The sequence below is a fragment of the Bacillus rossius genome, chromosome 3, assembly GCF_032445375.1.
Source record: "Bacillus rossius redtenbacheri isolate Brsri chromosome 3, Brsri_v3, whole genome shotgun sequence".
Taxonomy (NCBI): Eukaryota; Metazoa; Arthropoda; class Insecta; order Phasmatodea; family Bacillidae; genus Bacillus; species Bacillus rossius.
The window spans coordinates 116,978,285-117,050,373 of record NC_086332.1 but is presented as its reverse complement, the minus strand read 5'-3'; the positions used below and the strand labels follow the sequence as shown (position 1 = coordinate 117,050,373).

Below are 72,089 nucleotides of genomic sequence, written 5' to 3'. Positions count from 1 at the left end.
AAGGTGCTTTAGGATGGTGATGACATCATCGGATGAAATCAATATGGCGGAATCCAGGATGGCTGCCTCCAGCAGACGATAATGGTTTAGATTATTGTTTTTATAATAAATTTATTTTAAAAGATGGTGGTGTTACGAAAAATTGCGACAGGGATGAGTGGGGTGTTCGATGATGTAATCGTAATGTAGAAGAGTGGGGCGCTCGATGATGTAAATGTAATGTATAGGAGTGTGGTGCTAGATAATTGTAACATTTAATTAAAATTAAATTATTAATTTTTATTTTCTTTAATTAAAATCGGATAATAAATAAGGATTTTCAAGATGGTGGACATGACGTCATAATAAGGTGGAATGTTCTAGAAAACAAAATGGTCGTCGGGGTCAAAGTTTAAAGTCAAATCCAAGATGGCGGCCGGAAGTGACGTAACCCAAGATGGCGGCCGGAAGTGACGTAATATAAGATGGCGGCCGGAAGTGACGTAATCCAAGATGGCCGCCGGAAGTGACGTAATCCAAGATGGCCGCCTCGAATCCCTGAATCCCCAGCCCCCAGCCCCTGCACCAGGATGAACCAAATACACCTACTCTTTCCGTTGATTGTGCTTCCTTTTCGATAATTGTGCTTCCAATTGCGCTTTCTTTTCGTTGATTGTGCTGCCAAATGTGCTTCCTTTTGGCTGATTGTGCCTCTAAATGTGCTTCCTTTCGTTCATTGAGCTTCCGATTATGCTTACTTTTCGTTGATTGTGCTTTCAAATGTGTGTCCTTTTCATTAAATGTGTGTGTTTCTGTGTGTTCAGTGTGTGTACTATGTGTAATATGCGTCCAGTGTGTGTACTGTGTGTTCAATGCATGTACTGTGTGTACTGTGCATCCAGTGTGTGTATTGTGCGTCCAGTGTGTGTACTGCGTGTTATTTTGTTGAATGTGTGTTTTCGTTAAATGTGTAAAGACAAAATCTGTAGTAGCTCTGAATATTTACTGGTTCAAAAACTCTTGAACTTGATTAAACGTTTTAGGGATTCTTTTGTCCTTTAGTAAGCCTAATACATGTTCCGTTAATCTAATTGCATGTAATTGATGTTATCGATACTTTAGGTCTGACATTTCGAAGACTTTATCTTGACTGGTTAAAATGTGTTATATTGACTTTCAACGAAGAAGTTCTTGAGGTTCGAAAATGTCTGGTTTATATATATATATATATAATATTGTCCATGACCTTTTCTCAAGGTTCAAAGGCACTTGGCTTATAGTTATAGCATTGTAAATAAACTGGTTGGAATGTATCCCATGCATAAATAAAAAAATAGACTTCCATGATAAGCAACGCGCGTCAGCATATTTAATTCGTTGGACAGGTAATTTGTCAAGTGTTGTTTTTCGTAGAGCGAATAATTAATAAACTCCATGAAAGGTAATGGGAAACAAAAGTTAAAATGTATTTTAAGCTTTAGTTAACCGTATATCTGGCCGAGAATATAAACCAAGGACTGAAATCCATCGCGCCAATCATTATTTTAATAAGTGAATTTTTTGATGAATTTAGGAATTTCCAGAATTTCTAGGTCAATAAATACAAACTTCCAAGATGGCTGACATAACGACTGATTTAAGGCTGGTATATGAGGAACTTATGTCTCTTTTAGGATTTTGAACATGATTTAAAAATAATTATTTTTTTTACATAAAATTATTTTTTTGCATCGTCCAGGGAATGAACTAAGGACAGGAATCGATCGAATCAATCAGTAAATTAATGAGTGATTTTTTTTTTATGAATTTTCAACAATTTTCAGGATTTCTAGATTAATTATTATGAATTTTAAAGATGGCGGTCATATCAGCTTACAATAAGGAGGCTGTTTGCTTAGGAAACTAAGCTGCTTTCAGTTATTTTTAACATATTTTAATGAAATTGTTATGTTTTAAATAAAATTATTATTTTTTGCATCACCCAGGAATCTAATTATGTACAGGAACTGATCGAATAAATCGGTATATTAATTGCAAATTTATTTAATAATTTTTGGAATTTTTCCCTATTTTCATACTAAATAATTACGAATTTTCAAGAACGCGTCCAAATTTCAAGATGGCGAGCGCCTCAGTAATAATAAATGAATACTGCACTATAGTGGGTTAAAATTAAACTAACATTGCTGTAGCGCACTCTAGCCGACGAAAACAAAATAGTGGTCTCCAGCATACGAAAACAATATGGCGGACGTAACTTCATACTATCTGGCGGTATATGTACCTTTGCATAAGTGGTTGGAGGTCAGTCTGTCGGTGGCTTCCGTGGAGGAAGGATATGTCGACATTTTTTTTTTCACCTCACCGGGTTCTAACCATTGATGTAAGTGCGCGTTTTATTGAATTTTATTAAAATTTGATCAATCAAATTTAAAATAAATTTAAAATTTATTCATTAAAATCTGATAATAATAGTTTTCGTGACGTTATAATCCAAGATGGTGGAGTGTTTTATATAAATTTTTATACATTTATTAATTTTAAATTTGGTCCTGATTTCCTAGCATAATAATTACATATTTTCAAGATGGTGATCTTAACGAAAAGTGCAACGATCTAGAATCCAAGATGGCGGGTGTGACGTAAGAAATTTTTATAACTTTTTTGTTTTTATTAAGAATTTTTTAATATGTTAATAATAAATCACATGTTTACTCTGGCCGGGAATTGAACCAAGGATCGAAATCGTTGATGTAACTAAACAATTGAAGCAAACAATTTTCTAAATATATATTTTTAATTTTTTCGGAATTGTTTGGTCATATATGAAAGATTTTATGTTTACGGGCGTCAAGGTCGTAACCGCGATGGCTTAGGGACGGCTTGTCGGGGAATTTAAGCCATCCGGGGGTATTTGTTTTCTGTCTAAGCCAAAAGTCTTTTAAGGTTTTTCGAATACAAAATTTTAGAATTTATGAGGATTAAAACGGGGAATTTTTCTTCAAAACGGGAATTTTTCCCTCAATATATATATTAGATATTTTAGTATTTGGCAAATTTTGAAGGCTACTCATCACTAGAGACCTGTAAAATTCGCGGATTCATTCGGTGATAGGCTAGAATTCAAACATATATACCTCTTAGATAATTTTGCTATTGGCTTACTGTTCATCTGGACGAATCTCAACCAGTTATAAACCCTCAACCAAAGAAGGATCGAATCACAGACAAACCAGCTGAGACGACTTACAAGTCGGCAGCCAATGAACTTGCGTTATTTGCCCGAGTGTACAGGGGTATGTGCAGTCTATCCTGAAGGCCATCGAAACCGCGAATTTCGCAGGTCTCTACGATCACGACTCACACATACTGCAGACTGTCAGGAGGGACATATCGGTCTTTGCGCAGGGCAGCATTCTCCTACGAGCGGTAGCCGCACTTCATCATGTTGGACCTTCTTAGTGTCGAATGCAACACGTGGATTTATTAAGCTCACTCCTAGCCTATCGCAGGATTATAAAGTGTAATAATAGTACTAGATAGTAGCTGGAAAATGTAGCTAATTTATTTCGTGATAGGATGAAATGCAAATACGTATACCATTGTGGTGCTTCTTTTATTGGCTCACAAGTTGTAGAGATTAATCAAGGCGAATGAGAAACACTTAACAGAAGAAGTGTCGAATCACAGGCTACCCGGTTGCGACGTTGGTAAGTCAGTAAACCAATGGACGGGTGAAACTGAAGAGGGAACCATGCTTGTCACTGAGTTGTTACCTCGCATCACAGACAGAGGAGCGAAGCGCTCTGAGACGTGACTGACTTGTCGCCCGCCGTCTGGGCGGCAGCGCCACGCAGCCGGCAGTTGCAGCCACTTCCTCACCTCGCCCACGTGTGATGATGGTTCACAACTATGAATTATAATCCCCATCTTTAAACACAGTCACTTGGTAGTATACAGTCATTTAAAATTGTTTTTACAATGCCAATTGGTAGGGACCGGAAAAATTCGCGGGTTCAATGACCTGCAGGATGAACTCCATAGTTCTACGTACACTCGGTCAAATGCCACCCACTCATTGGCTGCTGTCTTGTGAGATGTTCCAGCGTAGCAGCCTGTGATTCGATAAAGCTTTAGTCGGGTGTTTCTCATTGGCCCAAAGTCATCCAGTTGAGTTGTGAGCCAATAGCAGAGGCAGCACTGAGGTATAACTATTTATATTTTAGCCTATCGCGAAATGAATCCGCGAGTTTTTCCGGTCTCTACCAATTGGGCATCTAACCAAAATGGCTCAGGCCATTCGCATGCAGACGTTTTCCACCCCTGCTTGATGCGACCCGCGTCTGTAGCCTGGTTTACTCGACCAGATGGTCTAGTCCTGCTCTCCAATGCATTCCGCCTCAAACAACGTACAGTTTTCCTTCAGTCCAATCCCTTCAATGGCCCATGACGTCACCGCTAAGTCATAACTGCACACATTGTGTTTTTTTTTTTTTTTTTAAGAATTTTTAATCTCGTTTCCTTAAAATATTTTCTTTTCTGTTTTTGTTATTATTTTCTAAAATGTTTCTCATTTTTTCAGTCTTAGTGGATTCAGCTTTAGTGGATTCGTGTCAGTCGCGTGTGTTCCGAAAACTTACTAATAATTTTGAAAAATATATTGTAAGAAATATTTGATGATAAAGGAATAGTTACTTTCAATTCTTTATTATAATAATACTAATACTGTTTTTTATGGTTGCAATATATGTTTTAATCACGCTTCATCCTCGGAAATAAAAACCAACAAATATTTTTTTAAATATAAAAGAAAATATGCATTTTTTACAAAACGTATTAACTTAAATGGATCAGGCACTTTTTTATAATAAACACTTCAAATATCAAAACTTTGAAAAGCCCTACGTTTTAAATTAATTAAATGAAATGATTGTATTTCAAGATATATTTGATATTAACGAGGATGTTTGCCCCTAAAATTATATTTTAAAGTTGGTGTTTGAACTTGGTTATTTTATAAAATTGCATTTTAAAACGTTTTTTCAGGAAACAAAAAGCATTAACTCTGGACTATGAGAGCACGGGACCCTTGAGTACGCATGCTGCAACATCACGCGCTCAGAACTCTTCTGTCACACGTCTAACTCGTGCGTGATTGCGTGAGAGCGCACGTCTGCAATGCCTTGTCCAGAGTTGCGCGGGGTCTGTTCCCACGGGCAAGGTCGCTCCTGACTGCTGGGCCTCCTCGCCGATATCTGCCTTCAACTAGCGAGCAGATACCTACTCCTGTATCATTTCACATGTTATTGCCCTGAAATACATTTTACCATCCCCACCGAAGAGCGTGACACGTGTCTACACTTTTAAAATGACGATAAATTTACGAACTTCTACGAATAATTCACCTGAAATAAACGAAGGGTTCTTAGGTCATTAATTATTATTATTAGCGTTAACAATACTTCTTCCGGCCGTAGGGTTTGCAAAAAAATTCTTGGTTGTATAATTCTTTTACGACAAATCATTGTTAAAGACAGTCATATGAAGATGTTCAACTGCGCGGCTCTTGTTAGTCTCACGGTCGGACCAGAAGAGCCCGGGACGCCGCTACTTCTTGCACAGCCTGCCCGCGGCGCAGAAGTGCGCAGACTAGTCTGCACGAGCGACGCGCGCACGGGAGCCGCGTGGTCGTGATTAATGTAGACTGCTCTTAGATGTTGGTTCTAAGTGTGCATCTCATTTAGAAACAGATTTTAATATTTAAGTCTGATGGATTTAGTTACAACGTAAATTAGAGTGTTTTGTAACATGCATGGAGGGCAGTATTTTGCAAAAAATTCGTACTGCAAAGTTGTTCCTAAAAAAACTTTTGTATCTTCTTCCGCTTCCCCCTCCCCCCCAAACTTATTTTTATCATAACTTTTTTCCCTTATTATATTCTAATCACAGCTGTTCAGCGGTACAGCATCTTATACGGCGTCGCGGGTTATATCAATTGTTTAGTCAAATCTCGCATGACCATAGTTCGCCACTTTTCACACTTAAACCATTTACTGCGACAGTCTGGTGCAGGTACGAACCTACGCTAAGGCTCTTTGATAAGGCGATACCTTTATTTTGCAAAAACATTTCGTGTCAAGATATTTCTTAAACCCTGTTTTTTTTTCCAGCTGCCATGGCAAATTATCTCAAAAATTACTTTATCATTGGGCGACAGGCTACCCTGCAAACGTTTATACGGGTTATTTGACAAGCCTGGAAGGACTCTTTACCACTGGCAAACGTATCAAAAATGACCCCGAATGAAGTTGAAATATGACAGTAGCCACACGTGACGTCTACTTTTGTGCACACATTTTGAAGTCTAATCTGTCGCCAGAAAAATACGTGAAGTTGGTTAGTCTATAGTCATAACCTTGAAAACAGTTAACCTCGCCTCGCTAACCTCAAAAATGTTCATAAATCAGCGGGCCGCAGCGTGGTGACACCTGTCACGCAGTGATATGTCACCTTGAAGGTGCACGCGGTGTTCAGGCTGCATGCGACCTGGCTGCAGGTATGACGTGAGGACTCCCCTCGCCGCGGGCTGCCGTACAAGTTCCCCCGAGAGACAAGATGGCCGCCGCACCCCCGCGGGGCGTGGCCGCACAACCGCCCAAGTCTCGCTCGGCTCGGGCACGTCACAGAGACACCAGTTGCCTCCTTGCCTCGAGGTACATGTCTGTACATTTACAATATAGGTATTCCCTTGCAAATAGCTCGTAGTAATACAATATTGGTATAACACATGGCTATGGTTATTTTTGCAATGAAATACAATTTTAAGATAATATTGAGTATTTCTTACAAAAAAAGGCGCATAATTTTATATTTTTTTTATTGATGTTTCATTGATGCATAATTTTTAAACCATTGAAAACATAATTGAATATTCAATAATTACACTTTATTATGTTTTATTATGCTTATTAAAGTACGCAGTTATTACGTAAAAGCTATTAATAGAACGTACCTACTACAAATAACTTTAATATTCGAGGTACTGGAACAACACAAAGCATAAATGATCGGGTAAGAATCTTAACCCAGTATCACTGCGAGCACTGGTTTGTAGTGGTAGTGTTGTTTTCATGTACAAATTTACAAATATCTGTAGTTTTATATGAATTTCCAAAATAAATGACAGAGCAGGCAGAGCCTCGCACAGGCGAGTCGGGCTTCTGCCGCGGCTTGTACCAGGAGCCGTCCCAGGCTTCTGCCGCGGCTTGTATCAGGAGCCGTCCCAGGCTTCTGCCGCGGCTTGTATCAGGAGCCGTCCCAGGCTTCTGCCGCGGCTTGTACCAGGAGCCGTCCCAGGCTTCTGCCGCGGCTTGTATCTGGAGCCGTCCCAGGCTTCTGCCGCGGCTTGTACCAGGAGCCGTCCCAGGCTTCTGCCGCGGCTTGTATCTGGAGCCGTCCCAGGCTTCTGCCGCGGCTTGTATCAGGAGCCGTCCCAGGCTTCTCCCGCGGCTTGTATCAGGAGCCGTCCCAGGCTTCTGCCGCGGCTTGTATCAGGAGCCGTCCCAGGCTTCTGCCGCGGCTTGTACCAGGAGCCGTCCCAGGCTTCTGCCGCGGCTTGTATCTGGAGCCGTCCCAGGCTTCTGCCGCGGCTTGTATCAGGAGCCGTCCCAGGCTTCTGCCGCGGCTTGTATCAGGAGCCGTCCCAGGCTTCTGCCGCGGCTTGTATCAGGAGCCGTCCCAGGCTTCTGCCGCGGCTTGTATCTGGAGCCGTCCCAGGCTTCTGCCGCGGCTTGTACCAGGAGCCGTCCCAGGCTTCTGCCGCGGCTTGTACCAGGAGCCGTCCCAGGCTTCTGCCGCGGCTTGTATCAGGAGCCGTCCCAGGCTTCTGCCGCGGCTTGTATCTGGAGCCGTCCCAGGCTTCTGCCGCGGCTTGTATCAGGAGCCGTCCCAGGCTTCTGCCGCGGCTTGTACCAGGAGCCGTCCCAGGCTTCTGCCGCGGCTTGTATCTGGAGCCGTCCCAGGCTTCTGCCGCGGCTTGTATCAGGAGCCGTCCCAGGCTTCTGCCGCGGCTTGTATCAGGAGCCGTCCCAGGCTTCTGCCGCGACTTGTATCAGGAGCCGTCCCAGGCTTCTGCCGCGGCTTGTATCAGGAGCCGTCCCAGGCTTCTGCCGCGGCTTGTACCAGGAGCCGTCCCAGGCTTCTGCCGCGGCTTGTATCAGGAGCCGTCCCAGGCTTCTGCCGCGGCTTGTATCAGGAGCCGTCCCAGGCTTCGCTGCGCCAAGGAAAGCTGACTCAGGACACAAGGGCTGAGAATGGAACCCGGTGTCCTTCCCAATGCGAATAAAACGTTTAACCATTGCGCTACATCTAGGATGTTTCCTTGTAATCCTGCAAGTTTAAGTAACTGCGTAAATTTGGCATTGCATTCCCGTAGAACATATAAAACGAATGTATTTTTTTATGAATAAGAAATTAATATCGTCTCCTAAATCAAGGTGAATATATGTTTAGAGTATGTTTAAAGTTTATTTTTCTTTTAACAACAATTTTAAATTTGCACAATTTCATTGTAGCTTTACAAACAATAGTTTACATCTAGTTTTCAGTGAATTTTCTTTCAATTCAGAGAACTATTTTTTTTACTTTGTAATGGGTTTGAGGTTTAACCAGCAGGTTAAAACTATTTTGAAATAAACTTCTATGAATATTTTTTTTTCATATATTTTTTTCAATTGACACTTTCAATGAAACATTTTGGAATGGGGTTGTCGGTGAGGCGCCCCAAAGGCGGGTCCCGGACTCAAGGCTCCGCGCTGGAGCCGGGTGGCGCCGCGCCCCTTCCCCGGGCAGGAGACCCTGGAGCAGGCTGGACCACATCCTGGCCTCGCCTGGACTCTGCTCACCCGCCCGGCTGCTGCCGAGGGAGTGTGGGCTCGCATCACTAGCTGTTACTTTACATTCAGTACATTCATTTGTATGATTACATTTTACTGTGACTCCTGTACTCGTACGATTACAAGAAAAGTAACCGCCATATTCCAAAAAAAATTGTATTAATAAGAACTTTCGTAAGCAAACGGTCCATGGATGGCTCTTAACGTTAAATACTATCCAGACAATTGTGTTGTAATTTTTTGTGCTTGTTCTCAGACGAACACAGCATGTAACTGTATTCCAGCGTGTTGGACTTCGTAAGTGTAATTACCAAGTGATGCAATATTCCCTTGATCTCGTTATTACGATTCCCCTACTGTGTATGTGTCGAACGAATATAAACTGTTGTGATATATATATATATATATATATATATATATATATATATATATAGTTTTTCCAGTGAACAGATTTCCAGAAATTCTTTTTCTAACGTTACAAAATTATTTTTTTGATGTACAGAGAACACAATTAGAAATACAGGTTCGGCCTTTATGATGTTGGTTCAGGAGGATGTCCAGAAACATGCATTTTTCGCGAAATAAGCCGCTTGCTGATAAGACTGCAATGAGTAGGGACTCGAAAAATTCGCATTCTCAACGACCATTAAGATAGATTCTACGATCGTCTATAGGTACCTTTACACGGGCAAATTACACTTGCTCATTGACTACTGAATCATGACACCTGTTAACTGACTTGAAGTCCTTCAGGTAAACAGAGGTCTAATAACCGAAGCAGCATGAATGTGATCAAGTTTGGAGTCTAGCCTATCGCGGTAGGTAATACAAAAATTTATACTAAAAGAACTTAAGGGCCAGTAAACTTTTATTCGTACTACTTTTTATTGTCGCCAAAAAGTGGTTTAAGTTTGTGGCCACTGCAAAACCAATACTAGTTTTGTGAGGAAATATATGTTGTTACTTTTTCTGTGTTTTTAGAAATTAAATCCTTAATTATTGTTTTTTTTGTGATGATTGAAACAAATCAATCGAAGTTTTTGCTGAGAAAATAAAGATTGAAAATAATGGCCACAAAGTATTTTAAAAACCATTGATACATTTAAATAATAAGTGACATCCAAGTGTGCATTAACAACATGCTCAGTTTGCCATTATGTTTTAAGAAAAAGAGTTAGTTCTTTCATCGAGTGTGATAAATATATTTTTTTGCAATAGTCAGAGGCTCAATATATATGATGCTTAATTGTGTTGTATTTCTAAGTAATTAAGTTGAGTTATTACAAACCATAAAATTATATGAATTTGTTTTAATTATGAAAAATGTACGCTATCAATGAAATAGATAACGCCACACAATACACAAAAGGGATACGTAATGACACAGGAGTGCGACTTGTGCGGTTGTCGTCGCGAGCTAGGCAGCCTGCGGACGGTGACTTATTGATCTCGGCGCGCTGCCCCTGGCAACCACGCAGCCCGGCGGCCAGGTACGGCGGCCATGTTGCGTCTGCCCGGGCGCCCCACTGCAGCTCGCAGGCCGGGTTCGTAAACTACGCAACCAACGCAGCAACTCGACAAACGCAAAGACGGTGTTCTCAAATTTTCGTTTATAAACTACGTTAGACACAATAAATGCATCACAACCATAGGCCAACTTTCAAGTTCTTGATTATTGGCTTGCATTTCTGCCTTTATAATTTGTAGAAATTTTTTTCCGAGAATTTTTAAACAGGCAGACGTTATGTGCATAGAATACTAGGATGTCATTTGCTATAAACATAACATTTTCACTCGTTAAACTTTTGCACAGTAAAATAAATTAACCCTGTTAAATAACATTATTGAAAGTTTAAAATGTGTTCATGATAAAGATGAATTAATAAAAGAAATCCTGGGGCGAACTTCGTTGTCTATTGTTTAACATAGATGACCGTGATATTCTGAAGTGTTGCGTCCCTGGCGTCGATTGTAAACTCAGCCTCACTCCGGACCGGACAATAGGTTCGATTTGGCAAGAAAATACACAAAGAAACCAAATGAAGACTTCGTGTTGCCATGTCTTCTTGAAATGATGGTGCGAATCCGTAAAGATTCACAACTTTAATCGCACGCATCAAAACATGAACTTTATCTCGTTAAATTTATTTAAAATGTCAAAATAGTGTTTCGGATACTCGCTCTCGGTAATATTATTTTATTTCGGTGTTTGAGTTTTCATGGCATTAAGCTGGATGAAGTCACGGAAGCCAAGCCCCTGTGCACGAAGGAAAATGAAGAAGAAACACAACCTAAATTAGGGATAGAAGTATAGCGTGAGCGCCCTGCTGCGGGGATACTGGAGCCGGGGAGCAGCAGCACCCCGAGGGGACCCGCCCAGCGGCACGTGGGTGGCCTGGCTCCAGGGCCGCACTCGGCTCAAGGTGGCATCACAGGCCCCGCGCGTGCTTGCCTCCACCTTCTTCCTGCGATCTTTCATGTTTGTCCTCACAAATTACTAAGGCTAATTAGAAACTGCACCTATACTCACCCAATACCTACTTATGTACTTCTTAAATTTAAACTAAATTCGCTGTGCGTTCGTTACTTTTAACGCGTTTGTGGATAAAGCTGTAAAGTTCCAAAAACATTCTATTTTTTAAAGAAATATTACTTCAAACAAAGCATATTCTGTGACTTTTGCTGATAAGTTAATGTCAGATTTTAGTTTATTTTGTGCGTTTGGGCTGGGCCTATTTCCAGCAATTACACCAGCGCAGGCATGGAAAGGCTAACGTAAATAATGTTAGCAGTGAGGTTGCGAGACAGTGTGTCGCTGAGACTGCAGCACGGTAGCTCCGGAAGGGAAGGCTGTGGCCAAGTACGGGCTCCTGCAGGTTATGCGCACTGCAGCACGGCTGTGTAGCCCCGGCGGTATGTCGCTGCGCCTGCGCTACGGCGCTGTGCTGATCCCGACCCGCAGCGACGTACCAGCGGGCCAGGCCGGAACACGAGACACTGCAACTGTGTCACGGACTATCTCGCCTTCGACACTTGCGCAGCCTTGCCTTATTTTTACACATTTAACTACGATTTGGAGAAACAAACTAAAACAAATTTAAAAAAAAACCTGTTTGTTTTCATTCGTTATATTCTGCAACGTCTTCCACAATCGTAACCAAAATTCCAACGAATAAACCGTTGTCTAAATTATATTGTGTTTACTTTGAGCGTTACCTTTCTTTTCGTTACGCTTTTTCGTTGCACTCTGATACCTCACTTCCCCTACTTACTCTACCCGCCATAAAAAAGTCTCACTTAATTTTTTTTTTTAAATTGAAATATTTCTATATTAAAAATATATAATTATCTGAAGTAAGTTGTATGCTAAGTTTGACAGTGCGGAGGAAAAGAGATTGATTGAGAGCCGAGCATGCAACTATGGTTCCTAGCCAAAGCTGCGGTTCTCGGCGCGCCGAGGCGAGCTGCGGACTGGCGTACTGCACTGCGCCGCTCTCATTGGCGCACGCAACACCAACCAAGAAGCAGTCTGGCTGCATCCACGGGCAACTTCGCCAGGCCAGGGCTGTCCTAGGGCTGCGTATTGTGTTTCCTTGTCAGTTAAAGAGCCGCGGAAGTAGAGAAATAATGTGGCTGGTTAATGACAAAAACTGAATATCGCAAACTTTAAACATTTTCCTCTATCGCCGTAGTTTACATAAAATTTGAATGGTGTTTGTATACAGTCTTATTTTTTAAATCACAAAACTCCTGTTCATCACATAGGTGAAAGTTTTTCCAGTAAAATTTTCAGTCAAATAGGTTATAGAGTTTTATTTTTGTATTGTTTTTGATGTGTGGTCACACAAATACTAACTGAAGTCGTAATTCTGTCTGCGGGTGACATATTTGACAGACCTAAACTATACTGACTAACAGAGTAGAATATATCATTTTAGTGGGATTATCGTACGAGTCACTAACGCCATACGCATCCATGCCTTATCCGACACTCGAACCCAGAGCCCTCTGCAAGGAAGAGGGCACTACAACCAAATGTGCCACAGAGAATCGGTAACTTTTACTGTTACACGCCGATGTCATACTTCATACAACTGAGAACTGACCCTGGTGAGTTTATACATCACTTTATACATATTATGCAGCTCATTCTGAAATGACAGGGATTGAAAATCCCATTTGAGAAACGCTGTCATTTGTGTATCAATATTAAATACCCACTTCTTATGATGTATTATCTCACCTTTTCTCTCTCACACACACACACCCGCGTGCACAGGTCTGGCGCGCAAAATGGCTGGTCTCAATCCTCCTGACCCGAGCCGGTGCCTGCAGTGGAGCTGTTCTTAAGGTGGCACGACTGGCGTGCAGGCTTTTCCCCGGTAACTCTACTCTACGGAAATAAGAGATTCACCCTTTAATTTCTATGACCAACTAAAAAGATTAGAGACTCTGCCTTCTTTCGCAAGTAGTGCGTACCAATGGTTTTATACCTGAAAAATTTATATTCATCTTTCACACTGTCCTAAAAATTATATAACTTTGCAAACGAAAAAAAAAAAATCGAAACTTATTGGTGGATGGATTTTCGTAGTCAGAAAATTTAGTATCAGTCAGTTACAAATCTTTAGTGGATTTTTTTTTAAGTTCTGTCTGTTGGTAAGCCTCGCTGGAGGCGGCAACCATCCCGATGTACACTGCGTTTCAGAAGGGCTGGTGCAGGAGAGAACTAGTGTTCAAAGTGCTCTGTAGATTGTGTGCGATAACCGTTATGGTCTTCCAGACAATATCTTAAACACACTTACAGATATGGTGATGAGTTTATTTTCGCACAGGTTAAAACTGTATTCGTTAAAAAATATATTTTTTATTACAATGATACTAACCATTTAATTATGAAAATATACATATTTGTGCATGATTTTCAGTATACTTAAACTAAAATATTATTACATAAAACACCGACAGACTAAGACATCTACTTATTCTGAAGAAAGCCATGACATAAACTTGCATAGTCATTGGATTGATTTTTGTTAAATCGATATTGAAGAGTGGGAAAACAGGTTTTAAAAGGGCCAGCTGGTTGACTAGCCGGTCCACTGCCCTGCCTCGCGGCCTGGCCTCCAGTATGCTCGTAACAATAGAAAACTACTGGTAAGTTTCACTCGAGACACCGCCCGCTGAAAAGTCGAAATTTGCTTCCATGGTTATTATTTAAAGTTTAAATGTGCGTTTCAACTACATTGTATAGAGTCCTTGTTTGTAGTGAGAATGATTAATACGTTCGTTGAAGCAGACCTGAACAAGTTTGCTCAAAATTTCTATTTATGTTCTCAGTTGGATTCCTACCCTTAGGAGTTCGGCTTTATATTTCTAGGATCAATGTAATAAAATTAGGTAGTTTTAATTAAATAATATATTAATATTAAGCTAAATTAACTTATTTGCACCAACCAAGGATCCAACCAAGTTTCGTTATCGATCAAATCTATCAGTCTATTAATACATATTTGAATAATAATTAGTATTTGACAATTTCTAAAATTTTCATTATGGCGGCCAAGATGACAAGATGGCGGACGCTATAATAACTGTCGATTTGGAGATTGACACTTGTGCACTCTAACGGGTAACGACTGAAGCAGTATGGTGATAGCGCTTTATAGCAGACGAAAAGAGAATTTAACATAGTGGCCAACATGGCAACTTGATTGGAGCAAGCTACTTAATAAGTTTTGGTGATAGTAAATAGGGTCAGTCTGCGTGTGTACATCATGGAGGAAGTAAGTGTTGGAATTTTTATAAGTACAATATTCTGGAATCTACCAATGACTCCAAAGTTCGTTAAATATTTTTATACATTTTTTTTCTATAATTTAAATTAAACATTTATTAATTTTTTTGTCCTTGTTGGGTTAAAACCAGGGTCACTTAACTTGATGACATAAGTATTTTTTTTTTATTCAATTTTATTATTGTAAGTTTACATTTGATTAAATTTTTTATCGAATATGGCTATTAAGATGATTTCGATGGCTATCAGAAGAAAAATTAAGCCAGTTTAAGGGAAACTAATCATCTTTAAGGAATTCAGAAATTATTGATTTTTTGTGAAAATATTTTCTTCAAAACGGAAATCATTTCCTCGAAAATCGGAAGTTTTTAGTCATTTTGAAGGATTTGAATAATTTGTAGGGAATTTCGAGTAAATTTTTAAGAACCAGGTCAGAGGTATAGGTCATTCAAGACGGCAGCCGTGACGTCACAATTCAAGATGGCGTACCTCAGGCTCCAGCTCCAAGCACCGGCACCAGCGCAGGAATTCCCTGTCACTTATTACTATCAAGGATAATGCGACACACCTTTAAGGACTAAAGTATATTTTTAAAAAATTGGTTGTCTGTAAAGTCGGTTTACGGACGATAGTTTAAAGTGACGTCATAACAAAACATTGATGAAATGATTGCATACTGTTATGTATAAAATTGAATAATATTTATTGCATGATCACTATTTTGTATGGATTCAAAGTAGGAGTGAAATGAAATCTACAATTTAATTGATAAATTTGCTTTTATTTGCACTCATTAATTCAAATATGTTTATTACTTTAACGAAGAGATTATTTTAACTATAACTTTTAAACATGTTTGCTATTTAACTTCTTCCAATATGTGTTATTCTGTAAAGGATAGGACAATAATAGGAAAAGTAGGAAACGAATGGGAGTGTTTCAAGTTTAATGTGACTCGAAAAAGTCAAATGGATGGTTGTTCCAATCGAGTGGAAGAGAGATAGATGCGGCGCAAGCGTACAATGAGCGTAACGGGACACTGCGCAACGGGACTCTTTTTCGTGCGTGCAGCCGGCGTTCATTGATTTATTAGACGTCACGTCAAAAAAAATTTCAGGAAACATATTTTGTGTATAATTGAAAGACGGTAAAATGTAAACTTTTTTTACGTGACTTATAATAAATCGATTAACGCCAACTGCACGCACGAAAAAGTGTCCCGTAACGCACATTGTCCCACTACGATGTGTCCCGTTACGCTCGTACGCTGGCGCCGCATCTCTCTTCCACTCGATTGGAACTACCATCGATTTGACTTTTCAATCATGTTTTCGTCGTTTGAATTATTAATATTATGTAATTTAATGATCATCCACCTATTTTAAGCACAATCGGTACGGTTATTTAAAAGTAATTATGAATTTTAAATACGCTTTTGTACGAACAATGGTGTTTTATAGTTACACATAATAATTCAAATTACACCCGGGATCTTTTGAACAATGTTTTAAAAAATATTGTAACACATTATAAATAAGTATGGTGTATTTGGGATGCGTATTTATTATAAAATCGTATTATAAAAACGAAATAATATTATTCCCCTACGGTGCTGCAATCTACGGTGACGGACGCGAACCAAACGAATCGTGCTATCTATCAGCTTCCACGGCAACCAGGCACACGTTAATACATATTTTCCTTTGTTTATTGAGAGGAGCGTTATTATTAATGAATTATAAATAAAAATTTCGTGCCCGGGGCCACAATTGCATTTCATTTTGAGCACTGGAAGACATAAAAACGTAAAATATTCTCGACGAATTTTAATCTCGGCCACAGCGCACCACGAGCATCTGGGTTGGAGATTAAAGCCGAAATTCTTTCTTAAACTTACTAATACTTATTTAATTAATTGCAAGGGCGTTTTTATAAAATTCTACGTTTAATTTCACGACGAACAAACTTCGTTGTTAAATGTGTAATTGCGAAAAAGCGTAAAACATTCTCGATGATCTTGAAGTAAAATAGCAAACATGTATAAAAGTTATAGTTAAAATAATCTGTTCGTTAAAGTAATAAACATATTTGAATTAATGAGTGCAAATAAAAGTAAATTTATCAATTAAATTGTAGATTACATTTCACTCCTTCTTTGTATCCATATAAAATTGTGATAATTCAATAAAAATCATTCAATTTAATTCATAAAAGTATGCAATCATTTTATCAATGATTATTTATGACGTTGTCACGTTAAACTATCGTCCGTAAACCGACTTTACAGACAACCAATTTTTTTAGTTGGGCTTTACGTCCCATCGGCAACGAGGCCGCCAGAGACAGTGCTAAACAAACCAAGGACACAAGGACAGTGAAGAGAAGTAGAGTGACCTGCGTGGAGGAGACGAGATGAGGACGTGGCATGGGTGGCAGGACGGCCTCGTGTCACGACACGGATACGAGGCATGGAGTCGTGAACCGCCGCCCGGGGGAAGGGGGTGGCGCGGGCCCCTCCCCCTTGATTGCGCTGAGCCCCCTCCCCAGGGGTCGTGACGTCATGTCCCGGCCACGTGACCTCCCCCTGCGGCACGCGACTGCTGGCCTTCGTTACGCAAATGAGGCCGCTCCGGGAGTATTTGCCGGCGCCGTGTGATTGGACCGGTCGCGGCGGGGGTGGGGGGTCTCCCAGCTGCCGCGCGGCTGCCGGCGTGTTCCCTGGGGAAACTGGCTCTCCGGCCCCTCCCGAGTTTTATTAGCAAATAAGCGGGATATTTTCCTTTTAAAACACGGTAACTTAGTCACCTTTAAGATAATTAGTCGTTTTTGAGGACTTTTGAGGAATATGGTGGCCTGTCAATAATGACCTTCACCCCACACCCAGCCTTCATCATGCGCCATAACCGGCTATTGCACACTACTTATGCATTTATTTTATTCTTAATTTGCTTGTATTTACATTATCTACAAATTGACCATAAAATTTACCAAAAAATATAACACCCTCAAAAGTAATCTTGTTTATGCTACGTGAGATATTTTAACTCAAATACCCATATTATAAAGAAAAGAAAAAAAAACGAAACTACGAAAAATGACAAAACATAAAAATCTTCATAACTTACTGCAATCCTAATATTTTAAAACAAATAATTTTTCTCATTATAAAATAATTTCAAAGTTCCAAAAATACATGTAGGTATCTACATATTCCAACAAAGGAAGAAAAAACAATATTTAAATATAATAGAAATATCAACATCAGTTAAATTATTCAGCAAAAGCTTTATAGAAATGTTATTAGATAATTATTGACGTGACAACGTCTAATAAATAGATGAATGCCGGCTGAACTCACGAAAAAGTGTCCCGTTACGCATATTGTCCCGTTACGTTGTTTCCCGTTACGATATGTCCCGTTACGATGTGTCCCGTTGCGTTATGTCCCGCTACGCTGTGTCCCGTTACGCTTATTGTACGCTTGCGCCGCATCTATCTCTTTTCCACTCGATTGGAACAACCATTGATTTTACTTTTTCGAGGCACATTGAACTTGAAACACTTCCATTCGTTTCCTACTTTTTCTATCATCGTCCTATCCTTATCAGAATAACACAGATTGGAAGAAGTTAAATAGCAAACATGTATAAAAGTTATAGTTAAAATAATCTCTTCGTTAAAGAAATAAACATTTGAATTAATGAGTGCAATTAAAATTAAATTTATCAATTAAATTGTATATTTCATTTCACTCCTTTGTATCCATACAAAATAGTGATAATTCAATAAAAATGATTCAATTTTATTCATAAAAGTATGCAATCATTTCATCAATGTTTTGTTATGACGTTGTCACGTTAAACTATCGTCCGTAAACCGACTTTACTGACAACCAATTTTTTTAGCTATAATTTTTTCCAGAAAATGTGGCTACGATTTTTGGAAGCAAAATTTTTAAATATCTCGCTGAAATTGTTATTGAATAAATAAATAAGTGTGAAATATGTGAAATAAGATAACATAAAAGGCTATTAGAAAAAATAATCACACAATATATAATAATGGGTATTTGGATTTAACTCTTTAACAAAAATCATGTTTTAAATGTAGATATGTATTACTGAGTTTCTCGTGATTTTGCGCAGCATACTTAAGAGACGTCTGATAATTTTTCAATATCGTTTTTAACAATGTAACACAATCAAAACTATTTGTTTATCATGTGAGTTTCCATTGGTCCTTGTACAACTCAAAGAAAAACCGAGAACAGTTGACAGGCCAATAATCATGGTGCTGAATTTAAAAAAAATAAAGCTTCTGCTATATAGATTTTCTATGCGCATTATAAGGACCAAATTTTGATTCTTACAAGAAGAGAAGGTACTGTATATTTTAAGTATATTTAAGTACATATATATTATGTTCGTCGATTCCTTGGTTTTCATGAACAGCCCTTATAAATATTTAGTAGCATGCTCTCTGTAAGTGTATCAAATTGATGGAGCTAATACAAAGTTAATTGAAATATCCTGCTCCTATTGCTTCTTTCCTTTATGAAAAGAGAAGAATGAGGGACGTTGTTAATTTGTATTCGTAAACTGGTGTTGAATAGATATTGAAGTACCTATGCCCCGTTACCACACACATTCGCCAGCCACAAGGCGAGTACAAGCGCCATCCCGATGAACTAAGGGCCTGGGGGGGAAAAAGGTTATCAGACCCCATACATATTATTTACGGTTCAACTATGGAAACGTCACAAAAAATATCTAAAAGCAGTAAAAGTTACTGGGTAAACGTGATATATGCATATCGCATCACTAGGACTAGCAGCGAGTATTTTCGCAAAAGATTTCGGGACTATCTATCTAAGAATTAAAATACTGCAGAATCGTCTCTGTTTCGTAACATGTTGAGTTTCTTTCATTTACTGTTGTGCACGAATCACAGCCACTCAGTGTGGAAGCAAACATGCGCTGAAAAGCCAGGTCAAATGAGTCAATGGTTTCTCTTGCAGACGGCCGCCAATCACAAAAAAGAAACAGCATGCCTTATTGCAGTCTAATGAGCGATCAGATTTTTTTCGCGAAAAATACACAGCCCTACATTGTTAAAAACATTCACCTTAAATTTACTTTCTTAGAACATGAACTCACAAGAATTATATTTTTGTATAAGAAAAATATCCAAAAACTGGTTAAGGTTCATGCAAAAACACATTTATTTATTTCAGGTGCGTGTTTACCCTGTCTATACAAAAAAAAAACACTTCGGAATCGCTTAGTTTCTACAGAGATCCAGTCATTTGAAATTACGAGGAACTCTTGGTTTATTTGAGAAGAATTCTTCTTTGAAAATGTCCTTGTAAGTTTCCTTATAAATACTTTAGACAACAGACTTTCAGGATGAAGCCAAGCATTGAAAAAGGAACCTCGAAACACGAGCCGGCGGAGCTGAGGGTGTCGCGTGGCCTCGCAAGGTCGGCGTGGGACAGTCAGCGCAGTCAGCGCAGTCAGCGCGCCGCAGGGAGCGGTGACCCGGCGGCGGGGCGCTGACGCCTCTGCCCCCCCCCCTGCCTCCCTGCCACGGCGGGGAGGGGGGGCGGGCTTCCGGGGCGCGTCAGCATCTCAGTGCGCGCTCGCCCGGCCTCGGGCCACATACAGCACTTCTCATACATGCGTGGTGTTACAGTCCGTGCAGCCACAGTTCCTCCTGGGACAGGTTAGCCAGGAGGAGCCAGAGGAACCGAACGCCATCTTTAATTATGACATCACGGCGGCCATTTTGAATTACCTTGGCCTTTGTCCTTCACATTCAAAATTTGCCCAAAATTCGTCAAAATCCGCCAAATTTCCAATTTTTTTTAAACAATTTCATAATTAAAAACTATCTCTGTTTCGAGGGGAAAATTCCTGCATTGAGGAAAAATTTCCCTTTTTTGTCTTCAAAAATGCCAAGGCTTGAAAATTCCTAGAAGCGGAAAAGAGTCGTAAAATCAAGCAGCCATAAGCCGTTGAGGTCATGACCTAGACCATTAGGATGCCACGGTCACCGTCTTGAATTATGACGTAACCGTTGCAATAATCGTTATAGACGCCATCTTGAAAATCCTTATATTTATGCTAGAAACTCAGGAAAATTTTTAAAATTTTATAAATAAATAATTTTTAGAAATTTAAATATAAAACGCGCCGCCTACTTGGATTATGACATAATAGCTACCATCTTGAAAAATCATATTTTTATGCTAGGTTATCAGAAAAAATTTTAATTAATCTTTTTGACATATTTTATTATGTCAGAATTAACTTTAAAATCAGGAAAAAAATAAAATTCAATAAAAAATTAATTAATCAAATTTTGATTTAAAAACACACTTACTTCATGAAGCTTGGAGTTCTTGCTTTCGAGGGCAAAATAAAAAAAAATGACAACGGTTCCTTCCTCCGCGAAAACCTCTGACAGTCTGACCTCCCACCACTAAAACCAAGATATATATATATATATATATATATATATATATATATATATATATATCGCGAGCTAGTATGATGTCACGTCCGCCATCTTGTCTTCGTCTGCTGAATACAACCATCTTGTTTTCGTTTGCTAGAGTGCGCTACCGTCATGTCAGTTTTATTTTCACCCACTAGAGTGCAGTAATAATTTATTATTGTGACGCCTGTCATATTGAAAACGGGCATGATCTTGGAAATCGGTAGATATTTAGCTAGAAATTCGGAAAAAACTCTAATTTCAACAAAAAAAATCATTAATATACTTATTGATTCGCTTGGTTAATGTTGTTATAATACTTTACCGATACAAATATTTAATTTTATGGAAAAAAATATAATTTTCAATAAATATTGTGAAAAGTTCTCAAAGTGTCTTAAATTCCTCTACTACCAGAATCTAGTAAGCTCTTATGCGTAGCTTCTGTTGCAGTGTTATGACAGTTTGTTAAATTGTGAATAAAATATTAGTGTTCATCTAGGTGTTACATCACTCCTACAAAATAGCAGAGTGCTATTGTTTTAGCCGATTCTTGATAAATTTTCTCAAGGTCGTTATAAATGATAGGATTAATTGTTTCTTACAGCAAAATTTGAGCCTATGGCTAAGTAATTACGTTAAATGAATGAGTAAGTGGAGCAGGATATTCCGTCAGGTTTATGAGAACTGTAACTTGCACGGTTTGGGTTGAATTCGCTGTTGTTCCGGTCAACATTGTAGTCTCCATCTTCAGCGTCGTATATTGAGATCTCGTTGAGTCCTAGGCCGGGTATTCCTGGTGTTATCGCTAACTGTTGATACTTTTGGTTTATTTCACCCAAGTGTTCACATGATTATTGGTAAAAGCTGTGGTCTAGGGAGTCCTTGTTTTAATTTTAAACATTTTTTATTAAGTTTTTATATTTATTGTTTTTTTTCGTGTTTTATAAATAATTTTGTACTATTTGTTTTTTCTTCTTTTTTTGAATTATAATACTCGGCCTTATATTGGAATTGAGTTTTCTTCCTAAACTACACATTGGGACTTTTCAGATAGTAAATTGTTTTTCTTAACTATTTCTATGTTTTGGAGGGATGGTTAAGCGTACTGGCTTAGGCTTATTGCGATCATTGCAGGTTTTTGTGATAGTTCATCATTCCTTGATTGGGGTTTATTTGCTTCTGACAGTGGTGTTGTGCTTCGGCAGCAGATAGGTTTCTTCAACTAATATTTTTTAAATACTTGTTTATTTTGGAATTGAATTTTTAGGTCATAATTTCATCACTCTTTAGGTCATTCTGTATATATATAATATATATGTGTGTGTTTCCGCATTATTTATTTATATATTTGTTGTTTGTTGTGTACATGCTGTTTCTTGCTATCAGTTTTAATTTTTGTTATACATTTGGGATCGGTCAGCTCTAGACCTATTCATAGTACCACACGGAGGCATGTTGGTGGTTATCAATGCATATGTAGGATTTAATCTAGTGCTATTGCTAAGTATTTTAGTCTGTCTCCGCGAGGTAAATGGTTATTATTCTTTGAAACTTTAAAGCTTTTTTTTTTTTACTTATCTACTTTTGTCTTCCGCCTTTGTGTGTTTGACATGTATAGAATCGGTTCATTTATGAAGTGATTACATAGTATTGATAATTTTTTTTAGTGTATATTAATAATTACATGATTTTAAAATGGAGAGTTTGAACCTTTTATCCCATTAACCATTTGAGAACACTAAAATATTTTTCATATACATTTCGTTGGGATGTAGTGTAACCTACTCGTGACAACTTAAATATGGTGTTATGGTTCTATATACATATAAATATTCAAGTGTCGTTGTACTTCATTGTATATTGTAATCATCGCAGTCAGCTTGTTCGCCGTCTCGCCGAGATGGCTACAAGCCGTCCTGGATCCTGGCGGGTGAAGGCGTAGCGCGTGTTGCCTCCCTCAGGCCAGCGACGCCCGACACATCGCCACACTCTCGCATAAACTAGTCGACTGTGAAACAAAACAGTCACCCTGACTGTTGGGCATCTCGTCAGTGTTTCTCGCAACGTGGTCTGCCTATCTTCCAGGCGATTGGAACTTAATAGTAACACCGTCTGGTGTCACGTCGTAAAGAACTGTTCCCTTCAACTATTAATCCTTACCAAGGGAATCGACAGCTATAATATTTCAAGTGTCAGATTATATATTCCACGTTATTTTTTTTAAACTGAACTGTTGTTGTAGCTATAAAATATTCAGTACACGAAAAAGATTTATTAACAAATAAAGTTAAAAATTTGAGACGGATGTAATTATTGCGGAAGTTTTCTTTCATATGTGTGCGAAATTATGTATGTTGTAAAACGTTTTGACTTGTTTTATCCACAGTCCAGCTACTTATTGCGTAAATGTAAAGATGTGTTTTATTTAATTCACACACACATAATCAATAGGGAAAAGCTGAAATAATAACTCCGTAGCACCAGGTTGTCAGTACTGAAGGTAGAGTTATGTTGTAGTTCACCCAGCACCAGCAGGCAGCGTGGACTGCGGAAGTATGGAGAGCGCTCAGCAACACGCCTTGTCAGTGCTCGTCAGTGCTCGTCAGTGCTCGTCAGTGCTCGTCAGTGCTCGTCAGTGCATGTCAGTGCTCGTCAGTGCTCGTCAGTGCTCGTCAGTGCTCGTCAGTGCTCGTCAGTGCTCGTCAGTGCTCGTCAGTGATCGTCAGTGCTCGTCAGTGCTCGTCAGTGCCCGTCAGTGCTCGTCATTGCTCGGCAGTGCTCGTCAGTGCTCGTCAGTGCATGTCAGTGCTCGTCAGTGCTCGTCAGTGCTCGTCAGTGCTCGTCAGTGCTCATCAGTGCTCGTCAGTGCTCGTCAGTGCTGGTCAGTGCTCGTCAGTGCTCGTCAGTGGCGTGGCGTGTCACATCACATCGCGACCACTGCAGCACTGGTCAGGACCGGAGTGGGCGCAAACGCGTGTCATCATCTTTTTTCCGCCCAAAGAGTGACAGGGGAATTCTTGTTACTTGATCAGCCAAGCCTTACACAGTAACAAACATTTTTTAACGTTACAAAAAGATTTTTGATAACAAGTTACCAAAAAATTGGGTTTTTTATTTAAAGAAAATGCTGAGATTTCCACAGAATCTTTGTGGCGAAAATAAAAATAAATGCTGCACGTCTACAAAGGTGTTTGAATGGGTTGAGTGTGGGTAACTGTTATCACTCAGGAGCTGGAACTGAGGAAGATGAACTGTTTAGACCACCGACAATGTTTTGTAAACTGCACTATTTGTCACAAGTCAGAAGAGGGTCGGTCCTAGGCGTACACTGCTTCTGGGAGCGAACCTCTTGAGTTTACAATTTTCCATGAGAATACATGCCATAAAACTTTACATTTTTTCGGTAAATACACGTTAGAAAAATTGTCATTACATTATGGAATAAGTATTATATTACTTGGTAAATACACCTACGCTAACACATAGCTACACGCTGGGTCCTGTTGGCACCAAACTGCCCTGCAACTGCCTAGATCGTATTTACCGATAGTGTCCTCTATCGGCAGTGAACGCAACTTCCCGAGTCCATTGCCAATTATGTAACAACATAAAAAGAAGTTCGGTATCTATTATTAGAATGTTCTTTTTTTTCTACTGTTACCTTTGCTGTAACTGTACAGAAGATACAGGTTTACACTCATTATTTCTTATGCATTACAAACATATTTAATTTTACTAAAAAAAACTTTAGTTCTAATTACAAGGGTTTTTTTTCTGTGTAGTGGGGTTTCCCTCGCAGCTGGTGTGGTCGCAGATGCACACAGCTGCCACGTGTGCTAGGATAAGGTGCACACCTGGGGAAGTCGAAGATGCACGCAGCTCCCCACGTGTGCTCGGATACGACGCGCAGCTTAAAACACACTGGTATTTTCTGTTGTTTTTTTTTTCTTAAGAAATGTTTTCCCATCATTTTGGATTTATTTTGCGATTTCCATAAATTAACGAAGAATTATTCTAATAATGTTACTACAGAAATTAACTATAACTGTAAACACATGGATTTCTGGTTGACAATCATGGCACAGTTAGTTACATCATGTTTTTTTAATCATTTTTACTTTTAACAAATATTATTTGGCTTCTCTATCACGGGTTAAATTATAAATAAAACTTATTATGTGGTGCTTGCATAGCAAAAAAAAAAAACATAGGCATTTCGCTGAAACTGATAATTTGAAGTTAAGATTATTCAACGTATGTGGTGATAACGAGCCTTCAAGTTAATGGTAAAATAAACTTAACCTTAAAATTTTAATGGATTTTTCCTAACAAACAGTGTCTAATGAAACGCCAAATTGAATGTTCAGCATTCATTCAGGAAATATTTAATGAAAGTATGCAAGTGGTAAGTTCATTTTAAAGTTCTTTACAGTTCGCTTAATGAATCAGGTTAATAACACACTTTAAAGGTAGTCATGAATAAGTTGTGACATTTAAGAGCGCCATCTGCCCGGGCACACACGCGGTGCGCACAGCTTCAGGAAAAGCAACGCGATTTCATAAATACTCAAGATATTCGAGTGGGGTCTGTTTACGAAAAGCATTTAAGAATTCTCTGAGGTCCGAAAATTACTTACGACTTCGGATTAAGCTTTTAAAATGTACGTTTAGAAAAGTTAAAATGACTAAAATGTGTGTTTTCACAGTAGTTTTTAGGCGTAAAAGAACAGTTGCAGATACTTGAAAACACTTTAAGGGGATTGCATTCCACATTTACCTACATTTCTATGGCATATAATGTTACGGTCACTCTTAAATTTCACAGTTGTCCTATGGACGATGAGAAGACTGCGTGCCAGTTCACAGCCTTGCGCTTAGAGGTGATACCGCGCTAGAAGCACCAGCGAGCGTCGCACTTATCATCTCGTCTCACTAACACACATACACCCCGACTAAATGGGTGCCTTAAGGGTGTGAGGTAAATAAATAAACTTACCTGTTAGCATGTTTAATCAACACTTCTTGTGACATCATAAATAGTTAATGATGGGCTACTGCTGTGTTCTGTAAAAGACTGCATACTTGAAGTAAAAACCACAGAATATGTACAGGGTTCCTTACGAAACAACATCTAACTCAAGAGTACCAAACCATAACTTAGCCATGAAGAAGAATACAACTGGAAGTCTCGTTTATTATCGACTGTTTGGACTACAGGGAAAAACCTTCTAGAACTTTCTATGGACTTCTCTGAAGTTCATGATTTCCAGAGAATTGAGTGGCAATAGGATGTAACGCGGGGGGGGGGGGGATATTTATACTCAGATTTTGGGCAGTTCAATAAGAGAGCAGCTAGGACCATCAAGAAGACACCACCATGGATCGATAACATCGCAGAAAGAGAAAGAGGTACGGGAGTATGGAGGTTATTGGAAAGTTAATTATAAGTTTTGTCAATGTTATTTTCTTTGTTGGCCCGTAAATATCCTAAGCCCGGATGTCTATGGTTTGTACTATGTTACTTGTACTTTTCACTAATATATCGGATACTTTTCTTTGAACTGTTTTGTTCAACTGGCAAATATAAAGTTAGTTTTAATTTTATGGTGCTAGTAAAATTATTTAGTTTTTCCCCATGCACGTTATTGCACCTTCTGCACCTTCTGTGCTAAAATGATAGGGTTTTGGTTCTCTTATTTGTTACAGAGTATTGAAAATAACTTAGCTTTCCAAAGACTTGAAAATACTTTTAATTGTATATTGTATTATTTCTCAGAGTATAATACATTATCACTTTTACCTCAAAAAATTGTTGTTATTAAGGAAACTATGAGATAAATAAATTTAAGATTAAATGAAATGAAAGTGAATGTTTTTTTGAGATAAAAAATTGTTTGTTTATTGCTGTTATAAAAATAACTTCATTTTGCCTGAAAAACCAAAGCAGATCTGAGTATATATTTGCTATTTTCATAGAAGGTTTTTCATACATATAAACACAATTAAATAAATTATTTAATAGGATTTTACAAACTTAATGTGATTGTATGGTTAATGTTCTGCCACCTTCTAAAGTTTTCAGCATTTTGGTTATTTCCTCTGATTTTCATTTAATATGCAGTTTAGTCCCCATCTGAGCAAGCAAGTGTTTACCTTGTGAGTTGGTAAAAGAGTTGGTGCTTACAGTGAGTGTTAGGGACCAGGTAGGACCGGCCCTACATTTTAAAGATAAAGTCGAGATAGATCAAAATTAAATGTTAATTTAATTGTTTTACATCATATTAAGTTATACATTTTTTATTAATGAAGTCACCATTTGGTCATAGTTTGAATAATTCAAACCAAATGACGGAAGAATGAACAGTTAATGTAGAGAGAATATAAATCATTTAGTAAATAATTGGCCTGTAGTACGATTTCATTAATTTCTAATTTTATTTACAATACTTTGTCAAGTAAGTTTACATATCAGAGACCTGATAAGACCCGGTCTTCTCCTCTAGTTTTGCTTTAAGGGTTTGATCCATCGTTGAAGTGTTTTGTTTGTTAACGCGTAGTTGCTTTCGGACCATCTTGACTATCAGTCGAGGAATCAAATAGTGGTGGAGGCCTTTTATATTTATGTTGTTGGGTTTTGGCTTGTATTTGATATTTCATAAGTAGTTTTTCTAGTCAATGAATGAGTATGAGAATCCTAGTACTTAAATTTTTATTCATCACTGTCATCTCATTAAATACCCCCGTAACAATATTATCATTGATAAAATATAGGTTACAACATTGTTCAATATTTTTTTTCGTGTTTATTCGATACAAAAGAATGTACAGAATAACACCAGAAACTCATAACATGCAGCATGGCGGTTCTAGAAGCTCGCGAAGGAAGCTGGCACTCAGAAACTAATTTTTTTTATCAGTTTTCGCCAATAAATGCAATTTTATCCGGCGTGTGTTGTAATCAGAAAATGGGGGAAGGAACTTTCAAGGGCGTTCCCCTTCCCCACGAAATACCAAGCAATCAAATATTAATCAATTAAATCTGCACAACCTCTGCCTGAAGTTTCATCGAAATAATTAAAACTTTCAGTATTATAATGTTTCAATATGATAAATGCTATTGAACAATTATCTTTGTGGGTTTCTGGGAAATAGTCAAATGCTTTTCTGTTTTTTATGTAGCAATTTGTAAAACTTAAAACCTGATAAATAAAAATATATATATTTATGCTGATATTACCTCATTTGTGATATTTTTTGATGAAGAAAAAGTATATAATTTTTTTTTACATATAATGTATATGCATATGATCGACATTTGTAAAAGAATGACGCAAATTATTTATCTAGTGTGCTGTTATAGTGTCTCTACAGTAGGCTGGTTGCTGCCAATGCCCCGTGATGGCTCGCAGCACGGGGTCTGGACGGAGCTGGCGAGGGATAGTCTCCCGCACTCCTGGGAACAACCTGCTGCTGGCAGAGGTCGTTGCCTCAGCGGCGACGCTCGTGGATGAACTCTGGTTCTCGTGAGCGAGGCTCGCTGCTGCGTGTGGTGCAGTACAGCTTCCTAGCGGGAGACTTGTGGCATTTCCATTGCTCAGTGAGCAGCCATGGGAGTGTGAGGAACTACCTTGTAACATTTTATGGAGTATAAATAAAGATATATGTGAAATGCATGTCCCAAATGTTAATTCCAAGGTTTCTGTGCCTTCATATTCATAGCTGAAAATCATTCCCAAAACACTCGGCCAAACCACTTTCATTTTTTAATAAACACATTTCAGAAACAAAATCGGGCTGCTTCCAGACAACTATCGAACAATTTTTCTCCCGAATACGGGGCGATAATATACGATGAGTCCTTTCTTGTGGACGAAAACAAGGCTACGTGTGTTTATTTTTAATTTGGTTAATTTGGCGCTGTGAGCTCGGTTGCTCCCCCCCAATGCACGCAGGACCCGAGCCGTGGCGCGCACACACGGCCTCGCGGCAGTCGAGACCTGCAGGTCTGTTGGGGCTCGGCGCCCACCAGGGCCGCTGCTGCCTGACACCCGATGAACTTCATGCGGATCTCTGTGTAGCTCAAGGTGCATTCTGGTTACAGTGAACTTGCTTGCAAATCTATTACAGAACTTTTGTCTTTTCTCTGCTCGTTTTTCTACTACCAGCACAGCCTTCCATCATTAGGGCGGCACAGAACTGTGCTACAGGAACAGCCTGGACAATAAAACGTCTGCGTGAGCAGTGTCATGTGATGCGATTTCTGCAGATACGGAATATGATACATCGGTGTAATGAGTATGATCGCTAGAAAGGCACTTATCAAGTGGACAAAGACACGAGCAGTGAATCAGAAAGGTTAGATCGCCACATCGTCCCGTCCTGAAAACAGCTTATCTGATCATGGCAAGTGTACACCCTCAGTGTCGCGTTACGGCCACTGCAGTTCCACGGGCATATGAGCTCGTGAGGTCGAGCTGGACCCTGACACGGGGTCAGATACGACACATCGTCCATGGCCTGTCTCGCGCTTGGCGCGCACTGTTGCCAGGCCGGTCCACCCGGCTTGCTCCCGGTACACGGCAGCTGGTAGCAGTAATGTCGTGAATGGAGTGGAAGTCGCATGAACCGGAATGTGGAACCAAGGTGTTGCCATCTGTGGCGGATGGCGCGAAGTTCACAAAGCCAAAGGGAAACTTAAAAGTAGATACTAACTGTTTGATGAACTTCAACAAGATGAGCAGTATTTCAATAAAATTCCTTGTCGATAATCAGATCCAAAGCCGGGGTTATGAATTTTCGTCTTTTTCGCTTTAATCGGAGCAGTTGGATTTTATAGTTTTAAATTTCGGTCTGCTAAAAAAATAATTGAATAGTCGACGTAGCTGCTCCGACAGTGATTCTAGCGGTGAATACGGAAAGTTCGTATTATTCGAGTCCTGAAAATTTCATTATTTACTTATTACGCTGGGCATTACCTTAAGCAATTGTATGTTAAATTTCGTGTCCGAGTTTCGTATTATACGTGTATTTGCAACACGAGAACGAATTTGGTCGTTACCGATGTTAGATGTTGCACATCTCTGGCTAGTACTGAATGTCTTGTTCGCATTTTTTTATTACAATGAATTAAGAATGTAAAAAAAAAATAAAAAAAATTTTTTTTTGCCTCTTGTTAATTTTTAGAAGGCCATAAAATAGTGTATTTTGTAAGTTTTATTACAGTTGTATAGATTTATTATGAAAGAATAATTATCCATTCTAAACACTAATTATTATTTTACAGGTGAACATATTTAAAGCAGTAGGTCACTATTAATAAAAAGGTATTTCATTGATCATTTCCTATGGCCAAACAGAGCCAAAATAAAAAAAAATTATATTGAAATAAACTAAGATGGTGTCTTCCTCAGAAAATAAAATTTAATATTATTTATTGATGCTTTTGATGAAATACAAGAAAATTTATTTCCAAATGCTGTTCCAAATTTTCTTCTTAAAAATATTTTTAAGGACATTATAAAAAGTTTTCAATAAGTGATAGAGTTGCGTGTACAACTGCTGTGCTCATGGCAACAGAGCGGGCTGCAGTGCCAGGCTTGTCTCGGAGCTGCTCGGCCAGCCGTGGGACATCCGTGATAGCAGACAGTGATTCACATCCGCGCTGGGAGCACGGAGAATGGCGTGCATTAGCGAGGGAGTGGTATCGTCCAGGGCCGGGGTGGAGGGCTGTAAGCCCCCTAATGGCGCCCGGCCGCGCGCCACGCGCTGCTTCCGGCCACGTGACCGGATCCAGCATGGCGGCCACGTGGCCTCGTGGCGGAGGGCGGCCGGGGCAGCTGTGCGTCGCGCGCCAACTGTCGCCGCTCATCTCGGCTCTCGGCGCCTTGGCTCTGCGCATTGGAGCGCGCTCTTGGGACCACTTGACTTTCTTTCGGATGTTTCAAATACTTTTAGATAACATCTTACGTTGGTTAAACAAACATTCATTTCGTTTCTAAAGAAATTTCTTTACAGCTGTTGCCCAAAATACATACAAACTCATTTATTTAAAACTAAACTAAGCTATGCATATACTAGTTCACGATGATAAAATATTAGAATGAATAAACGAACGTATTAGAGTTTAACTTCTTGTTTAGATGTAAATCGGTGTTGCGACGGACTAATATATAGAGACCGGAAAAACTCGCGGATTCATTTCGCGATAGGCTAAAATATAAATAGTTATACCTCAGTGCTGCCTCTGCTATTGGCTCACAACTCAACTGGATGACTTTGAGCCAATGAGAAACACCCGACTAAAGCTTTATCGAATAACAGGCTGCTACGCTGGAACATCTCACAAGACAGCAGCCAATGAGTGGGTGGCATTTGACCGAGTGTACGTAGAACTATGGAGTTCATCCTGCAGGTCATTGAACCCGCGAATTTTTCCGGTCCCTACTTATATAGTAAGGAAAACATAACTCCGAGAAAAACCATCGGCAAATTTACAACTTACGAGATCAATGTTGCGTCTCCGGCAAAAATGTAATCTGAATCTCACTAATGAGAGGAAGATACCTGACACTCTAGCGATATGGCTCATTGAGAGGAATTCACGTCCTACAATTGACTGACCCAGTGAAAATTCAGTTTCTTGACATTTGCGATCATTCGTTATTTGCCTCTGTGTTGTCTGCCTTGCGCTCTGCTTGCAGTACAAAGTAAATAGCAATACTACACGGCGTGTTAACATTGGAAATTGTATTTGTTATATTTTCCTTAATTATAATAAATTTTAATATTTTTTAATTTGACTATTTGTTATTTTTTAAGACTGTAAAATAGTTTATACACAGTATTATTATAAATGTCATTCTGAGAAAAAATTATAATTAAATTCTAAACAACACATGATTATTTCACAGGAAAAATTATGGTAGCAGCCAGTCAGTGTTAATAAAAAGATATTGTGCTATGCTCAAACACTGCAAAAAGATTTTATATTAAATAATTTATAACATTTCTTGCCCAATAGTTTACCCCGGGAGGTGCAACACTAGACGGTAGTTTTTAATAACGAGCTAGAGAAGTGTTTTGCGTGCATATACTTTTATTTTCAAACTAAATTTCAAACAAACATACACATTGAACATGTTCTCTGGTTCCTACACTTGTCTTGAAGTACAGTCGTACTCATGAACGATTCACTTTCTGTGAACACTAAATAGTAGGTATATATTGGCCGGTTCGAGCGCAGGGTTTAAGGTGTGGAGCCAATGGAGGCGAGCGCCATATTGTATTCTAACGTCACTGCGGCCATCTTAGATGACCTTAAAAATAGATATGATCTTGAACTTCAAAATTTGCCAAAGAATTCCAATAATTACTCAAAAATCCTCAAAATTTGTCCTAAATCCGCCAAAATTTACAATTTTTAGGAAACACAATTTCACCAAAAATCTTTGAAAAATCAGATAAATAAAAATGTCCCTTTTTTGAGGATAAAATTCCCGTGTTGATGGGGGGAAAATACCCGTTTTATACCTCAAAAATACAAAAATTCGGAATTCGGAATGCCTCAAACTCAAAGTCCGCAAGGCGGCCTCAAGTCCTCATGTACAATTCGCCATAAGCCGCCTAAGTCAAGACCTTGACCTTGAACATTAACTTAATTTTAAAAAAAATTCCAAAAAATTCCAAAAAATATAAATAAATTGCTTACTTCAAATGTTTGGTTACGAAATAAACCCTAGTCCTCGGTTCGATTTCCGGCGAATTAAAAAATATAATTTATGTATAAAAATTGAAAATTCTTAATTAAAACTTTAAAAAATTAATAAAAATTGCTTACATTACACGCTCCATCTTGTATTATAGAAACGTTGCACTTTTCGTTACGGCTGCATTCTTGAAAATCCGAATTTTTATGCTAGAAAATCGGTAAAAATATTTAAAGTTAATAAAAATTTATTAATAGTATTTTAAAAAATGAAATTCCTCCAACTTGGATTATGACGTCACGGCTCCATATTAAAAATTATTGTGAAAATATGAAAAATATTTTTAAAATTATAAAAAATAATTTCATATGATTTAATAAAAAAAATTATGAATAAACGCACTTAACGTCATGGAGTCTTCGATTCGAACCCAGCGAGAGCAAAAAAATGGCAACGGATCCTTTTTTCACTGAAGCCACCGACAGACTAGACTGACCTCCCACCACCCATGCATGCCTAGGTACATATATATTGCCAGATAGTAATAATACACGGCCGCCATATTGTTTTCGTCTGCAGGAGGCCGCCTTCTTGGATCTAAAATATTTTTTACGTCTGCTAGAGGGCACTGCTGCCATGTTATTTTAATTTTTACCTGCTAGAGTGCAGTAATTATTTATTGCCAGGACGCCTACCATCTTGACAGCTCGTCATCTTGGAAATCTGTATTTATTGAGCTAAGAAATCAAGGAAATTTCCAAAATAAATTTTAAAAAATCTGCATTTAACATACTGATTGATTCGATGAGTTAAAAGTCCTTGGTTTGATACTTGATCGATGCAAAAAAATATGCAGAAATTTTTATTCCATAAATGCAGCTTAGGTTACGCGTACAGCCTTCAGTAAGCCAATGTTGCCATATTGATCGCCATCTTGGAAATTTGAAGTTAGAAGTTCGGGGAAAGTTCTAAAATTCATTTAAAAAAATTACTATTAATGTAAGATTGACTCGATAATTTCCATCCTTGGTTTGATTCTCGGCCAATGATAAGAGTACAAAATATAAAAATAAATGTTAAATTCTGTTTCCCATTACCTTTCGTGGAGTGTAGTCTGTTAGACACGGGGGGTGGGGTGGGGGGAATACCCCCCCCCCCTTAAGGTTGTGATGTAGGAGAGTGTTATTATGGGTGATGCGAGACGAGCCATTACACCTGCAATCTCGAACCAAACATACAGTGACGCATGTTAAGAGGCTGTGTCACAAATTTGCACTCCTATCTATATCAATGTTATTTTAAAAGGCAGTTTTTCTCAAAGTCTATAAGAGGTAGGGGCCAGAAATTTTGCCTACTGAAAGTATACAATACATTTAACATAACCGCTTTTTTCAAATTTAGTTATCATATATATTATTTCTGTGATGAAAAAAATAGAATCAATATTTTTATTTGTCCAGATACAGTGAAATTTTGCTTATATTTATAATTATTTAGCAAAAACTGAAAAGGCCATTGAAATGTATTGTACATTACCTTCCGATCAGTGTCTTCATGATCATAATGGGTTTAAAAACCTGGGTGTAATCAAGTCTTTAACTATTTCATGACAACATTTATACTTAATAATTTGGAGATAGGCCTTTTCTATCCTAAGCCCCTGAGCTTTTACTATCTGGTCTGGCGACCGACCTGACACTCTTCAACCACCCCAAGGGTCTCCGATTGCACATCCGATAAAAAAAAGCTGTTCGTTCATTTGTTTTTGTGTCACAGACTTCACACATTTATGCCAAGGGAATATTCCGCTGATGTGACGCCATACGAATGTATTATTCGCGACCATACAACTTTTTTGTTTGTCATCGGGAAGAAATGTTCATTTTGAATTGAGCATTTTTAAATGTCAGCGTAGAATATGCTTATCTGCCAATTTTGCTTCTTTCTATAATAATGAGTAAAGTTAACATTGTCATAGACATTTTATTACAATTCGTTTGCCGTCCAAGTAAAACTGTCACACTATATCGCACGTAATTATATATTTTACTAATTTGTTAGTTGTCATTTTATTTAAGTTACAAATAACAGTAATTAAAAACTATTACTTAATAGTCCAGAAAAGAGATTGAGTTATTATTCATTTAATAGGGGTTTAAAATATGGTACTACATACATATTATATATATTATACATATTATATATATTATACATATATTATCTTGTTGTCTTCTTTGTAACTTTACTGGAAGAATGGCATTTGGTATGTATGTTAACTCACAATGAAAATACTTCAGAAGTACTCAACAGTGAACAACCTAGGCCCTATACTAATTTCATTATGTTCATGGAAATATAATTGAAATTACTAATAATGAACTGTATGTGTTTCACGTAGAGATATCGTACGAACTGTATGTGGTACAGACCAACATTTGCTAAGGCTCTGAAAATACTTAATTTCAGTTAATGTGTGGAGAATATTAAAAGTTAGAAATAATGATATATATAAAACAATGTAAAGTTATCAGCATAAAAATAGAAGTTATTTTTACGTAGCGCCTATTGGAATGAATATTTTGTGTTGAATTATGTGGCATGATTAATATTCTCTTATGGTATGTGTGTTTTGTTAAAATCTTATAAAACATAACTTACTGTTGAAGGATTTTCATTTATTTATTTTTGTTATGATCTTATTTAAACAAGTTTTAATTATATTACACATGTATATTTTAAAAGCATTTTAATTTATACTTATAGAATTGTAATAGGCTTTATAAGGACTCTCAAAATGCATGTGAGTATCTATAATTATCTACATCACCATTATGGCCGTTTCACAAGATCAAATATTTATTGAATTCAATCAGTTGCATTCATTGTACATGATTTTCAATTTGTACATTGAATTCAATACAAATTGAAGATGTTATTCAACTAAGCTTATTAACTTATAAGTATTTTGTTTGTCGAGTACATAAAAGTAAAAGATTCTTTATTATTTAAATAATGAGCATCTATAAGCAATAACGTTTTATAAATATTTACATAAACATAATGAAATCTAATTTTTCAATACTTTATATCTACGATCACATCAACGGCAGTATTATGTAATCAATGAGGTAATGAAATATCTTTAAAAGATATTTTCTCCTCTGTAAAGTAAATTTGTGATACAGCCCTCTTAATGTTAGTCTAGTAAGTTATTTCTTCTTCTAATATGCTACAGCAATATATAAAACTAAGTTTTGTTAGTGTTTTAGTCTTTTGTAATGTTAAAGTGTAATGTAATCAATTCATTTTTTTTTGTAAATTCTTATTCATAAAGATACATATCATAATAAGATAAATAGTAATATTTGTAAATTTAGATTCTTTGAAACAACATCGATAAGAGGTTCTCCTACCACTGTTAAACTGTATGATGGTGCATTGTAAAAAATTAGGTAGTCTGACTTAAGTGAGATTGTATTTAGATTGTGTGTAATGCATATGCAATATCTAAGCATAAGAATTTATGTTATTATCCTTTTAAAACGTTACACTATGAATTTCGTATACTTTTTAATGTCAACTAACATTATTTTTCACGGAATATTACATCCAGATAAAGAATAATTACCACATGTTTGAAGATTAATTGTATTCCGATACATTTAAAGTATTAAAATTTTTAGATACGACTCATACTACAGTTGTAAATGTGAGATTTCTTGATTCTGAATCCCTGCATCCGCAATTTCCTAGTGAGCCGCCGGTCAGATTGTCATCCTCTCAGATTGTCGAGGAACCAGATACATTTTTCGTCGAGTAATCTGGCGGTATAGTAGCTTTATCACGGGCTGCGGTTACAGTTACTTCGGTTGAATAAGCCACTAAATCTCACTGTTAAAAGAGAGAACTGCTAGACCAGAATATTGGAAATAAAAATTTACTGACACGGCCTCTTAAGAATGATAATATAACTGTCCAAACACTTTGTTGTTGACGTTAAGTATAGTGAATACAATTGTTTTTTTTTTTCAAATCACATCCCGAATTAAATTGCTGTATCCGGCTGTGAATGGAGTTTTCGGCAGCAATGGCTGGGCCTGTGGCGGTCTGTGGCGGTCTGTGCGGCCTGTAGCGGTCTGTGGCGGTCTGTGGCGGTCTGTGGCGGTCTGTGCGGCCTGTGGCGCTCTGTGGTGGTCTGTGGTGGCCTGTGGCGGCCTGTGGCGGTCTGTGGCGGTCTGTGGCGGTCTGTGCGGCCTGTGGCGGTCTGTGGCGGCCTGTGGCGGTCTGTGCGGCGTCGCGGCGCCTCTGTGCGGGCGCCCAGAGTTGCGGCGCCGCGGCGCTCCAGGAATAGTCCCCGCGGGCGGCGCGTGTGATGGCGCGGTGGGCCGGTGGGCCGGTGGGCCGGGTGGGCCGGTGGGCCGGGTGGGCCGGTGGGCCGGGTGGGCCGGTGGGCCGGGTGGGCCGGGTGGGCCGGTGGGCCGGTTGGCCGGGTGGGCCGGTTGGCCGGGTGGGCCGGTTGGCCGGGTGGGCCGGTGGGCCGGGTGGGCCGGTGGGCCGGGTGGGCCGGTGGGCCGGGTGGGCCGGTGGGCCGGGTGGGCCGGTGGGCCGGGTGGGCCGGTGGGCCGGGTGGGCCGGTGGGCGGGTGGGCCGGTGGGCCGGTGGGCCGGTGGGCCGGGTGGGCCGGTGGGCCGGGTGGGCCGGTGGGCCGGGTGGGCCGGTGGGCCGGGTGGGCCGGTGGGCCGGGTGGGCCGGTGGGCCGGGTGGGCCGGTGGACCGGGTGGGCCGGGTGGACCGGGTGGGCCGGGTGGGCCGGTGGGCCGGGTGGGCCGGTGGGCCGGGTGGGCCGGTGGGCCGGGTGGGCCGGTGGGCCGGGTGGGCCGGTGGGCCGGGTGGGCCGGTGGGCCGGGTGGGCCGGTGGGCCGGTGGGCCGGGTGGGCCGGTGGGCCGGGTGGGCCGGTGGGCCGGTGGGCCGGTGGGCCGGGTGGGCCGGTGGGCCGGGTGGGCCGGTGGGCCGGTGGGCCGGTGGGCCGGGTGGGCCGGTGGGCCGGTGGGCCGGGTGGGCCGGTGGGCCGGGTGGGCCGGGTGGGTCCCAGGCGTCCTGGCGACACTGCTGCCGCGCGCCGGAGCTGCATTGCCTCTGTGTACACACAGACCTACATTCGCGAATTATCTCGTTGCAGGTTGTTGGGTCTACAGGTCTGTCACTGATTATTCAGTTATTCGAAAACTGTTACTGAATGATTTTAAATAAAACAGTTTTAAATGAATTTTAAATAAATTCGTCTTACGTCGAGAATTTTTATGTCTGTCACACGAAGTCTCCGAAAGAAAAAGAACATTCACGCACTTTCGCCGATCGCTACTCACAGTCCTGTGCCTTCACGAAATGAAGTCCCTAGCGACTTGTGCATCTAGGTACCGAAGAAAAGTGAACAAGTCCCGGTGAACCAAGACCCGGTGGACTAAAGACCACCCGGGCCTACGCCGCCCGTCTGAGGCCTAATTTATAAATAAAATAATAAAAAAAATGAAGAAGAAAAACCCAAGGTGTGTTACCATGTCTGCGGATGATATCAATTCAGTCTCTTTATAATTTTTATTTATATAAATTATATGCATGCAAAATTAAAGATAGATTTTAATTACGGCAAGGAAGTATAACTTTTAACGCGCGTACTTAAGTACACTCATCATTGTTTAAATTTTTTAACTAGCTTATTGGGATAGTTTATTAATATTTAGATTATTGCAACAGGATTGTATCCGTTAAAAAAAAAAATGTGTTTTACTTCAGGATGGTTTGTTTGATATATGGTTGAAGTCACCCAGGTCCTTAAAGGCGACAGCACTTCCGGGACTACGTGCTCGGTGCTCATAGATATGAGTCGTGTCGAGGTGCTGGGACGCCTCATGAGCACAGCACCCTCTAACGACCATGGACTCCAAAAGGTCAGAACTAAAACAATTGTATAACTTTGGACAGTTCTGCCACATAGCTCAAGATTCATTTGGAGGACTGTGAGCCAATGAGAGAACTACAAGTTCAACCTCAGGATTTTCAAATTGCAGGCGTTACTAACACTAGCGAAATTCTCTGTTTCTAGCTGTATGCGCAAGTAGATGTAATTTTTTAACACTTAAGAATGGTTTCAACTTCTTGGCTGATCAAAGTCATTAAAAACAACATCGTGGTCATTCATGATAGATTTAAAGGTATATTGTGTATCGTAAAATTGTTATCAGAATATAGCTATATGTGACAAGGATTACGTTATTTTATGACTGTGTTGAGTCTCTGTTTTAAATAGTTTATTTTTCATTGTTGTAAATGATTTAAAATTTTAGAGTAATAATTTGTATGAAAATTTTATTTTTTATTTTTCTTCAAACAATATATTCACTACACAAACATGCAGTGGCTGTAAAACCACTTTAAATATTACGATATTGGCAAAACAACTTGAAATAAGCAAAAACAATAAATTTTTACAATATCTCTTTTGACGAATGTAATGAAATAAATGTCTAGTAAAGCTAACACATGTGCCTGCTCCTTAAGAGTTTTTTTGATATTAACAATTTGTGTATAGCCATTAATCATAACATCATACTGACACAAGTAGTTAAATATTATAAAAAACTAAATAAAACTGTTTGTAAGAAGCCCTATTCAAAAGTGTTCAGATAAGAGGGAATTAGACTCGTAAACCCATTGTAAGTCTTGTTAGGGTCCAGAGGCATATGTGACTTTACGTAAGAGTTCTGTGGGGTGTAGGCTCAGGGCTGTACGAGCGCGAAACGAAAAGCGCTGGCTACGTGGAGTCACGCGCTACACTTAGCACCAGATTTCTGTAAACTGAACAACATTAAATGCCGAGAGAATACTCGTTTTTACATGGTCCTGTATAGAAAAATAGAGCCTACTTGGCTACAGCTATGTTTTCTCACAGTTATTTCCTGTTATATCAAAATCGTGCGCCACAGTTGAGAGTATCCGTCTTTTTTTTAAATTAGCATTACTGTTATAAAAAAATAATCTATATTTGAAAGCAGTGATGGACAAATTTAACTCCTTTCGGGGGCCAGATATATTTTTTGAAACTAACAGTTCTTTGGCCTCGTCTGTTTCGTATAGCAAATAATAAGTAAAATATGTGGTACGTGATAAAGTAACAAAAAATTCGTACATATTTACAAAAAAATATAATAAACCTTTAAAATTAGAAGAATTATCGTTAAATAATAATATTATATGTACAGAAATAATATTTTTGAGTATGTCTGTGAGAATCCTTATGGTTAAAAAGTGTTTGCTGTCAACTGTAGTCTTCATACATTCTAACAAAGACTGTTAATGCATAACAGTATAGCTGATGATATTTCTTTGTTGATAGTGTATTTAGTTGATCATCACTAGTTTAGAGAATATTAGTTTTTGCTTGTGTGGAAAGAGAATTGATCAACACGTCCATAATAGCATTGAAATGACTGAATGAAACAGGCCACAGTACTTGTGTAAGCGTGGACGAGAGCAATGAGCACTCCTATAGCCCGTCCCACTCTTAGATTGCAGTACACGGCTTATGGCGCCCGCTGTTGCCAAATCTCTAACACATTACGAATTTCAGGAGATCAGTGTCTTTGTAATTTGGATCGAACAAGAAGCATTTTAAGAAATCATATCGTAATTTATAATATTTTATACTATTACACATATAAATTTGTAATAATGCCACTTTTATGTAAATTTCAAATAAAAACTACCTATTGTAGACGAAAATTTCTTATAGTTTTCTTTTATGTTCTAAAAATCCCATATATAATTATATATATTTATCACATTTTCATGGGCCCGATAAATGCCGTATTTTTGGACAAGTCATGTCCAAAATGATAAATAAAATACGGTAATGGAAATTCTCGGTAGAGTAATTTATGGGAAAAATCCGAACAATTGGTTCGAAATGGGGAAGATTTTTTGAAAAACAGAAAAATCGCAACAACTCCCATAATATGAATAATATCGAATCCGTTTTAACGTATGATAACTCGGATTACCTAATGCCGAAAAATGTTTTCTAAATACATTTTTGATACGACCAGCCATAACTGCATGGGTTCGAAAAAAAGTTTCACCGGACAAAAAACGTAACTGCCTTAGTAGACACCTTATCAAATCTGTTTAAATTGTTTGTAATAATATCATAATTATTTTCCAAAACTTTGTCTAAAACAATGTTTGATAAGATGCTTGGTGTTGAGAAGGATAGAAAAATAATTCAAAATTTTGTACCATGATCGCTATTGAATTCCTTCGTATTTCTTTCATACATTTTACATATTATGTTCAAGAATCGATTATAATATTTTTTGTTGACTAAGGAAGCCATGTATTTGAAATTGCTTGTAGGACAGAACCCCACTTATCTAAACACATGACCCTGTTTCCTCTTACGACGGCAGCGCGCGCTCTTGTACTGATAAGACACATCTTTAACAGCTATTTCCACGGAAACTGTAGAAGCAATTGAGGTGGGGCAGCTTTTAAAAACTAACTCAGTTCATTGTGAACATTTTTCTCGCTTACGTTCCCCATCTATCTTTAATAGAAAATTTTTTTTCCGCGGGTCAACTTTTTGAAATGTCAGTTTGTGAGAAAATGTATTTCAATATATTAAAAAAATGATTTAAGTGAAACCTGTACAGTTTTTGTCTTAACATTTGTTCGGTGGCGTCCTAAGGCATTAATTTACTAATAAAAAAAATCTGAATGAAATACACATGTTAGTTTCTTTTTTTTGATGTGAAACATATCGGAATACTTCAAAACAGTTCGCAGCGAATAAGTTATGTTTTTTTAATTTTTTCGGACACTAAAAATATTGTTAATTATTTAAAATAAGCATTGCCTGATGCGTATTTTGATTCTATACAATATGAAAAAAGCTTGGTCCGAAAATTAAAATTTTAAATTTCGTTTGATATTGGCAACAACGCACGAAGAAACAAGGACAGTGCTAACGGCAATCGGCGTGTGTTAGAGAGAGAGAGAGAGAATGCGCCCATTTACTTCCACACTGCAATCTAAGAGTGGGATGCTCTATAGCTACTATAAGACAGCAAGTAATTCACAAGAGTCTAGCGACAGCAATGCTACCTTCCTGCAACTGGCCGCAAATGCCGATCCTTTCCGAAGTTAGCCGATCGGGAGCGCCTACCCCCTGGATGTTTTTTATTTTTAAGCGCGCGTTTTTTCTCTCCAGTATAAAAATGCCACATAGACTGTTTAGTGGATGGTTGGTTATATTAGGTAAGTATAGCTACATTAAAATTACTGTAAAATCATTTTATGGTTGCTTAGCAAATAACTTTTTAATATGTATCTATCCAGCGCTAGGAAACAGTTTACATGATTTCACAGTATCTTTAATGTAGCTATCCTAACCAAATCAACCGTCCACAAAGTTTTAAAGTATTTATAATGTAGCTAACCTAACCTAATTGACCATTAGTTATCATGTCCTTACCTGAAAATTACAATTTAATTAATAAATATACTTTTATTTGCATTCATTATTCAAATATATTTATTACTTTTGAAATGTTACGTGATCGTATTTATTTTTACAAGTACAAAAAAAAGTTCATACCTGCCGGGATTCGAAACGTCAACCTTACGTTTAGATAATAGCACCGCTGAGCGCTCAGCCACGAGGCCATATTTGATGATTGGAAGTTTCAGATGACATATATGATCGTGCCGCCGGCCCCGGAACGAGCCTGAGCGGTGCGGCAGCCGGCCCCGGAACGAGCGTAAGCGGTGCGGCAGTTGCAGGAAGGTAGCATTGCTGTCGCTAGACTCTTCTAGTAATTCACATGCTGTGGGCAGGTCGCTTCGCGGCAGGACATGCCGAAGCAATATGCCACCGGCTTGTTTGGGCGGACGGGAACAACACCAGAGCTTGTTCGTGGCGCCACTCCCGGCCACTCCCGGCCACTCCCGGCCACTCCCGGCCACTCCCGGCTACTCCCGGCCACTCACGGCCAATCATGGCCACTCACGGCCACTCACGGCCACTCACGGCCACTCACGGCCACTACCGGCCACTCCCGGCCACTCACGGCCACTCACGGCCACTCACGGCCACTCACGGCCACTCCCGGCCACTCACCGCCACTCACCGCCACTCACCGCAACTCACCGCCACTCCCCGCCACTCCCCGCCACTCCCCGCCACTCCCCGGTCACTCCCGGCGCCTCACGGCCACTCCCGGCCACTCCCGGCCACTCCCGGCCACTCACGGCCACTCACGGACACTCCCGGTCACTCACGGCCACTCACGGCCACTCCCCGCCACTCCCCGCCACTCCCCACCACTCCCAGTCACTCCCCGCCACTCCCCGCCACTCCCGGTCACTCCCGGCCACTCCCGGCCACTCCCGGCCACTCCCGGCTACTCCCGGCCACTCCCGGCCACTCACGGCCACTCCCGGCCACTCCAGGCCACTCCCGGCCACTCCCGGCCACTCCCGGCCACTCCCGGTCACTCCCGGTCACTCCCGGCAACTCACGGCCACTCACGGCCACTCACGGTCACTCACGGTCACTCACGGTCACTCACGGTCACTCACGGTCACTCACGGTCACTCATGGTCACTCCCGGTCACACCCCGCCACTCCCCGCCACTCCCGGCCACTCCCGGCCACTCCCGACCACTCCCGGCCACTCTCGGCCACTCACGGCCACTCCCGGCCACTCGCGGCCACTCCCGGCCACTCCCGGCCACTCCCGGCCACTCCCAGCCACTCCCGGCCACTCCCGGCCACTCCCGGCCACTCACGGCCTCTCCCCGCCACTCCCCGCCACTCCCGGTCACTCCCGGCCACTCCCCGCCACTCCCCGCCACTCCCGGCCACTCCCGGCCACTCCCGGCCACTCCCGGCCACTATCGGCCACTCCCGGCCACTCCCGCCACTCCCGGCCAATCCCCGCCACTCCCCGCCATACCCCGCCACTCCCCGTCACTCCCCGTCACTCCCCTTAACTACCGGCCACTCCCGGACACTCCCCGCCACTCCCCGCCACTCCCCGCCACTCCCCACCACTCCCCGCCACTCCCCGCCTCTCCCGGCCACTCCAGACCACTCCCGGCCACTCCCCGCCACTCCCGGACACTCCCGGCCACTCCCGGCCACTCCCGGCCACTCCCGGCCACTCCCCGCCACTCCCGGACACTCCCGGCCACTCCCGGCCACATCCGGCCACTACCGGCCACTCCCGGCCACTCCCGGTCACTCACAGCCACTCCCCGCCACTCCCCGCCACTCCCGGCCACTCCCCGCCAATCCCCGCCACTCACGCTCACTCACGGTCACTCCCGGCAACTCCCCGCCACTCCCGGGCACTCCCCGCTACTCCCGGCCACTCCCGGCCACTCCCGGCCACTCTCGGCCACTCCCGGCCACACCCGGCCACTCCCGGTCACTCCCGGCCACTCCCGGCCACTCCCGGCCACTCCCCGCCACTCCTTGCCACTCCCCGCCACTCCCCGTCACTCCCCGTCACTCCACGTAACTCCCGTTCACTCCCGGACACTCGCCGCCACTCCCCGCCACTCCCCGCCACTCCCCACCACTCCCCGCCACTCACGGTTACTCCCGGCCACTCCCGGCCACTCCCCGCCACTCACGGCCACTCCTTGACACTCACGGCCACTCACGGCCACTCCCGGACACTCCCACCTTTCCCAGCAACTCCCGGCCACTCCCGGTCACTCCCGGCCACTCCCGGCCACTCCCGGCCAATCCTTGCCACTCCCGGCCACTCCCGGTCAATCCCGGTCACTCACGGCCACTCACGGCCACTCACGGCCACTCACGGCCACTCACGGCCACTCCCGGCCACTCACAGCCACACCCGGCCACTACCGGCCTATCCCGGCCACTCCCGGCCTATCCCCGCCACTCCCGGTCACTCCCGGTCACTCACGGCCACTCCCGGCCACTCCCGTCAACTCACGGCCCCTCCCGGCCACTCACGGCCACTCACGGCCATTCACGGCCACTCACGGCCACTCAGGGCCACTCCCGGCCACTCCCGGCCACTCCCGGCCACTCACGGCCACTCACGGCCACTTCCGGTCACTATCGGTCACTCCCGGTCACTCCCGGCCACTCACGGCCACTCACGGCCACTCCCGGCCACTCCCGGACACTCCCGGCCACTCCCGGCCACTCCCGGCCACTTTCGGCCACTCCCGGCCACTCCCGGCCACTCCCGGGCACTCCCGGTCACTCCCAGCCACTCACGGGCACTCAAGGCCACTCACGGTCACTCCCGGCCACTCCCCGCCACTCCCCGCCACTTCCCGCCACTCCCGGCCACTCCCGGTCACTCCCGGTCACGCACGGCCACTCCCGGCCACTCCCGGCCACTCCCCGCCACTCCCCGCCACTCCCGGCCACTACCCGCCACTCCCGGCAACTCCCGGCTACTCCTTGTCACTCACGGCCACTCCCCGCCACTCACAGCCACTCCCCGCCACTCACCGCCACTCACGGCCAATCACGGCCACTCCCGGCCACTCACGGTCATTCCCGGCCACTCCCCGCTACTCCCCGTTACTCCCCGCCTCTCCCGGCCAGTCCCGGTCACTCCCGGTCACTCACGGCCACTCACGGCCACTCCCCGCCACTCCCCGCCATTCCCCGCCACTCATGGCCACTCCCCGCCACTCCCCGCCACTCCAGGCCACTCACGGTTACTCCCGGCCACTCCCGGCCACTCCCCGCCACTCACGGCCACTCCCCGCCACTCACGGCCACTCACGGCCACTCCCGGCCACTCCCGGCCACACCCGGCCACTCCCACCTTTCCCAGCAACTCCCGGTCACTCCCGGTCACTCCCGGCCACTCCCGGCCACTCACGGTCAATCCCGGTCACTCCCGGACACTCACGGCCACTCACGTCCACTCACGGCCACTCACGGCCACTCCCGGCCACTCACAGCCACTCCCGGCCCCTACCGGCCTATCCCGGCCACTCCCGGCCTATCCCCGCCACTCCCGGTCATGCCCGGTCACTCACGGCTACTCCCGGCCACTCCCGTCAACTCACGGCCCCTCCCGGCCACTCTAGGCCACTCACGGCCACTCACGGCCACTCACGGCCACTCAGGGCCACTCCCGGCCACTCCCGGCCACTCCAGCCACTCACGGCCACTCACGGCCACTTCCGGTCACTATCGGTCACTCACGGTCACTCCCGGTCACTCACGGCCACTCACGGCCACTCCCGGCCACTCCCGGACACTCCCGGCCACTCCCGGCCACTCCCGGCCACTTTCGGCCACTCCCGGCCACTCCCGGCCACTCCCGGTCACTCCCAACCACTCACGGGCACTCCTGGCCACTCACGGTCACTCCCGGCCACTCCCCGCCACTGCCCGCCACTTCCCGCCACTCCCGGCCACTCCCGGTCACTCCCGGTCACGCACGGCCACTCCCGGCCACTCACGGCCACTCCCCGCCACTCCCCGCCACTCACCGCCACTCACGGCCAATCACGGCCACTCCCGGCCAATCCCGGCCACTCACGGTCATTCCCGGCCACTCCCCGCCACTCCCCGTTACTCCCCGCCTCTCCCGGCCAGTCCCGGTCACTCCCGGTCACTCACGGCCACTCACGGCCACTCACGGCCACTCACGGCCACTCACGGCCACTCCCGGTCACTCCCGGCCACTCATGGTCAATCCCGGCCACTCCCGGCCACTCCCTGCTACTTACGGCCACTCACGGCCACTCCCAGCCACTCCCGGCCACTCCCGGCCACTCCCGGCCACTCCCGGTCACTCACGGTCACTCCCGGCCACTCCTTGCCACTCCCTGCCACTCCCGGTCACACCTGGTCACTCACGGCCACGCCCGGCCACTCCCGGCCACTTACGACCACTCACGGCCACTCACGGCCACTCACGGCCACTCTCCGCCACTCCCGGCCACTCCCCGCCACTTCCCGCCACTCCCGGCCACTCCCGGTCACTCCCGGTCACGCACGGCCACTCCCGGGCACTCCCGGCCACTCCCCGCCACTCCCCGCCACTCCCGGCCACTACCCGCCACTCCCGGCAACTCCCGGCTACTCCTTGTCACTCACGGCCACTCCCCGCCACTCACAGCCACTCCCCGCCACTCACCGCCACTCACGGCCAATCACGGCCACTCCCGGCCACTCACGGTCATTCCCGGCCACTCCCCGCTACTCCCCGTTACTCCCCGCCTCTCCCGGCCAGTCCCGGTCACTCCCGGTCACTCACGGCCAACCCGGCCACCCCCGGCCACTCCCGGTCACTCCCGGTCACTCCCGGCCACTCACGGCCACTCACGGCCACTCACGGCCACTCCCGGCCACTCCCGGTCACTCCCGGCCACTCACTGTCACTCCCGGCCATTTTCGGCCACTCCCCGCCACTCACGGCCACTGCCTGGCCACTCGCCGCCACTCCCGGTCACTCCCGGCCACTTCCGGCCACTCCCGGCCACTCCCCGCCACTCCAGGCCATTCCTCGCCACTCTCCGCCACTCACGGCCACTCCCCGCCCCTCCCCGCCACTCACGGCCACTTCCGGCCACTCCCGGCCACTCACGGCCACTCACGGCCACTTACGGCCTCTCACGGCCACTCACGGCCACTCCCGGCCACTCTCGGTCACTCACGGTCACTCCCGGCCACTCCCCGCCACTCCCCGCCACTCCCGGTCACTCCCGGTCACGCACGGCCTCTCCCGGGCACTCCCGGCCACTCCCTGCCACTCCCAGCCACTCCCGGCCACTCCCCGCCACTCCAGGCCACTCTTCGCCACTCCCCGCCACTCACGGCCACTCCCCGCCCCTCCAAGCCACTCACGGCCACTCCCGGCCACTCCCGGCCACTCACGGCCACTCACGGCCACTCACCGCCTCTCACGGCCACTCCGGGTTACTCCCCGCCACTCCCGGCCACTCACGGCCACTTACGGCCACTCCCGGTCACTCCCGATCACTCCCGGCCACTCACGTCCACTCACGGCCACTCCCGGCCACTCCCGGCCACTCCCGGCCACTCCCGGCCACTCCGGGTCACTCCCGGCCACTCACGGCCACTCCCGGCCACTCACGGTCACTCCCGGCAACTCCCCGCCACTCCCCGCCACTCCCCGCCACTCCCGGTCACTCCCGGTCACGCACGGCCTCTCCCGGGCACTCCCGGCCACTCCCTGCCACTCCTAGCCACTCCTGGCCACTCCCCGCCACTCCAGTCCACTCCCCACCACTCCAGGCCACTCCCCGCCACTCCCCGCCACTCACGGCCACTCACGGCCACTCACGGCCACTTCCGGCCACTCCCGGCCACTCCCGGCCACTCCCCGCCACTGCCGGCCAATCCCGGCCACTCACGTTCATTCCCGGCCACTCCCCGCCACTCCCCGTTACTCCCCGCCTCTCCCGGTCACTCCCGGTTACTCACGGCCACTCCCGGCCACTCACGGCCAACCCGGCCACCCCCGGCCACTCCCGGTCACTCCCGGCCACTCACGGCCACTCACGGCCACTCACGGCCACTCCCGGCCACTCCCGGTCACTCCCGGCCACTCACTGTCACTCCCGGCCATTTTCGGCCACTCCCCGCCACTCACGGCCACTGCCTGGCCACTCCCCGCCACTCCCGGTCACTCCCGGCCACTTCCGGCCACTCCTGGCCACTCCCCGCCACTCCAGGCCATTCCTCGCCACTCCCCGCCACTCACGGCCACTCCCCGCCCCTCCCCGCCACTCACGGCCACTCCCGGCCTTTCACGGCCACTCACGGCCACTTACGGCCTCTCACGGCCACTCACGGCCACTCCCGGCCACTCTCGGTCACTCACGGTCACTCCCGGCCACTCCCCGCCACTCCCCGCCACTCCCCGCCACTCCCGGTCACTCCCGTTCACGCACGGCCTCTCCCGGGCACTCCCGGCCACTCCCTGCCACTCCCAGCCACTCCCGGCCACTCCCCGCCACTCCAGGCCACTCTTCGCCACTCCCCGCCACTCACGGCCACTCCCCGCCCCTCCCCGCCACTCACGGCCACTCCCGGCCACTCCCGGCCACTCACGGCCACTCACGGCCACTCACCGCCTCTCACGGCCACTCCGGGTTACTCCCCGCCACTCCCGGCCACTCACGGCCACTCACGGCCACTCCCGGTCACTCCCGGGCACTCCCGGCCACTCACGTCCACTCACGGCCACTCCCGGCCACTCCCGGCCACTCCCGGCCACTCCCGGCCACTCCCGGCCACTCCGGGTCACTCCCGGCCACTCACGGCCACTCCCGGCCACTCACGGTCACTCCCGGCCACTCACCGCCACTCCCCGCCACTCCCCTCCACTCCCGGTCACTCCCGGTCACGCACGGCCTCTCCCGGGCACTCCCGGCCACTCCCTGCCACTCCAATCACTCCCGGCCACTCCCCACCACTCCAGGCCACTCCCCGCCACTCCCCGCCACTCACGGCCACTCACGGCCACTCACGGCCACTTCCGGCCACTCCCGGCCACTCCCGGCCACTCCCCGCCACTGCCGGCCAATCCCGGCCACTCACGTTCATTCCCGGCCACTCCCCGCCACTCCCCGTTACTCCCCGCCTCTCCCGGCCAGTCCCGGTCACTCACGGCCACTCACGGCCACTCACGGCCACTCACGGCCACTCCCGGCCACTCCCGGCCACTCCCGGCCACTCCCGGCCACTCCCGGTCACTCACGGTCACTCCCGGCCACTCCTTGCCACTCCCTGCCACTCCCGGTCACACCTGGTCACTCACGGCCACTCCCGGCCACTCCCGGCCACTTACGACCATCACGGCCACTCACGTACACTCACGGCCACTCTCCGCCACTCCCGGCCAATCAAGGCCACTCACGGCAACTCCCGGCCTATCCCAGCCACTCCCGGCCTATCCCCGCCACTCCCGGTCACTCCCGGTTACTCACGGCCACTCCCGGCCACTCACGGCCACTCCCGGCCACCCCCGGCCACTCCCGGTCACTCCCGGTCACTCACGGCCACTCACGGCCACTCACGGCCACTCACGGCCACTCCCCGCCACTCCCCGCCACTCCCCGCCACTCCCGGCCACTCCCGGCCACTCCCCGCCACTCCCGGCCACTCCCGGCCACTCCCGGCCACTCCGGCCACTCCCGGTCACTCACGGCCACTCCCCGCCACTCCCCGCCACTCCCCGCCATTCCCCGCCACTCATGGCCACTCCCCGCCACTCCCCGCCACTCCAGGCCACTCACGGTTACTCCCGGCCACTCCCGGCCACTCCCCGCCACTCACGGCCATTCCCCGCCACTCACGGCCACTCACGGCCACTCCCGGCCACTCCCGGCCACTCCCGGCCACTCCCACCTTTCCCAGCAACTCCCGGTCACTCCCGGTCACTCCCGGCCACTCCCGGCCACTCACGGTCAATCCCGGTCACTCCCGGACACTCACGGCCACTCACGTCCACTCACGGCCACTCACGGCCACTCCCAGCCACTCACAGCCACTCCCGGCCACTACCGGCCTATCCCGGCCACTCCCGGCCTATCCCCGCCACTCCCGGTCACTCCCGGTCATTCACGGCTACTCCCGGCCACTCCCGTCAACTCACGGCCCCTCCCGGCCACTCTAGGCCACTCACGGCCACTCACGGCCACTCACGGCCACTCAGGGCCACTCCCGGCCACTCCCGGCCACTCCCGACCACTCACGGCCACTCACGGCCACTTCCGGTCACTATCGGTCACTCACGGTCACTCCCGGTCACTCACGGCCACTCACGGCCACTCCCGGCCACTCCCGGACACTCCCGGCCACTCCCGGCTACTCCCGGCCACTTTCGGCCACTCCCGGCCACTCCCGGCCACTCCCGGTCACTCCCAGCCACTCACGGGCACTCCTGGCCACTCACGGTCACTCCCGGCCACTCACCGCCACTCCCCGCCACTTCCCGCCACTCCCGGCCACTCCCGGTCACTCCCGGTCACGCACGGCCACTCCCGGCCACTCACGGCCACTCCCCGCCACTCCCCGCCACTCACCGCCACTCACGGCCAATCACGGCCACTCCCGGCCAATCCCGGCCACTCACGGTCATTCCCGGCCACTCCCCGCCACTCCCCGTTTCTCCCCGCCTCTCCCGGCCAGTCCCGGTCACTCCCGGTCACTCACGGCCACTCACGGCCACTCACGGCCACTCACGGCCACTCACGGCCACTCCCGGTCACTCCCGGCCACTCATGGTCAATCCCGGCCACTCCCGGCCACTCCCCGCTACTTACGGCCACTCACGGCCACTCCCAGACACTCCCGGCCACTCCCGGCCACTCCCGGCCACTCCCGGTCACTCACGGTCACTCCCGGCCACTCCTTGCCACTCCCTGCCACTCCCGGTCACACCTGGTCACTCACGGCCACGCCCGGCCACTCCCGGCCACTTACGACCACTCACGGCCACTCACGGCCACTCACGGCCACTCTCCGCCACTCCCGGCCACTCAAGGCCACTCCCGGCCACTCCCGGCCTTTCCCAGCCACTCCCGGCCTATCCCCGCCACTCCCGGTCACTCCCGACAACTCACGGCCACTCCCGGCCACTCACGGCCAACCCGTCCACCCCCGGCCACTCCCGGTCACTCCCGGTCACTCCCGGCCACTCACGGCCACTCACGGCCACTCACGGCCACTCCCGGCCACTCCCGGTCACTCCCGGCCACTCACTGTCACTCCCGGCCATTTTCGGCCACTCCCCGCCACTCACGGCCACTGCCTGGCCACTCCCCGCCACTCCCGGTCACTCCCGGCCACTTCCGGCCACTCCCGGCCACTCCCCGCCACTCCAGGCCATTCCTCGCCACTCCCCGCCACTCACGGCCACTCCCCGCCCCTCCCCGCCACTCACGGCCACTTCCGGCCACTCCCGGCCACTCACGGCCACTCACGGCCACTTACGGCCTCTCACGGCCACTCACGGCCACTCCCGGCCACTCTCGGTCACTCACGGTCACTCCCGGCCACTCCCCGCCACTCCCCGCCACTCCCGGTCACTCCCGGTCACGCACGGCCTCTCCCGGGCACTCCCGGCCACTCCCCGCCACTCCAGGCCACTCTTCGCCACTCCCCGCCACTCACGGCCACTCCCCGCCCCTCCCCGCCACTCACGGCCACTCCCGGCCACTCCCGGCCACTAACGGCCACTCACGGCCACTCACCGCCTCTCACGGCCACTCCGGGTTACTCCCCGCCACTCCCGGCTACTCACGGCCACTTACGGCCACTCCCGGTCACTCCCGATCACTCCCGGCCACTCACGTCCAATCACGGCCACTCCCGGCCACTCCCGGCCACTCCCGGCCACTCCCGGCCACTCCGGGTCACTCCCGGCCACTCACGGCCACTCCCGGCCACTCACGGTCACTCCCGGCAACTCCCCGCCACTCCCCGCCACTCCCCGCCACTCCCGGTCACTCCCGGTCACGCACGGCCTCTCCCGGGCACTCCCGGCCACTCCCTGCCACTCCTAGCCACTCCCGGCCACTCCCCGCCACTCCAGTCCACTCCCCACCACTCCAGGCCACTCCCCGCCACTCCCGCCACTCACGGCCACTCACGGCCACTCACGGCCACTTCCGGCCACTCCCGGCCACTCCCGGCCACTCCCTGCCACTGCCGGCCAATCCCGGCCACTCACGTTCATTCCTGGCCACTCCCCGCCACTCCCCGTTACTCCCCGCCTCTCCCGGTCACTCCCGGTTACTCACGGCCACTCCCGGCCACTCACGGCCAACCCGGCCACCCCCGGCCACTCCCGGTCACTCCCGGCCACTCACGGCCACTCACGGCCACTCACGGCCACTCCCGGCCACTCCCGGTCACTCCCGGCCACTCACTGTCACTCCCGGTCATTTTCGGCCACTCCCCGCCACTCACGGCCACTGCCTGGCCACTCCCCGCCACTCCCGGTCACTCCCGGCCACTTCCGGCCACTCCTGGCCACTCCCCGCCACTCCAGGCCATTCCTCGCCACTCCCCGCCACTCACGGCCACTCCCCGCCCCTCCCCGCCACTCACGGCCACTCCCGGCCACTCACGGCCACTCACGGCCACTCACGGCCACTTACGGCCTCTCACGGCCACTCACGGCCACTCCCGGCCACTCTCGGTCACTCACGGTCACTCCCGGCCACTCCCCGCCACTCCCCGCCACTCCCCGCCACTCCCGGTCACTCCCGTCACGCACGGCCTCTCCCGGGCACTCCCGGGCACTCCCTGCCACTCCCAGCCACTCCCGGCCACTCCCCGCCACTCCAGGCCACTCTTCGCCACTCCCCGCCACTCACGGCCACTCCCCGCCCCTCCCCGCCACTCACGGCCACTCCCGGCCACTCCCGGCCACTAACGGCCACTCACGGCCACTCACCGCCTCTCACGGCCACTCCGGGTTACTCCCCGCCACTCCCGGCCACTCCCGGTCACGCACGGCCTCTCCCGGGCACTCCCGGCCACTCCCTGCCACTCCAAGCCACTCCCGGCCACTCCCCGCCACTCCAGTCCACTCCCCACCACTCCAGGCCACTCCCCGCCACTCCCCGCCACTCACGGCCACTCACGGCCACTCACGGCCACTTCCGGCCACTCCCGGCCACTCCCGGCCACTCCCCGCCACTGCCGGCCAATCCCGGCCACTCACGTTCATTCCCGGCCACTCCCCGCCACTCCCCGTTACTCCCCGCCTCTCCCGGCCAGTCCCGGTCACTCACGGCCACTCACGGCCACTCACGGCCACTCACGGCCACTCCCGGCCACTCCCGGTCACTCCCGGTCACTCCCGGCCACTCACGGTCACTCCCGGCCACTCCCGACCACTCCCCGCTATTCACGGCCACTCACGGCCACTCCCGGCCACTCCCGGTCACTCCCGGCCACTCACGGCCACTCACGGCCACTTCCGGCCACTCCCGGTCACTCCCGGTCACTCCCGGCCACTCACGGTCACTCCCGGCCACTCCCGGCCACTCCCCGCTATTCACGGCCACTCACGGCCACTCACGGCCACTCACGGCCACTCACGGCCACTCCTGTCTCCGAGGAACGTAACATTCAGCCGTCCTACTAAACCGCGGTCATGCACCTTCCGATTCTGTATTTATCTGTGTCCTAAAAGTAATAGGTAGGAAAGGTAAGGTCTGTTACAGAAATTAAATTATCTCAATTATTACATTTTCGCATTACCTAATGTATGCAGCCTACGGTAAGGTTTCACTCACCTAGGTATTAGCAGCTAAAATAAAAGGGTTACGTTACCGACACGTAAAATACTTTCAGATCGTGAGAATGTATGAAATATCGTTAAATGGTGTCTTGTTTTTAATTTAAGTTTAATGATTAGAGAATTTCAAGACGGCGTCCAAATGTCAGGATGGTGGACGCCATATTAATAAATTATTCCTGCACACTATCGGGTAAAATTAAACTAATATGTCGGTAGCGCACACTATCAGACGAAAACAATATGTCTGATCCAAGATGGAGTCCTCCAGCAGGCCAAACAATATGTTGGTGGGTGGTCAGTCTGCCAGTAGCTTGTTTGGAGGGAGGATCTGTCATCATTTTTAATCGATCGCCTTCGCCGGGTTCGAACCGAGTACGCCATGATGCAACTACGTTTTTTATTATTAATTAATGAAATTATTTTTTAATTGTAATTTTTTTTTCTGTTTGAATTGTATAATAAATACGGATAGTAAATTTGGCAGCCAGTTTTCAAAAAGGAGGAATATTTAAAATTCTATTTTATTTATAAATTTTTTATTAATTTTAAAAAATTCCCATTAATATTGGATTATAAAACGGATTACCAAGATGGCGACCGTAAAAAAACTGCAAAGATGACGTCATACACATACAAGATGGCGACCGTGACGAAAAGAGCAGCGACCTAGAAACCAAGATGGGGGCGTAACGAAACTTGGAACATTTTTAGAAGCCAAGATGGCGGACGTAACGTCCTAATACAAGATGGCGAAATGATGTTTATCATAAGTTTTATTAATTTTTTTTATAAATTTTACAATTTGTCTGGTTTAAATCGGATAATAATTACGAAATTTCAATTTGGCAGCTATAACGAAAAGTGCCACGATGGTGGTATAGGTCAAGGTCAAGGTCAAAGCTCCTCACCAGAGGCTTATTGGAGTCTTGCCCATGGGTAACTTATGCCTCAATGGGGACATTTCGAATTTTTGAGTATTTTCCTAAATTTTCCTTAAAGACGGGAATTTTTCCCATGAAACAGGGAAATTTTTTAAAAATTTGGAGTCATTTTTGAGGAATTTTAATGAAATTTGACTCCAAAAATGGCCGCTGTGACGTCAGAGGTTGGTTGGTCTTTGACGCCACCTCACACCCCCTCCAGACTCCAGTCCCAGAAAATACATCTGACGTTGCACAAGCGAGCGGTGAGCTGCAGTTAAGTTAGGGACTATTGGTAAAGGCATGCATTTTAGCTCGAAAAAAATATTTTCCCTTATTAGACTGCAATCAGCTATGCTCGCGCTAGCGATTGTTCTTTTGTAATAGGCGGCCGTCTGCAAGGAGAAGCCATCTCCCTGTTTGGCCGAGTCATTCAGGACGCATTTGCTCCGGCACCGGATGGCTGTGATTGGTTTGCTGACAGAGACCCCGCCAACCACGAAACACAGTTGATGTTACAATGTTTTAAGGTGGCCCCTGCTCAAGCCTCTACGGGACTGGTAGCGGCGACCCTGTCATTTTACGATACCACACAATATTACGTTGAATTTTCCAAATGTCCGTGAAAAAATATCCGTTTTTTTGCCTTTCTTACTGTACAAAATAAAGACGTTGCATACGAAGTCATGGAAAGGCTCTTTAATGCTATTCGTAATCAGACACTTGCAATGGCGCTATAAAACACCTGGAGCACTGCCCAGCCAGGCGGCTAGTTTCGGAATATTTCCGCGGAAACTGCACGGCCCTACTTTAGGGGCTTCCCTCTTGAGGGCTGCGCCGCACGCTAGGACTCGGGCGGAGGGTCAAATGGGCCGCGAGGGACTCCGCATCGCGCGGATTCCTGCGTGAGTCACAGCCGGGGGAGACAGAGGGGGCGCAGATAACACGCGACACTAAACCCGTGACCGTGCGCCGCAGTGTCACGTGGCCCGCGGCATGTCCAACCCCGTCCCCCCTCCCTCACTTCCGGCAGATAGCGCCGCGTCATTACCAGCGCGGAGGGGACTCCTGTTTCAGCCGAGAGACTTCTCCCCTCCTTGCAACACCCTCGCGCATCATGTAGCCCGCTGGACCCCAGTAGTAGTGCAGGGTGAGGAGTGGTGATAGTCACCGCCATCTTGGATTATGACGTCACTGCGGACATACTGGATGATCTTGACCTTCGAAATCCGCCAAAAATTTCCAGTTCTTAGAAAACAATTCCGCCAAAAAACCTCAACAAAAATGGGAAAAACAAAAAATTCGCTATTCTGAAGGAAAAATTCCCGTTTTAAGGGAAAAGTTCCCGTTTTAGTTTTTAAAAAATTCCAATGGCTTAAAAATTTCCCAAAGTGGCTTAAATTATATATGGGAAAGCCGCCATAAGCCGCTGAGGTTATGACTTTGACAATTAGGATGTCATGACCACCATATTGTATTGTTAAGTAACTATTTTAATTTTCATTACCGCCGCTATCTTGGAAATCCGTATATTGTATACTCTAAAATCGGATGTTTTAAAATTAATTTAAGATTAATCAATAACAATTTTAATAAAATGCATTCCGCCTTTTGGATTTTTACGTCACAACTGCGATCTTGAAAATCAGTAATTATTATCATTAAGAATACTAAAAATTTTAAAATTTATAAAAAATTGATAATTAAATTTTATTATTATTATTTAATTAAAACGCACTTACATCATGGGGACCTCGGTTCAAACTCATTGAGGGCGAAAATAAAAATGGCGACGGATCCTTTTTCACGGAATCCACCGGCAAATGACCTCCCATCACTAATGCCAAGGTATGTAGATATATATATCGCCAGCTAGTAAGATGACGCGTCCTCCATCTTGTTTTCATCTGCTGGAGGCCACCATCTTGGATGATATATTGTTTTTATCTGCTAGAGGCTGCTGCTGCTATGTTAGTTTAATTTTTACCCGCTAGATTGCAGTAATCATTTACTGCCAGGGTGTCCACCATATTAGTCGCCAATAATATATTTATTCTAGGTTAAAGAATATTAATTTCAATAAATATGGTGGAATATCGTAAAAGAGGCTTAAATTTTACAAATTACTTAAATTCTTCCGAAAAGTCTAGAAAGGTGGTGTATATACGCGCCACTCCGTGAGGCGGCCTCGGGAAACCCCCACAATTCCCAGGCCGTTAAAAGGTAAAAGGGTTATTGACAATGGCCTGAGGCGGGGCGGTGATATATGAGCGGAAGAGAGGGAGGGGGGTAACGAGGACCCTTGTAATACGGCCAGGCACACGTGGCATGCCTTACGTCGATGGACGGCGCGTGACGTCAGTGGCTGTGCGGGGCCGCCAGCCAGCTCCGAACCTGGCGCGCGTCATGGTCCTGTTTGCGTTCGTAACAGTATTTAAAGGTTTTGCAATAAATAAGAACTGATTTAATAGTCTACTTAGTGGATATATTATGATTGTTTTAATTATAATACTTTTTTTCTTTGTCTCGCTGCTATCAAACATTGTTTTAGAAAAAGGTTTTAGATAAATATTATACGATTTACAAACAATTATAACCGATTAGATAGTGCATAATAGTCTCTCTTTTAAATCCACCTAAGAAATTGGTGAGGCAAAGCTTGGAGCATTAGACCTGTTCCTGTGCTAGCGCAGTGGTTTCATGAACGGGAGGGAGTAGGTTGGCTGAAGTTAGGCATTTATAAAATGCAGTGGTTTGATTTGGGGTGGGGGGTTTATAACATATTCCCTCTCAAAAACAAAACACAAAAAACCTATCTCCAACCAAAGGAAATATTTCAAGAAAACAGCGTGAAAAGTTGTTTCATATTATTTTACCAACCCCCTCTTTTCGGAACCAAATGTAATTCTGCGTACGCATTTGTAACAAATGTCAAATTTATTAGATAACATATTTTACGAGTAGGAAAACTGTTTCGAAAAGGATAGCACAATTAATTAAATACAGTTTTATTCATTACACTTATTTACACTATTATTTAAATTACAACTCTTAAAATGTCTGTCCACAAATAAATCACTTACTCATTTAGTCCACAGGTAATCTCCCCACTGAAGCTTTATTCGACATGGCTCATTTCTTAAGGCCCGTCGCATGTCGTCGGCTTTTGCTCACCAAGGGGTCACTTGACTTTTTCACTTCACTGCCTCGGAGACTGGCGTCGCCGAATTTATATCCGTCTGCCCCTTCTGGAATTATCTCACACACCTTCGATGTGTCGCCGCATCAGGGTCGACTTGACACCCGAAGCTCCCGAAACAATGGCGTCCTAGTTACACCATTTCACATATGCGGGGCTCTGGAAATGTTCCTTACCCTCCAAAGCCGCAGATATTTTAATGAGGAAGCGCTGATGAAGGGGTGAAGCGGGAGGTGAGGGGGTAACGAGGTGCCGTTGCTAATCAGAATAGGCGTGTCGCGCTAATGGACCGAGCCCAGCTCACTGGTTGACTAGCTGGGCCGCTGGGATGCCTCGTGACCTCGCCTCTAGCACACTCGTAGCAATGCAATGTGACAAATAACTTTTTAAGAGCAAAACCTATCGTTTATCAATACAGCCAAAAACAGCCGATACAGTTGTAAACATAGGACATCGAAGTTGGAAAACGAATGACATAACAAAACAACATTGGTTGCAACGTCCAATGCTTTATCCGTGTAATATATACTTATGAATAGGCGTGTGTATATATATATATACACGCCTATTCTTACATATAAACATTCATACATACAAACGTACACACCGAACGCCCAACACTAAAATATTCGTGTAGAACATTCGTATGTCCATTGTTAAACGGCTTATTTGTCAATAAAACTATGAAATCACGTGTCATAGTGGACGCACTGATACATTGATAAGTTTATAAGATATTTAATCACTTTATTGAAGCGAGCTTTAATGCACTTAGTGTTTGATATTTCACCACCAGTGCATTGTATGTTCAGCATCAAAAGTACTACGCTACATAAATAATTCTGACATATTGTTGAAGTATCATTTGTAAGCGGACGCAGATGTGAATGTTGACACCATAATGGTTAGATGTAAGTAAATGTTAGCAAATACTACAGTGTTAGCTTCATGCACAGAAGACAATTGTAGTCGGTGCGCGCTACTCTGGCGGCGAACGTAGTAACTAACCACAGGACGGCAGGAGTTAGACACTGCGCGTCGCCAGCCGTCGGGGGAAATATTGTCAACGCTTAGAAATACGGATGGTTATAAAAAGCGAAAGGGTACTGAAAATTTCTGTGTGGTTGGATACAGTAATGCTTACAGAAATACGTAAATATAAATTATGTTTTATTCTTTCCCAAAGCAGAAAACTGAAGAGGAAAGAAAGGACATTGTGGATTATTGCTGTACACCAACACTGCTTAGAAAGTATGATAAATTCAAAACAGAATGTATACACTATTAAGTAGTCCGTTCATTTACGCACAAACTAATGGAGATTATGTTACTGACACAGAAATCACATATTTTATTTTAATTCGTCCATAGTTTCTTTAGCTGAGATAGTAAAGGAGAGATATGTGAAAACAAACTGTAAAATACTAAGAGACTTCATACATTTCCGTGCTATAACCAACATATCTGTTTTAAAAATTCAACAAAAATTTATGTAAAACGATACTTTTTACTTTTTTGGATGTCACATCCCGTTATACATATTTTACATATGGTCTGCGAATTTAACGAATAAAGTTTTGCTCTCACGTTTCATTAATTTTAAGGAAAAAATTTCAAACAGTGTATTGTGGTTTTATTTTTAAATAAAGCTAAAAAAATTTCTATGTATAAATGGATTGTTGATTTATTATATTAAATACCTAATTTTTTTTAGTTTCGGTGGGTCACTTAGGTAGCAATAAACCTCGTCAAAAATGTACCGTGTTCATTTAATTGGAAATAAAACGTCCGACAACCCAAAATTTCTGAATAACACCCCAGTATATTTCCAAAAAAAAATTAAAGTAAGGCTGCCTCATTGCATCTTTCGAGAGGTGTGAAAGAGCCTCAATAAGGTTAAAACAGTAAATATATAAGTATTGTGAATTACGAAAGTTCTATGAGTTATTTTATTACGCAAAACTAAGTTGCGATACAAACAGATGTTAATGAAAACATTGGTTGTGATTTTGTTTTTTTCCTAAATGCTTCGGTGTAAGATGAAGTGACCCACTTGTGACGCTAACAGTGCAGACGCACGTGAGTTGCGCCTGGCGGCCGTACGACGCCACCCGCTCGGCTCGCCGCGCGCAAGGGTCCTGGCTCGGGTGTCGCCGGAGCGGCGCGCTCTGGACAGGAAACTGCGCCCCGAGTCGCTTCCCGCGGGAACTGTTCAGTTATTCCTGCCACTTCTCGTTGGATTGTTCTCTGCGAGAGGGAGACTACGCCGAGACGCCACCGCTGTCCGTCCACACCGTCGCTGTCGTCGGCTTCGCCGCCACCTCTAGGACTTGAAATTGGTAAGCCCTCTCTATGTTTGTACTCGCAGTTAAGTATTGGACTTGTCCCGTGTATCGCTAACAAGGACTTGGAAGAATTTGCGAGTCGACGATGGTAATGGCATGATACTACTTGGTCTTACAAATATGTTGGCATAACGAGTAACGGGCTGATAGAGTTTGGCATACGGCGATAGCGTGGTTGGGAGCAGGCGAGTGGGCATTTGCATGGTGTGCCTGATTCAAGACGTAACTGCCATATTACAGTTTACGTGTCACTGCCTTGTTACGAGACATGGCCTCCCACAGTAAACGTAGCAGCAGCGACTAATGACCAAGGCCACGAGTGCGGCCACGAGTGCCGTGGAATCAGCACAATGCTGTGTGTTGTGACTTCGGTGGTTTAGCATTAATTTTCATAACGTCTTTGAAATTAGAGGAATTAAGGAAGGCATGCCGGGCTGTAATAAGTCTGTGGATCAGAAATCACCAGAGTTGAACTAACGTGACACACTTAAATTTAAATTCTATACAGGCTCAATAGTAATGTCCAAATAGAGTGGATTTTTTTCACTGCCCGGTAAAAAAAAAATAGTGTTTCGTTTCGCCTTTATTACTGATATCATTTATTTGTATTCTATTTTTTTTTTTGGGATAAGATATACTTAGGCAACATTAAAATATAATAAATATTAAAAATACATTAATACATAAATACATTAATACATTTTAATAGGCAAATGGGAAAATTTTGGTCAACTTACATACGATTAATTATGAATACGTTACATTTTTGAGTTCAAGTTATAACGTTACCATGAACTTTGAATATTTTAGCCATTTATTGTTCATACAGTTAATATTTATTAATATTTAGTTGTTATATTTTTAAGGGTTCTTAAGTTGAAATTAGTTGTTCTAGCGATGGAATTGACATGCTAAGAAGGCACACTGGAGCAGGCTTACATCCATTTTTGACTTATTCGCCGTGCGCCTGCCATGAAGATGGAGTCGTTCGGGGATGCCGAAACAAGGTGATTTACAGCCCGTTACTAAAGTATGCGAGATTCTGGGAGCAGAAACATCTCCGGAAGTTTGGAGTTGAAAAGCAGGGTCGGAGGTAGCCATCTGGGCCCCAAACTGAGACCGACTGCAGCAAGATTGAGCTGTAATAAAAATAAAAAAATAAAATGTAATAGAACAAGGACACACTCAAGGAGGGTCTGAAAATTTATGGGGTGGCAATTTCAGGTTGTGGAGTCCCACTTACTACTTGATGAGCTACATCATCGCAGAAATGATGGGAGAAAAATTTAAAAAGCACGGGCAAAGATACATGAATAAAACTAAAATCTCCATCATCACACGAAACGTTCGGAATACAATTTTCAAATTTACGCGACTATATTCTGTAGTAAAGTAAAGACACCCAGAACTTAAAAGGGTCTCGAGCAGAAATCCCAAAACCACTTCTGTAAGTTTCGTCAAGTAGGCTACTGAGCATAATTAATGTCTCCCCTAGAGGATGAAAGAATGGTAGGGGGTGAAATAGATGTTACTACTAAGCCAAACAGGAGAGACCGGAGAAGGGAGTCCAATATGATGGCCTAGAGGCCAGAATGGGGGTTCTGAGAGGAGGAAGGCCTTGGTTAGTGAGTGTCCGAGAGGTATCGCAGGACAGCGCAACGTGCACTGGCATTTGATAGGAGGGGGGTTTCTGGTGACAAAATGGTGGAAGTCACTAGGGCTAGGGATGAGGAGAGGGAAATCATGCCGACGTTGTGAGTCAGGCAGGGAGGGGAACCATGCTTGCGCAGGCACGATGCACGGTGCCAACATGGAGGCCGGACTTGGAAGATGCAGCGCCTGCGCTGGGCGCTTCAAATGGTACCTGCCGACGGGCGAGGAAAATCTGACACGCTGCTAGCGTGGCGTGGGATGGGCGGCGCGTCCGGTCACAGCGGTCGGACCGACTGTTTCAAGTTTAAATAGGGCCAGATGGGGTATATAAATTAAAGAAAATTAATGTTTTGCCTCTTGAAGCTCATTAAAATCATAAGTAAATAAAACGGAAAACTGTCCCGAGCAAATAACTAAATTGCGGCACAGTGTTGGCAACGTTCTAGATGCCTTCTTCCAGACTAGGAAAAGACTGTTGCGTAGCCGTGCCAGCGAATCAGCGAGTCGAACTGTTGACTTAAGCACCCCGGGGTTGCGCAGGTCATGTAATGTCAACAATGGCAATTAATTATAAAGTAGAAGCGGCTACGGGATATTTAAGACCTGTCGTAGGGAATATGTCACTTATTCACTTTCCCTTAGAATACTTTTCTTTTACAGTGCTAGTGGATAATTTTTTTTTCTTCCATTTTTGTGAGATGACAGTTTTCGAAATAATATGTTCATTGTTTATTCAGTAAAGACGGCAGAAACACTTTTACACAATTTTTAAGTCCGGCTGGTTGAGGACATTTTGTATTTATAATATTTGTTTCACGTTCAACTTACGAAAACAAAATAATAAAAATTATTAAAAAAATAGTTATCAATAAATGATGGGATATAAATGATTTAACTCAAAGGTTACTTGGTTGGGTAAAAGAACAAAATACATTTGCCGAATCACTTCTGCTTTTAATACTGTCTGACATTATTCACATGACCACTAATACACATATTTAACTCTTTAAATAAACTATTCTTAGTAATGATAGTAAATATGATTAATAGGAAACCACATGTAATATTAATGCCACACATAATTATAGAAAGACTCTATCAGCGTACTCCGTGTCCCGGGGATCGGTGGGTCGCGACAGTTCTGCAAGTTGTTCGTGAGTGAACCACTACGCTGCGCCACAGGTACGTGTTTCAAACCCATCACGGTGCCTTCCGCTAGAGGGATGATCCGATAGTTTCATTCCGGTAGAAAGCTAAATGTGTATTCTTGTAACTGCTATAGCGGGTATCGGAGTCCACATTGTCGGGTTAGCGAAAAGTAAGTAAGTGTGGCAACGTTGCTTTTAGTGTTGGCGTCACTGGTAGAAGGCCAATAACAATAAGGGAAGGAGTATTTCTCATAAAATTATGTTATTTTTTTTTCTTTATGTTCATAAATTTTCTCTATATGATGAATTTGGAATTAATGTGTACGAATACATAAGTAATAATTTTAAAAATGAGTGTAAATTTACGTCCGAGAGACGGAAAATCATATGACCCTAAAAATGTTTTAAGCATGGAAAAATATTAACGTGTAATGCAAATGTCAACTTTATTTCTTGTGGAATAATTACTACATAACACAAATATTTACAAACAATTTACATATTCGTGTTCTCTTTTTTTAGTATTTAAAAACATTATCGCATAAAAATACACTTCTTTATTCTATAGATTATGCTTAGTTGGCTCTAACTCGTATTATTTTTGCGTATACTTTAGAGGTGAATGTAATATTTTTTTTTACAGTATTGGTTGGTTCAGCAACTTATTTATAAATGTGTACATTAAACTTTGTATAATCACTGCAAATCGTTACAAAATGATAATTTGACAATTTCTTGTCATTTATTTCGGGAGGAATTTGTAAATGTTTAGAATAGTGTCTTCTTGGAAGCAATTTATGTATTTATCAAAAAGTCTTTCAGCAATTATCTTTTCTGTTACTATTTATTTAATAATAGTTGTGAGGGTGATATTTGTTTTCAAGTATATTTTCTACATGTGTACCTGCATCACAGGAATGTTGGCTAGGTTTGCAAAATAGGAAGAGGTAACAACGATAACCTTTATTTTCATATAAATTGTATTTGAGCGAAATTCATATATGGCTGGACTTGTTTCGAGTGCATTTCAAACAGGAATAGGTATACTTATTTTTTACGAATAAATGTGCATAGCTTAGGTATTTAAGCCTACCACTAGTTCTGATCCAACCAAAACATGACACATTTAGGCAGTATTTAATGTAAAAAACCAATTACATTATAAAGAAACTATGTAATATTACTTAATACAAAAATCGACAAATACGTATCAAATTTCTACACACCGAAAATGTTCATATTTTTCATGTACAGTTAGTGAAATGTTAGGCAACGAAAAATGCAAATATAACTTTCGTTGATATTTAAGAAATTGTTTGACATTGCCAATCACAGAAACAAATTTAATATACTTAGAATTTATATTTGCAGTTCAGTTACAAGCTATTTATCACGAACACGCGTTTTTTAAAGTTTGGTATGTCACTCGTGTTGCAATTTTTAAATGCAGTAAATTGAACATATTCTTAAACCCATCGAATATGAGTTTATATATATCATGTTTTTTTTTCTTTACGATTAAATTAAATTTCAATAAAGTAAGCATCCTTATTAAACAACCATTCACACGATTTTAAATTATTTCAGAAACACAACAGAGCCTCAATTTCCTACAAATCGAAGTTCCGAAGAACAACAAACTCTTAAATCTCTAGTGGAATCGCGATTTCGCCAGCAAAGTGAGTGGCGGAATAGTACCAATAGTTTTCGAAGTCAATCCGATGCATAATTCCGCTAGCGAGTGTTCAAACAAAATTCTATCGGATTAAAGTCATTCCTCCAGCGTAATTATTACGACAGTGTCAAGAATAGGTACCCTGGACTCGCAATGTTCCGTCTCATCCGTCCGCCAATCACGTGGCATCCAGCCAATCAGATGGCCCGAAATATTCCATCCACCCGTCCGTCAAAACCTTACCAAGCTTTAACTTTGGACGAACGGGCGGATGAAATTATAACCTTAAAAATGTCTCAAAGGTATTGATTTTATTAATTTTTTATGTTTGATTATTTGTTTATCTGAATCAATATTAGGTTTTTAAATTGAGTTTGAACAGAGTTCAAATTTAATATTCGAAACAATAATTTTCTGAGACACAAAGGAGATTAATAACGTACGGTAACTTAAAATTATATTTACATAAATATTTTAGAAATTTTTTGCATCTATAAGTGCTTACTTAGCGTACGTAAATGATCGTCAAACTGGTAAAATTTATAGTATGAATTTTCTCAAAAATTCAAGCGTTGGCAGCATACAAGTAGCAATGCATTGTGTGCGTGAAGTCCTCGCACAACGGAAGGAAACTTCTTGCTTATTATGTACCTATAGGTAGAGATAAATTATTAGTATTTTTATTGAGCAAGAGATAATAGTTGCGAGTAGTAAGGGTATGGGTATGATTTAAAAAAAAAAAAAACTTTTTCCTCGCTCTGTACTCTTGCATCCGTTCACTGGCACTTTTTGGCGCCTCTTTTGCCGTGTACACCTGTTATCTGCTTACGCATTTTTTTATTATTTTTAGGCATGATGTTAAATCACGGTATTCAGATGAATTAAAAAAAAAACTCCAAACAAACATTAATTACACTTATATAGTCTATTTCACAAGTCTTTAAGTTTTTTTTTTGATATTTCAAATAACAGTATTGCCATATAAAAAAAATTAATTATACTTATAAAGTTAACGTTAAAGTTTTCTTATATTTTCAATCACACTGTTCACATAAAAATTAATGATACTGATAAAGTTATTTGCAAAATCACTTGCACTTTTCCACACGAAACAATAAATTATAGATACTTTAAATAAAATAAAAATAATAGCGTCAATCGTTAGCCGTTACGAAAACTGAGAGTAGACACACAGAAGCAGCGTTTCGAGAATTACATAGCATCACTGCTCAGTAATTTCTAACTTTACCCCGCCGTCTCGCCTTCCAGCAGTTACAACTAGCATATAGCATGCTACGTTACATATTTTTTCCGTCTTCCCATTCGACCGCTAGCAAATGCGTTGGAGTGGCGTCGCTGCTGACGCACTCTCCTCCTCTACCGGTTCCCCCACCACTGCCTATTCCCCTCTTCATCCCGATCTTCCACCGCGTACCCAGGGCCGGTCCTAGGTACAAGCAAGCTACGCGGCCGCGTAGGGCGCTGGTCAAAGGGGGGCGCCGAGCCGCCGGCCTTGTCCATGGTACATATTAGTACCTAGTTTACGTGACCCGGCCGGGAATTGAACCCGGATCGCCTTGGTGGAGGCGTTCGATCTAACCGCTCGGCCACCGCGGCCCGAAATATAAAATAATAAGCACTAATATCAAAGAGAAGAGAATATTTGTTAATAAACAAGCAGTTAGAGTAGAGTGTTTCTTCATGGCATTACTTATTTTTTTCTTGTTTAGTTTGCACATTCTCGTGACATACTGCGAAGGTGTTTATCATTAACTTATGTACCACGCACTCTAAAGTTTGACGTCTCGTCGGAACTAATTTGGTGGGCCCAACTTCACATCACGCAAGACGCATGACGCAGCAGAGTACTGTAGAGCAGATGATCTCTCTCTTTCTCACACTTATACACACACCGCCAGGCGCCACGCCCCTTTTCCAACGCGTCTGTTAGGTAATATGAACTCGTCCGTAAATAATACCTCGGCACGGCAGCGTGGGAATAGAATGATATTGACGTGAAATGGAAATGCCATTCCCGAATTAGTTGTGTCAACGGAGTTGTACGAATTGGTTGTGTGAAGGTTATATTTTATTTTGTTGCCTATAAACTAATAATGCTGTGCAGCTGTGGTTTTCGTGTTGTTATTCTTGTAATTATTATTAATTAACATAATGTCGAGTAGTAAAAAAACATCTGGGTCATTTAACCGCAAAAGAAAATTACAACATGTGAAAGAAGATGAGAAGCAATCGAAAGCTTTACAGATATTTTTTTCGGCTTCAACTTCCATAAAGGTATTGGACAAACAAATTTTAGCCGAGCATGTTGGTGTCGGTGAAGAGTTGTCAGTGTCGGAGGCTGTCGCAAAACCGCCACTGCCGTCTGAAAGTTCTCCAGCTAAAGTGTTGTCGTTCATAACCAAAAATGGTTGTATGGACACCTTCCCAAACATTTTTGTTGCGCTGAGAATTCTTCTGACTCTTCCGGTTTCAGTGGCCAGTGGTGAAAGAAGTTTTTCTAAGTTAAAACTGATAAAAACTTATTTAAAATCAACGTTGTCTCAAGAGCGTTTGAGTGGGCTGGCAACAATGGGCATTGAAAATGAGTTGCTTAATTAAATGGACACCGATTTAATACTCAATGAATTCGCAAAAATGAAAGCCAGAGAAATCTCTTTTTAATGATTTATTTTTAGTTTTGCCATACGTTCTTATAATGTGAGTGTAGTTATATTCATTTGCATTCTCTTTTTTATGTACAGTTATAACATAGGTGCGTTTATATTCTTGTAAAAATTGATGCAAGTTTGTAAATTATTTTATCTAATATCATTATTTAATTTATTGAAGTAGTGAGTGTATGAATAATATTACAGATAACCACGTGGTACTGCTTTGTAAACCAAAATTATCAAAAGCGCTTTTAATAAAGTTATCATTTTCGATTTTTTTAAATTTCTTTTGGGGGGAAGGGGGGCGCCAAAATGTTGTTCGCTTACACTTGAAAAATGTGTAGGGCCGGCCCTGCGCGTACCTAACTATTCCCCTCACGCGATCGGAATTTTCGTAACTCTGGGAAATGGTAGCCCCCTCAGCAAGGAAGTGTCACTGGAATATGAAGCCCGACCCGCGGATGGTTGTGAAGTAGCTGCTCCCGCGGCAGTGGTTGCGTGCCTCGCCGCCTGGAGCGCCACTGGCCGGCGAGCACACGTGCACGCCCCCCCTCCAGCGAGCCGGCGCACACGTGTTCAGTCCCCCTCCCCTCCAGGGCTGGAGACTCGCCCGGGAGGCGCTAATCCCGCGCAGGTGGCCGCTACCCGCTACCTCACGTGGCTGGGCGCTGGGCTCTCTACACGCCGTGTGCGGAGTAGAGTGGTGTCTGTTCACGAGCCGAGGGCCGGGACGTAGTTCGTTTTAAAACCGTATTTTTATAAGACTGACAGTACAGGTATGGAACTTGCATTACACCTTTATCTTCTTTTCTCCGCCATATAATATTATGATTAGGTACCACTCAAGTCTCATAGCTGCCCTACGCACGACGAGAAGAATGCGGCCAGTTCTCAGTCTTGTGCTTAGAGGCGATACCGCGCTAGAAGCACCAGCGAGTATCGCACTTATCATTCCGCCACAGTAAAACAAATACATCCCTGATTGGGCGTGTCCTTTAAGTAATACGGCGGGTTTCCTGTTTATGATTGAAGTGTTGGTAGTTAATTCCAGCCAGTGGAGACGGGATTAAAATGCCACTGACGAGAGGTATATCCTCCGCTTGAGTGAGCCTAAAAACGACTACCAAGGTACTCGTTGCCACTGGCGAGAGGCATAGCCTCCGCCCGAGTGAACATCAACCTCTCTTGTGCTTTAAAATCTCCGTACACCGCTGCGCCTAACTGAACAATCTATTTTTATTGCAAACATATTTACAAACAACTAACCGAGTCAGCTGAGCAGGCTACCCCCTCCACCCATACGTGCGGCCACACCGCGCGGCCTGTTACGACAATTTCCCCAGTAACCGCGGCCAGTGTCTGCGCCAGCGCGCTGCCGGAAAACAAACAACAAAAGAATGTACACTATGCAAGCCAGCAGCGCGCCGCGCCAGCCCCGTGCCCCAATTACCTGGTCACGCCACTTGCGCCGGCAGTGAATCGAGCCGCCGGCCGAGTGTCCCATCAGTAAAGTCCCCAAATTTAATTTCAAACACACTGGAAAATTTTGAACCACGACAATAATAAATAATAATAATTAATGTTTGTTTGTTTGTTTGTCCCGTATGCGTTTCTATAACATTCATCGGTTTACGATGAAACTTTGGTGAGTTGTTATTCGCATGCCCGAAAAGGTTTCTGAGTTAGTACAACCATTTTACAATAGGTGGCTCACGAATCGTTTCAACAAATTGATTATTTTATATAGTTTAGCGGCAGTTCACGTGTTTTCGGCGTATGAGTGCGTACGCATTACAGAATTAAATATAAAATAGAGATAGAGAGAGATAGACTGATAGCGAGATAGATAAATGATAGAGATGTAGTCTATAGAGAGATAGAGGGTATAGAGAGATTGAGAGAGATGTGTAGAATGAGATGTAGATAAATAGATAGGTATATAGAGATATATAGAGAGATACAGATATAAAGTTATATAGATGAGAGATATAGAGAGATAGTAAGATACATCGAGGGAATTATTGAGAGAAGTACTTTTAGACATATATGTAGATAGTGCGATAAAGATATAAATATATAGTGATATATATAGACAGAGATGTAAAGAGTTAGAAAAATAGAGAATTATAAATATATATTATTCGTATATGTGTACCTACTTCAACAAATTACTATATATATATATATATATATATATATATATATATATATAGAATGAGCCGCCGGGCATTAGCTAGTTACTTAATAACTTATTATTGTTTGTTAAATGTGGAATTTTTTCGGTAATGTGTTACCACCTGATCGTATCTATAATAACAGAAGAAAATGAAACTATCAGGTATAATTTAGTCCATAATATAATGGAGAACTTTTTTTTAAACGCCAAAAAATCCTTTAGCCTTCTAAAATTGTATCTAGAATACTGGCTATAAAAATGTCTTGAGGAGTTTATTATTATTAATACTTTACTGTGCGAGACAAAGTTATCAAGTGCCACCATTCGAGCTTAAAAAACCCGCTGACATCACGCTACCTCATTTGTACATTCTCAGATGTCATTGTAGTCGATGGTTGTATGAGAGTACAAAAATAAAACAACGTTGAGTTTCCAGTCTTTCAGAGTTAGGCTAAAGTGGTTGCAGGAACTATCAGACACGACAAGAGTCCTCACGGCGATGCATTGCCTGCCAGTTGTGGTCACGTGACCCACCAGAGCTACTGCGCTGTAACAGTCATTGGCGTGCACGGATGCCAACTTCTATCCTCTCACACTTTAGCAACAATTACAGTGCTTTTGTTTAGACCAGGCTGTGTTGTTCACAAGTTTAAAAAAAAAAAAACTGTCCGCTCGTAAGCGTACAACGAGGAGCGCTTGTGTTTAAGCAGGACTTACACCCTTCAGGCTAACAGCATGTACCGCGTGACAGGAGACTTGCTGCGTGTCTGTGCCGGCTCGCCATATTCCTGACTTAGCTGACTTCGTACAGACTCCGCTGTGCACCACTCGGAATAAACCTTCTCGCGAGTACCGCGATACGGATAGACAACACTTTAATAACATAAATCAAACAATAGTGAGTGCTTTATTTTATTTTAAAAGTGAAAATTTTAATACAATCTAGTAGGGTAATTTTTAAACTAACAGTGCATAAATTTACAACTCGGGTCAGACATTCATTAAGGAAACTCAACAACATTTATAAATTCGTTGGTAAATCTAAATGTGGTAGAAAGCTTTAATGACTATAACATATCCCGTATTAGTTTTCTGTAAGGTTAATATTAGGCGATGCAAAAATTATTATGAGTTTTCTAAATTAATACAGCATGTAAAATAGCACTAACTATTTGAGATATTCAGAAACAACATAGTTTTGATGATTTTAAAATAATATGTCAAAACATTTTAATATTTATGTTTATTGTTTGATGTAAGTGCGTGGAAAAAGTTTAAAAAAAAGTGCTGTTGGTAGAACAATATACTTAAATAATTTTTAAATACATTCTCATTTTAATAGACTAATAATAATCAAAAATCATAAACATATAATAAGATAGATATATAGTAGCAAATTAACAGGAAGTTCTCGTGGTACTTTAAGAATTCATATTTTATACATGAATCATACACGAGCTATACATACAGTAATGCTCAACATATTAAATTTAATAGCGTAATTATAAACGTTTAGAGTTTAAAACTTTTGGTAAGAGACGTCTTTAATATCGTAGCCTACTTTTAAAATTATATTTCGTGTTTGTAGGCAAACTACATTTTGCATTTTTTTTTTTACAGAATTGTGTCAACTAAGAAAACATTTTCAATTTATATATATATATATATATATATATATATATATATATATATATATATATATATATATATATATAACACCCTTACACGGATGCAGCAAGAAAACTGCAGGACAACAGCCTATGTTATATTATGGGGCGGTCCGTGGGTTTTAGCCGATACAACTCATCTCTGTGCTTGTATGTTGTATACTATCCATATTTAGGCCTTTATGCGTGAAATAAGCAGAGTACATTGACATATAAAAAAAGTTTTCCATAAAGCATAGATTTGACATTTATTTTATCAACCCCGTTACAGTTACGATTTTGCAAGCGCAAGTGGATCACCCTCAATGAAGGACTTCTTGAAACATGGACCGCGGGGGACGGGGGCTGCCCCCATTCTACGCCCATAATTGTCATGAAAAGTATTTCTGACCTATATAAAAGCGATAATATTTACG

The 72,089-nt window shown here is 44.1% G+C and overlaps 1 protein-coding gene across 1 annotated transcript; it reads right to left on the bottom strand.

The window, feature by feature from the left end:
* Window positions 1-29,596: 29,596 nt before the first annotated feature.
* LOC134531368 (mucin-1-like) lies at window positions 29,597-69,334 on the bottom strand. The gene is made up of 7 exons (XM_063367069.1): window positions 69,281-69,334; window positions 60,391-60,517; window positions 53,088-53,215; window positions 48,753-48,881; window positions 37,148-38,010; window positions 30,760-31,058; window positions 29,597-29,751 (listed from the first exon to the last, which is right to left on the bottom strand). Exons 1-7 carry the CDS (start codon window positions 69,332-69,334, stop codon window positions 29,597-29,599), a joined length of 1,755 nt encoding a protein of 584 aa, XP_063223139.1.
* Between the last annotated feature and the right edge of the window lie 2,755 nt (window positions 69,335-72,089).

Bases quoted from the DNA above. Each gene is read 5' to 3' on its own strand.
- LOC134531368 (XM_063367069.1), bottom strand. From the start codon at position 69,334: ATGGGACACTCGGCCGGCGGCTCGATTCACTGCCGGCGCAAGTGGCGT. The intron at 53,216-60,390 runs GTGGGTCACTTC...TGGGAGTGGCAG, and splicing joins CTGCACTGTTAGCGTCACAA to GGAGTGCCCGGGAGTGCCCG. The intron at 48,882-53,087 runs GTGAGTGGCCGT...TGGGAGTGGCAG, and splicing joins GAGAGTGGCCGGGAGTGGCC to GGAGTGGCCGGGAGTGCCCG.